The 72,089-nt window shown below is 39.6% G+C and overlaps 2 protein-coding genes across 2 annotated transcripts in view; both read right to left on the bottom strand.

The window, feature by feature from the left end:
- CD81 (CD81 molecule) overlaps positions 1-1,801 on the bottom strand; it is a 61,436-nt gene extending 59,635 nt beyond the window's left edge. Inside the window, exon 1 of the mRNA XM_015823206.1 lies at positions 1,548-1,801. Within this exon, the coding sequence (XP_015678692.1) occupies positions 1,548-1,613 (66 nt within the window). The 5' untranslated portion in view covers positions 1,614-1,801. The remainder of the gene's footprint in view (positions 1-1,547) is intronic.
- A 17,402-nt stretch (positions 1,802-19,203) lies between these two features.
- On the bottom strand, positions 19,204-52,273 carry TSPAN32 (tetraspanin 32). Its single transcript, XM_029285513.1, has 8 exons — positions 52,208-52,273; positions 48,665-48,782; positions 46,040-46,137; positions 36,367-36,441; positions 27,576-27,677; positions 24,993-25,085; positions 22,529-22,612; positions 19,204-19,800 (listed from the first exon to the last, which is right to left on the bottom strand). Exons 1-8 carry the CDS (start codon positions 52,271-52,273, stop codon positions 19,690-19,692), a joined length of 747 nt encoding a protein of 248 aa, XP_029141346.1. The 3' UTR covers positions 19,204-19,689.
- Between the last annotated feature and the right edge of the window lie 19,816 nt (positions 52,274-72,089).

The raw sequence follows: 72,089 nt of genomic DNA, 5'->3' as shown, positions 1-72,089 counted from the left end.
TAGCACTGTATACATATTTTCTCAGACGTTCAACAGTATTTATAGAGAAAATTCAAGAAACAGACATATCTTGCTCTTTTAAACCCTTACTTATCTGAGATGATGGCATGTAAAACATTTCTGTACAGCTTCTTGTGGAAATGGTTTAACTGGGACAAATAGTTTCAGATGAGCATTTAGCATATACAAATATCTTAGCTCTCTTCCTCAACAAGTACTCAATATTGCTTGTGTTTGAAAGCAATTAGATTTATAGACATTTTCACACAACGTTCCTACAAATTTTTATTTTTATCTAAGAGCAAGCCTCAAAATCTGAAGGTAAAAACTTAATTTCCTACCAATATGAATTTTAAGTAATCTGTGAAGGCCTGAATTTCTTGGGAACTTGGAGAAACTCAAGACCTTCTGAGACTTGGGGTGTGGTTGGTGCAACAACCAAGGAGGAAAAATGAGATCATGAAAGGCAGTCTCAAAAAATGCTGTAAGTCATCCATTTTAGACCAACATTCACATGAATATATTTATTCTGTTATAAACATGAACGCTCTTCTTCCGAATCACTTCAGTTCTCAGGCTGATATATATATATATATATACAATAATTTCCATAATTCATTAAGTAATAGAAATAAGTAAAATGCTAGATTTTTTCCTCCAACATGTTACTTTTAAAAATAAATAAATGAAATTCCCTTAGACATACCCACTTAGCTAGTGTTCCAAAACCACCACCCAAAAATCTACGGGACACAAGCTACCTTAAAAAAAAAAAAAAAAGCTGTTTAACAAACAGGAAACTGTTGCTTTCCACTAGATTTATAGAGTGTAGCTGGCGTGACCTGCAAGGGACAAGAAGTCTCTTGGAGATCCAAATCTGCTCCACGCAACAAAGCTCTTACAACAGTCTCTTATTACCAATCTGCATTCAGGTGGGAGTTAGCAAAAAGATTAACTTGAAAGTTGGCTAAGTCGAAGTTTCAAGACGCTACAAGTACACGGTGCACGAAACGTCACATGGCATCAAAGCCAAATGTGCCTTCTCTACTTTGTATGTTGTTGTTTTTTTTTAAAAAAAAAAAAAACAGGTAAAAGGAAAGAGGTAAGAAACAAACAGACGGTTTCTAAACCGGTTTTTTTTTTTTTTTTGCGAGCCGGTGTCTGTTCGGCTCTCGATTTTCCACTCTTCCACCCTATACCCAGATTCCTTTCGGGCAAACCCGGGTCCTGAGCTCTGCTGTCTCTTTCCACGCGACATCCCTTTCGGTCGATGCAGCAGCGCTTTGCAGGAGAACGCGCCCTGCTGCCCGGATGAGGCAGCCATCCCTCCATCCCACGCCGGGGAGAAATCGGGCGAAAAGGCTCGCCCGGCTGGGCAGCAGGAGACGCCAGGCAGGGCTCCTCTGGGAGCCCGTTTCTTTGTTTTGGTGGGAAAAGAAGGCGAGGAGAAAAGCAACCAGCCACACGACATTAATCACGGGAGAGATTCAACACCCCCCCTCCAACCCGGGACGGAGCAAACGAAGGCCCTGGAAGACGCCACTCACCCAGAAGACAAAATTGAAGACAAACAGCAGGTATTTGATGCACTTGGTACAGCCTTCCACTCCCATTGCTGCGGCGAGGATTTGGCCTCGGGTTTGGAAAGGAGGAGCCGCGCGTCTTGTCGCTGCGAGGTCGGAGAGATTTTTTCCCCTTTCAGGCACACAAGACAACCAAGCCGCCCCTTCTCTTTTCCCGTTATTTCCCCTCCCTTGCTTGGGTTGCAGACACCCTCCCTCTGTCCCTGGCCCCCAGCCAACTTGCTCCTCCCACCGGCTGGAAAAACGGCGAAGGGAAAAAAATCACACCGCCTCCTAGAGGCTGTGGCTCCGGGGGCCGCCGTGTCAACTCTGGGGGCCGAGGCTTGGGGATGGAGGGCGGGAAGCTTTCAGTAAGGGGGAAAGAAACCGAGCCGTGGGATGCGGCCCCCGATGTGGCTTTGGGTGAAATCAAACCGCAGAGCTGGTTTTGTATTGCAATGGAACCACAATTTATAACCAAGGAAAGAGTTCCCTTCTCTCCTCCAAAAGGAAGGAAACGGACTTGCTACCTGCTAGTCGTTTTTTTTTATTTTAAAAATAATCCACCTAAAGGTTTTTTTTAATTAATAAGCGATCTGCTGCCCGGCGTCCTGATGGCAGTATCAATGACGAAAAGGTTCCTAGAGGGGTCAACCAATCAAAAGGATTGATCGCTGATGCAATAAAATAATCTGTGATTGCTTCCAGCCTGTTATTTCACACATAAAGCATCCTCTTCCAGGTCGGAAAGCAGAACTCCCAAGATTCAAGCAACAAGTTTGTTCAGAAATGCACCAAATATTTTCAGAGCCAGGGCCTTTTCTATGGAGTAAAAAGCAGGGAAGGTCTTTTTATCTTGTTTTGTTTTTCTTCCTCATTTTATTTCCCTTCCAGTAGGATTACCCTTATATCTACCCTCTATCTGTAGGGTAGGGGAAAATTAAGGAGCTCAAATCAAACATGTTGAAGGGTTATTTAGTGGTGGGACTCAGCCGCCCAGAACGGGCTTCTGGAAGCGGCATCCACACACACAGCTGGTTGTTTACATATTTGAATCCCACCACTGGGCATATTACATCTATGTCTGCTGTAAAATCAAAATGGCCCCTGTGGTTGGACCATGATTGAACAGAGTGAAGATAGGCAAGAGTAAGGCATCTTTCGGTCATTTTTTTCCCAAGTATTTCTGAGATATTTCTCAATCCTGAAGAAGTGATCTGAGCAAGCAGTTGCTTAATTTCAAATTCATGTGTAAGCAGCATAAACATAGGACCTGTGGTGGCTTATGCTGAATTCAGACTAATTTGTGGGCTTGGCTTGAAAGATAGCCAAAATTTATGTCAAAATAGCTTTGCTTTGGAGAGGAGCTTTTAGTTTTTTACCCCCTTCTTCCTACTACAGTATGCAAACAGCAACTTCCTTTTCTGTGCAGACTCTTGGGCTATTTATTATGACTCTCTAGCTATGTAGTGGAGATGGTTTATAAAAGAGGTCCTGGCCTAAACTTACCTGTATCTGAAATCTTTAAAAAGTTAAATGAGCAACCTGAGACTCATAAACACAGTCTGTCCTGAGCCCTTTCTTTGTGAGCCTAGAATTGACTGTTGCTGCAGTTGCTGCCATTTTAAGATGGGAGCTGCTGAAAAATACTGTATAAACCCTAAATAAACTCTAAAATAGACTGTTTATTCACCCATTTAGTCCATTGTGTGTATGTATGCATGCAGGTGCGCGCACAAATATGGATTAACTGTGAGCTCCAGCCATCACAACTTTGCCACTTTTGAAAAATTCTGAAATATCTTTGCCAGGAATGGAGAATAGAGACAGAAGTATTGTCTTTATTAAAGAACAGAGGAAATGGAGAAAAGAATGGGATATGTGATTATTTTGTAAACTTCTTGATGTGGGTGAAGCTCAGTACTTCCAAATTCATGCCTCTGAGTTAATAGGAAATGAACTGGGCTATTTCCAAAGCCCAGGATCTGGCTGTGCAATTGGTCAGGCTATTTGCAGAGCACTGTTGTTTTTGTTGTTATTCTAGTTGCCTTCTGAAGGAAAAGCACAGATTGGGTCATGGTGTTCCCTGCCTGTTTTTTGCAGTTTGAAATGGAACACATGTGAAAATGGTTCCAGGCTGGCTCCAAACTATCTGGAAATTCAGTGGTTTGGAAGTGTCTAATCTTAAACAAAAAGTAAAAATAGGTTCCTTTGCCTTTAATTTTTGGATCTGGATTACCTTGTAATTTCTGTGCCTCTATAATATTTGTCCAGTGCAGCTGTCCCCAAACTAGGTATTCTCCAGGTATGCAGATTTTAACTCCCAGAATTTGTCAGCTAGCAAGATCATTACTAATGATTTTGGAAATTCAATGCTACATATTCAAAGGCTGGAGAAAGGCTAAGGCAAGGGTAAGGATCATGTAGCTCTCCAGAGGCTTTTGGGCTCCAGCTCACATCAGTTCTAAGTGGTTCTGCTCGATTAGAGCTTCTGAAACTCAACAATAGCTAGACTAGAGGAATACTGATTCAATACATCTGGCTTGAATCATTTGGAATGGTATGAAATACTTTTTACTTACCAGATTTTTAGAAGGAAAAAAAACTAATTCTACAGATTTTAAATTTCCTTCTATCCAAATATTACAGGTACATTCCTTTACCTCAGTGGAGCATTGTTAGGCTCCTCTACATTTTTTTTCTTCCTGAGTTAATTACATGTGTAAATCTCTCCAGTGGGATGTCTGAAGATTATGACACAGGTTGGCTTTATGATGACACTACTACATACAAGAATGAAGTTGTGAGAACAATGTAAATTATTATTTTCACAAAAATAATATGAAAACATGAAACCACATTTTGATATTTTTGTCAATGACCAATAAGCCATGGCTTTTCAGTATAAAACATCAGGGTTGTAGGGGGAGAGGAGCTTCAACAAAAGGCTTGGATATGTAGAAAATCCTTGCAGCTTTCTAAAGGAGCTCATACAAAGTCAGTCTCTTGTTGCAGGAAGCTGCAAGTAAGGAATTCATGATGAAGTGAAACAAAAACCTAGGGAACAACTAAACAAGACTTGCTTATTTGACTTGGCAGATGACTACCTAAGGAAAAAATTTCCACTCAGAATTATAATGGGGTTTTACACAGGCCAGTTGGGAAAAGGCTGAACCAACACATTCACTGAAAAGTAGGAGCATTATAGAGTTAACAGAACGTTGTCATTTGTTAATTATAGCTGGCAGTTCTCTTTAGAGTGGAAAAAAATATTCATGTCTGATTGAGAAACATTTCTAAAGTGCATTGTCTAGTCTTTGGGGACAATTTACTTCCTTTTTGTGAAGTAAAAGCAGTCATAGAAGTTATATTTATGTGTCATAAATAGTTCTGAATTTCTGAGAATTTAACCAATTTTCTATTATCTATTCTTTTAGATGAATACACTCAATATTTATTCTTTGAGCTTATCCTTTCAAAATCAAGCAGTGCTGTGCAAGTTCTGAGGTTTTGCTTGATAAAAAAATACAGGAAACCAGAAGTTGCCTTTAAGCTCTACGTTTTTATTCAGCTGAACAAAGATGGGCTCCTCTAAAAGGGAAAAGCCCCGAATGACAAGAAATACTTGTATTTATTCTTTTTGATTACATAAGCAATCCATCCAGCAAAGCTGACACACATAAGATAGATTTCACCCAGTAAGTCTGGCACACTGTAGATAAGAAGGGAGAAAGCAGAAGTAGCTACAAATGTTACCTTTTGGGTGTTTCCCTAAAGACATTGTACATTCCCGGGTGGGTTAGGACATTGGGTGTTTTCTTTGCTGTCCTTTCATGACCCTGCATCCATGACTCTGCAAGTGCCCAAAGACAGCAGGGCCATCTGCACATATTCACAATTGATACTTCCTATGCTGTCTCCTAATTCTGGGTCAACATAATCTCCCCTTTCATATTTTGAGCAGTGCACATAAGTATGATCATCAAACTGGAGAGACACAAGATAAGCTTCTGCACTATGTGGGCCACATTGTTGAGGACAGGCAGAGGTGAGTAGGGGCAAGTAGTGAAAGATATAACAGAAAAAGATAACAAGGATCACCACAAAGTGAAGACCAATAAATAGTTCCCTAAACTATCCCCATCCCAGGAGCCAGCCGGTAAGGAACAAGAATTTACTACTGAAGGCTCCCCATACAGCATCAGTGAAAATCTCCAGATCCTCAGGGCGATTCTTGATTCCTCCTTCCATGAGATGGATGGTGTGGCTAATATTAACTTGATAGTCAGTGAAAAAAATCTGAGTGGACCAAAGCACACACCGCTCCTTTGCTCCTAGTACCATATCTAGTGTTTGGTGATTCTGTAACACTACTTCCCTTATTTCTCCCTGTTCCTTATTGAACTGTGTAAATGCCTGTATGGTGTGGTTAAACATTTCCTCTGTCCAGTCACCTAATTCTATAAAAGACTTACAATTCAAACCAACCCCCATAGCTGGGATTACTGCTCGTGCAATGGCATGTCCTAGGCCAGTGATGGCAAACCTTTTAGAGACCCAGTGCCCAAAAACTGGCCCCGCCCCTGCTCCACCCCCTGCCCCGCCCGTGCTCCACCCGTACCCCGCCTGCCCACAGGGCCACTCACTACCTCCTGGGCCCGCCGCAGATTGCCCAGCAGTGCCATGGCAGCCACGTCCTCTGCCCGTACCTGCAGCATCAACTGTGCGCGATGGGGTGTGAGGGCAGAGTCTTGTCTATGCTGCCTGGCTGCCATATCCTTGACTGCACTGCTCTGTGTGGGCCACGCTCGGGGGCGACTCTTCTCCAGGAGGGCTGCTGGTGAGGAGGGGGTCATGGAGGGAGGCAATGTTGGGGCAACGGCACATATGCCCACAGAGAGGGATCCGAGTGCCGCCTCTGGCACCCGTGCCATAGGTTCATCACCACTGTCCTAGGCCATGAGGTACAGGATGGTGTTCAATATGTTCTTTATGCTCAAGGTGGTCCTTGTCCTGTCGATTGTGGATGCAGCAGTTCCAGTCATTATGTCAGATGATACAAACTGAGGAAAATATCATTCCTACAGTACATGTACTTGACCAGTAAGCTGGCAAAGAATTGTAGGCAAACAGACCACCAGTCTGGGTGGTTAGCCAGATAAATGCCTTGTTTGCCTTCTAACCCCTCAGGCACAGAAGCTCAAACACCAGACATATAAGCTATAAGTCCGATTGCTGCAAACAGGCTACAAACAGCAGAGGGGTCCTTTTTGTAGTCAAGACCAAAGGTCTGATGACATTTATGCCATCCATGCCACATGCTAGTACTCACCTTCCATGTGACCATGCAAGGTGCAAAAATCCCTAACTTATCTGGAAGAAGAATTAAAATGACTAAGGCAAGCTGCTGCAGGGTGCTGTATAGTTGAGCAATCTGCAGCTTTCCTGCCCCCAAACCCAGGAAGTGCCCAGCCCCTTGTGACAATGATCATGCTGAACATAGAGGCTCCCAGAGGTGTAGCTTCCATAACCAATCCATGGGTACCAGTTGGAGGTATATGGGTGGAAATCCAATAGTCCATTACATTCAAGAGTTTAACCTAAGCCGGTGCATTCTGCATATGGGTGTTGGAACCCTAAATTCCTAAAGAGGGGCTGGGAATTGGGAACTACTCTGCCCCTCCATGATACTAGGAAAGATGGGGAAGGATGTCTGTAGCTCCTTAGGCTTTTCAGGCACGAACCTAGATCCAGCATCAGTGTTTTGGGGAGCACTTGGCTGAAATCCTAGAGCTATCTTTTCAGGTTGGAATACTCGAGAAGGGGCATTTGGGTTTTCCTGTCCAGTGTTCAGACTCACCCAAGAAGAAGAAACCGTCCTTGCCGAATTATGGGGGGGGGGCACCGGTTATGGCAAAGCAACAGGAGAGTTCATGCTTGGAGAGTGTGTCAGATTGTACAATCTGACCCATCCTAGTCCACAGCAGCTGTCCCCATAGTCCTGTCACATACCTTGACCATGACCAGAACCTAACCTCGAACTTGACCACCCTTTCCATAATCCCCCCGGGAAGCGCAGAGCAAGCTCCACAGAAGAAAGAAGGAAGAAAGAGAAACCCAGAGTATGAAGAGGAAAATAACATAGAGCAACAGAAAAAAAATGAACAATTCAAAGAAAGTACAAGATGGAAACCAGGGTAGAGAGGAGCAACATCCGCGACATAAGTAAACAGGGAACTGGTGAGACAAAATAGCCAGAGAAGAAGCCCTGAAGGCACAGGGATTGCAGAGACCAAAATGCCCAGGTATCCAGGTCAATGTAGTCTGTGAAACAAATGCTCCAGCCCAAGGTCATCCTCAGCACCAGGGGCTATAATCCAAGCAACTCAGTGGTCCTCAGCACTGGGTGGTGGGGAAGAAGAGCGAAGGCGGGCATGATGATTCCCAGTACGAAGCCCAGTATCTCGACCGCTGTGTGAGTAGCGAGAACAACGAAGGAGCCTCTTCAGCATTCAGCCAAAGGGCCAGAATCAGACCAGGACGTGACAAGCACCCAATCACCAGGAAGGAAAGGATGGTTATCACTTCTGGTCATCTCATGTAGGTTTTATAAGCTCCTTCCAACAATTTTTCTATTGTCAGCTGAAGTCCCCTCCATCTTCTGTAATTCGCACTTAACATCTGGGACGCTCAAGGAAGTCACTGGGACTTTAAGCTGGCAACTGATGAACATCATAAATTTTGCACAAATTTTTCTGTTTAGGGAGGGCAATCTGCAATGCAGTGACAATAATGTCTTGGAAACCTTTTAAGTTGCAGGACAAAGGGCCTTCCTTTCTTTTTAGCAGCATTTCCTACCAGACATCTTTCTTCTGTTGTTAAAGACACCCAGCATGGCTTGGAGGTCTGCCGTTAGTGGTATAAGTTCGAATAATGGACAGAACCAATTCAGAATATTTGTCCTCCCATGCATAAAGGTTAGATGTGGAGAAGGGGGTATGAACCAGGACCTTATGAGTGTCCCCTTTTCCAATGGCTACCTGCCCTGTGAGGGAGTAGATCCCCTTATAGGGTGGTGGAGCAGAAGCTAAAGCAGGAAAAAGTGGTGCCGCGGAAGGTCACTACAATCCAGAGTCTTTAAGTACCTGCTTATTCTTGTGTAAGGTCCAAAAACGTGCATATTAAGCTTGCTGATCATGATCCATGTCTCTTTAAGCATAGTTTCCCATGGTTTCAAAAACTCCCAAATCTATGGATCCCCCTGTGGGCCGAACAGTGGGTATGTTCTGGTGGCAGAGGACATTGTACTTAAAGAGTTTCAATTTCATATCCCGATGGGTTTTAAGCTTACCAAAGTTCCTTATGACACACTCAAGGGGGCTGAGGGCACATTCTTTCTTTTTATTCATTCTAACAGGTCTTCCTGGGGCTGAGTCCATGTGTTCAAGTCACTCACACCACTTGCACAGCCTGTTGGGCCACAAGAGATCCACTGACCTTTGGCTAAGATCAGTATCACGCCTAGGCCTGGTCAACAGCAGTAAATATATATAAGGAGCAACCACAAACCTCAGACAACCACAAGTTCAATACTCACAACCCGTTGGAGTACGAGAGTACAAGGTTAGCCCCCCTTGCTTTCTAAACACCTCCAGACATGGGGGGTCTAGGTGCAGCTAAGGTAAACCCTTCCGCCCAGCTCTGGTCAACGATGGGAAATGATTTAACGAAACAAGCACACTTTTACACATACACACACACACACTCCAATAGGCAAGCCTGTGCAACAAAGCAATGTGTATCTTTGTATCTTACCTTATCTTCAGCCTTCTTGAGTATGCAGGAACCAAGTAAAAGGCAACCAAAAAGAAGAAAAAAACTGGTTCCTATTAAAAACCACAGTGAAGAGTCAAGAAGAGGGGCACCTCCAGGAAATCCTGGAGCGCGCTTGGTGCCTTTCCCTTTCCTGAGCCTCCCTAGGACCAAGTACCTCTCCTGCTTGGCTCGCCAAAAATGCTGTGCAGGTTCTGAGGTTTTGCTTGATAAAAAAATACAGGAAACCAGCAGTTGCCTTTAAGCTTTATGTTTTTATTCAGCTGAACAAAGACGGGCTCCTCTAAAAGAGAGAAGCCCCAAATGACAAGAAATACTTGTATTTATTCTTTCTGATTACATAAGCAATCCACCCAGAAAAGTTGACACACATAAGATAAAGATTTCACCCAGTAAGTCTGGCATACTGTAGATAAGAAGGGAGAAAGCAGAAGTAGCTAAAAATGTTCCCTTTTGGGTGTTTCCCTAAAGACATCGTACGTTCCTGGGTGGGTTAGGACATTGGGTGTTTTCCTTGCTGTCCTTTCATGACCCTGCCTCCATGATTCTGCAAGTGCCCAAAGACAGCAGGGCCATCTGCACATATTCACAATTAATACTTCCTATGCTGTCTCCTAATTCCGGGTCAACAGCAGTTTAAAATCTTATTGTTTAAATAGAACAGTCTTACGTGTTCTCTCAAAATCTTTGCGGTATAAGAAGTCTTAATTTTGGCATGTTCTATGACAAATAGGAGAAATATTGTTCTAGAATTTACTGTTCCTGTTTCCTTACTTTTTTTAAACCAATCTAGGAATGTTTCCCATGTGTATAATATGGGTTTTGTCAGATTTAAAGATTTATAGTTATGAAGGATGAACCAGATACTTTATTTATTTATATTATTAAATTTATAGGTCATCTGAATCTAGTATGACATGTTTTATATAGGAATGATGGAGAACAAGGGGGATGATTATATTAGAAGACTCCTTTAGGAAGACTAATTACTGTCACAATAAACACAGGGAACTCTCCAACAAGATGAGAAGAGTACCTGTGTATAACAGTAAAAAAGCAAGGGATGCAAGTTGGAAAAGAGCACACAAAAGTTAAATAAGTTTCATATGGCTTTCTGAATATTTGAATTTAATGTAATGTGCTTGCCATTCTTGTGGATTAACAAAATATGGGCTAAGAAAAGGAACCTCCTTGAAAGACTTCATTTATCCTATATTTGTGCTGTACATTAGCGATTAATAAGATAAACTTCTTATACCTCTTGGTCATTTGATCTCTTGGCAGCATTCAGTAACATTGACCAATGTATCCTGCCGGACTGCCTATAAGGTTTGGGAGTGAGGAGCACTGTTTTATGGTGATTCTCTCCCTTCTTTTGTGGGTTGTTCTAATTAAAGGTAATAAGGAAAGAGCCATCAAGGACCTGCTTCAATATTGGATGCCAGGGCTTGGCTCTCTTTTGTCTATATGAAGCCATTGGGAAAGGCTACCTGTCAATCTGAGGGGAGTTATCAATATGCTGATAATACTGTTATGGATTGTCACCCTGAGACAGGACAGAATTGTTGTTGAAGCTTTTGCCTTTTGCTACTGCTTGGAGGCTGGGAGGGACTAAATTGGACAAAACTCCTGAACTGAATCCCAGAAAGATGGAATTACTGAATGCACCACGTGCAGCTCTTCCTGGACTGAGAGGCCATGGTGACAGTGATTAATGCTCTCATCTTCATGTACTTTAGACTACAGCAATGTGATCTGTGTAGACTATTTTTGAAGATGACTTAGACTTTGCAGTTGGAACAAAATGTGAAAGCCAGGTTGCAAGGTACTACTAATTTTGCAATTGCAGCCTTTTGCCAATAGGCCTTAAGTCCAATTCAAAATATTTGGTTTAACTTTAACCTATAAATTCCTTTATGGTTTGGCTGTGAGGCATCTTAGGGATCATCTCCCACAAATTCATGCTGCTTGTCCAGAAGCAGGAGACGACACTCAGGAACCTGACTTAATATTTATAATAATCCTACCAATGATAATAACATATGCTTTTTGCCTGCAAACAATAGGACCACAAAACAGACAAAGTAATAGAAAATGAAGAAGCTAAAGTGTTTTGGGACTTTAGAATTCAAACAGACAAGCACCTGACATGATACCCAAATTTAATAACTACCAATAATCAAAACAAGTCTTGATAGTGGACATTGCAATAACTGGAGTTAGCAGATAGAAGAGGAAGAACTGAAAATAATACAAATATCTGCAAATAAAAGTAGAATTATGTGGCAAAGATAGTACCAATAGTAATAGATGACTAGGATGCAATCCTGAAACATTTAGAGCACCACTTGAACACCATTGGTATTAAATGTCTTGGCATGAAAAAATCACCTTTCTTTAAAAGCCTGCAGAATCAGTTTAGATCTGGACAAGAATTGTCTCTGGAAAGAGTTGGTATCTGGAGATTATATAATTTAACAGTTGGGTAATATTTCCCCAAAGCCTGCATTTAGCCTCAGAATCCCTTTTGGCAGTTAACATGTGAAAGTTGAAATTTAAAACTAGGCTAGACTTAACGTAATCATTATTACAAGCATCTGCATATTACATCTTCCAAAATAAATCAGAACAGTTGCAATTACCTTTAAAAGCAAGAAAAAATAGTCTATCCTTTTAAAAAAATTAAGCATAGTTTTATCTCTACAAACACTCCCTAACCCATACCTGGGGAGGAAAAAAATCCAACATCTCAGCTTGGCTAAAGGCTCCAAATATTTTGCACAATTATCCAGTTACTGTGGTTCTTCTCATTCCAACGTTTGCTATACTTCTCAGTTTAAATAACTCTCGTAAGAAAAAAATCAATCTAGATCCTCTATGGATCTGATGAAGCAAATTGCCATTCATGAAAGTGTATGTGTTAACTGGAAAAAATGCTACCAGGCTTTGCTGTTTTGCTACCATAGACTAACATGGGTCTCCTCCAACCATTAGCTTTTGTGTAATTCTAAGAAATTCAGGTCTATTTTCAAGAACAGAAGAAGCAAATGCTAGATGGAGCTACTAGTCCAATCTTGTTTTTTCTTGCTCCTGATTTAAGCCTGGAGTGTAATCAAACAGTTTGACATGTGAAGAAGGATAAATTCTTTGGCCCTAGAACTGCACAATGAAGCCCTAGATTACAAATTAATTCAATTTATTATGATCAAAGGTTGGGGGGGTGGGAGGCCTAAGCATTTGGCCTGAGATTACTTAGGGCACAATCCTTAGGCCTCTCTGTTGCATGCCAATGCTGACAGAGATATTTTGGATTTCTCCTCTGGATTCTCATCTTGGAAAGAAGAATTTGGAACCTGATCCTCTTTACCCTGTTCCCCATGGCCTCCACTGCTGGCTGTTTCTATGTCTGAGGGAGAAAAAAAAAAGACAGATTCCAGATTTGTTCCTAGCTTTGCAAATAGTTTCCAGGCCTGAGTTTGGCTGTAGTTCTCGAAACACTGCTTCAGTACAGTATAATAGAAAATTTCTGGCTGGATAACTCAGGCTTCATTTTAAAGCATTCCATTAACATAGGAGAAATTCAGACCAAGGAAATGTTTTATATTTCTCCCAGATGAAGGCAGACACTGTTTATGTTAAATGGTTCTAGTGCTCCTCCCGTCAAATCTGTTCTAAACAAACAAGAGAAGTGAAGACACGCTCAGTTTGAGTTCAACTCCTGGTGATTGCACGAATATATCCATACAGTATTCTTGACCACAATCCAGAAATGATTTAGTATTGCCATCTTCTGAGATTTATGTTTTGGTTTTTTTTACTTCTCAGTATAGTTTACAATCCTGGGAAGGCCCCCTCCACATATTAACCAGATCCAATACTGCTTAGCTCTCAAACCCAGACGATGTTAGCCACAGGCCACCAGTTACTGAGACCAAATAACAAACAAACAGCCTGTTACAGCAATGAGCTAAATATACTTCAGAATCTGAATAGGACTTTGATTGACCATAACATATGGAATTGGTCGCTGTTGTTATTTTTGTTTTTCGGTCAGGAAAGTATTTTAAAAGAATTCATTGTTTGGCTCCAAACTTTTATCTTGGTTGCACAAAGCATCTTCTTCCTGCATTGGAAAATGAGGACACGATATCTAAAGTAAATGGATTGCATTAGAGTAGAGTTGCTGGGAAGCCAGTTTGGCATTCAGATGGGATGAATTTTTATTTTACTCTATCCTGCTCTGTATAAATGAAAACACCAGAACCAAACCTTGAGGTGCCAGTCACATAATTAACAATAGAACAGTGGTTCTCAACCTGTGGGTCGGGACCCCATTTGGGGTCGATCGACCATTTCACGGGGGTCGCCAAGCAAGGCTGTCCGCCATTTTTTCCCTTTTCCGGCGGGTGCCTTACCTCCCTTGGGCTGGGCCAGCTGGTGGTCGGCCTGCTCTGTCTCTGCCGCTTGCCAGCTACGCCAGCTACAGGGGGCGGAACCATGCATGCGCGGCGCTCCCAGGCAGGGAAAGTCCTCGACTTACGACCGGTTGGGTAGTCCTCGACTTACAACCGGTTTAGTCCTCGACTTACGACCGGTTTAGTCCTCGACTTACGACCGGTTTAGTCCTCGACTTACGACCGGTTGGGGTCACGGCATTAAAAAGGTTGAGAACCACTGCAATAGAATGTTCTTTTGAAAATATATAATAAATGTGAAATATTAATTTGGTTGGCTTTAGCCCTTTGCCCCCCTCACCCCAATATTGGTTAGAGCTCTGATGTTTGCTGCTGACAAAGGAAGAGAAGCTTCCTTCCATAACAAGTGAGGGGTCCTTGGTGGTCTCTGAACTTGGTTGTTTTCTTGCAGACGTTTCATTACCCAATGAAACAAACAAAGAATTGGATGATGAAACATCTGCAAGAAAACAACCAAGCTCAGAGAGCACCAAGGACCCCCCATTTCAACTCTGAACTACAAATATTCTCCTTTATTTTGATACCAATAAATGCCATTTCTCTCCTCCTGTCTCTTTTCCTGTATCCTGATCTGCACTGGATTCTACATACTTATCTCTCTTTTAAAAATACAGTGAGCAATTGCATGAATGACATGAATATGCAACTTGAACAAAATAAAATAAAAAACTATGCCATCCATTTCTGGTTCAGAATAGACTAATATAAGTTAGACAGCCTAGTGTCATGAGGGTGAGTTTGTGTCAAAGTAAAAATATGTGGAACACTGTTTAAAAAGTAACTCTAGTTGTTTAGTGAACAAAAAGATGATTTCTGCTTGAATGCAATTGTTAATTTTCATTCCAGAGATAGAGATTGTTGGTTCTTTTATACAGACTAGCAGAAAGGACATACACATAGCTTTTTTGCCTAATTTAATTTTGAATTAGTAATGTAACTCACATCACTTGTTTCATTCAGCTGCAGATCAAACTGCTCACTTGTTTACATTTGCTGTTTAATATCTTTTGATATATCATGAATATATGTATGAAGAGTGTCACTTGACATTAGTATCTATTCACTTTCCTTACAAGATCATCCCCACAGGTCATGTCTATCATGTCTCTATCTCCTGATTTCAGCAGGTCCTCATCAATAGCATACCATTTGTTTTGCTTTGCAATCTGTCAAGCAACATGACAAAAACGAAGATTTGGCTGCTGCACAGGATATCGTGTACACCTTTATTGGCTGGAGTGTCCAATCTCTGTTGTTGAAACTGTTCTTCCCTTTCAAAGTTTCTCTATTCAATGCCAGCAAAAGTGCTTGTTTAATTTTAAGTTGCTCTTTAGCTTATTCTGCTTTAGAAATTCATTAATTAGAACTTCAACACAAGCACATATGAGAAAAGTGAAACTTATCTCTATAAAAATCTTCTTTATAGCCATTTAGGGATTTGCCTATAGATGGGTTATGGGAAGAGATATTTGCTTGTAAGTTTATAAGGGGTGAAGAGTTATCAAATTTGTTTTTACTTGTTTTGAAGTTTGGAAGTCACTTTTTTCATTTTTCTTCTCTTTTTCTTTGACATATTTTTTTTTCTTTGCACTTAATTGTTTCATTCTATTTCTTTTTTTTCTGAGTTTAGTCTGTATTGGCTTTTACTATTAAATTCTTTAAAAACAAATTAATCAAAATATTTAATGAAAATTATGAAAAGTTCTACTATTTTTATTTATTTAGCATGACCAAATTTCATTACTAGTATTTCAGTACTAAATTCCAGCCTGAAACTTGACTGAAAGTGGTTTTGATAATCCATATCCTCCAGAGTTCTCATCAGCTGCAGACCAAACTTCTCAGCAACCTACACCAGAAAAGGTTGGAATAGTTGGTAGTTATCAAAGGCCATTGGTTCCAGAGATGGCCTCTTTGGGGAGCACCACTGCCTCTTTGAAGGCACCATCCAACCATCAAGGAAGCTGATGCTGTAGCATGGACTCAACCACAGGTCATCTTCTTGGCTTCTTTTATGACTCATAAGGGATCCAGATCCAGTAATAGGTGGCTGAACTGACAGCATGGAGAGCTATGTCCATTTCCTCAGGAGTCAGTGGCTCAAACACATCCCGGATCATACCAGACCATGTCCCAGGCAACCCAGCCTACCCTGCCCAGTCAGTGTCCAAGGTGGAAGAAATCTGAATGACTTTATCTGCCAGACAGCCTGAATAATTCTCACAATGGCCCAGCATATTTGGGGGGGGGGCCCTCACCTTATCCGATAGGGACTGGTTCACCCTAAATAGGAGTCCTGGCCAGCTATCAGGGGATGCAATAAGGGTAGAAAAACATTGGCATTTTGCTGCCTTATTACCACAAGTTAATCACTAATATGAGAGCCAGTTTGGTGCAGTTTCTATGCCTAACCTGAGCCTAAGGCAGGGGTAGGCAACCTCGGCTCTTTTATGACTCATGGACTTCAACTCCCAGAATTCTGGGAGTTGAAGTCCATGAGTCATAAAAAAGCCGAGGTTGCCTACCCCTGGCCTAAGGCATACGGCTAAAACTGGGAGACCCTGAGTTCTAGTCCTATCTTAGTAGAAAGCCAGTCACTTTGTCTCAAGAAGAAGGCAATGGCAAGACACTTTTGAAAAACCTTGACAAGAAAACTTCAGGGACGTGGACATGGACAAGAAGTGGACATGGTTGGATGGAAGAAAAAAACATACACCCTAATACAGACTCTCACCAGTGTCCAGTCAGACTGATATAGTCAAAGAGATCAAGAAATGATTAGTGTCAGAAATAAATAAGACAGATTAATCAAGGAGTGTGAATGTAGTTAAAAACGAAAGAGATTAAATCCTTGTCTCAATTGCCATGGTGACCCAAGAACTACTGTTGCCCTCTGCTAATATATAGGTAGGAAGACTGCACACAAAAACTATAGGATATTTCATTTTTTAAAGTGTGGCTGTGAAGTGTGACAGAGTTGTTGGTAGAATTTTGACTGAAATAGTATGAGAAGTGACAATGAGCAACATATGAGGAATGGAGTATCAAGCAGAAGGTTTTCAAAACAGATTTTTGCTTTCCAGCAGATAAACTGAGCAATATATAAAAGTGTATTATTGGTTTAGAGAAGCCATTTAATAAAGTGAATAGACTTGAATTATATAGTATTTTTCCAAGACAATTGAATTGAAGTGTGGTTGATGAATGCTTCCATTATGTACTGCTTGAATAACAAAATGTTAATTTTAATTATTAGAGATGGTTCAATATAAGTCAAGGATTGTGTGTTCTCCTTGACGATTTAATGTATTTATGGATATATTTATGTGGAATGTTTATGGTAGCAACAGAGTGTTTGTGGGGATGTGAATGTAGATGTACTATAGCATGCAGTTGATACTGTGTTCTTAGCTTGAGAACTCAAATAATTTCCAGTGAAAATTCAATAAATTATATAATGCAATGTGGAATATGAATCTGAAAATTAACATATCAAAGACCAATAGGTAAATTTGGCAGAGAAAAGGGAATGACAAATGAAGAAAACTAAAGCAAACAGATGAATTTATGTATCTTAGTAGGATTTTTAGCTGATTATGGAAACATTTTAAAAAGCCATATGTAGATTAAATACCATATGCAGGAGTTCTCCATTTTTGTAATAGCAAGATATCCCAAAATGATAAATGAGCTTGCATGCTCACAAATTGTAGATAAAATGAATGACATCATTTGGGTTAAGGATTTCAGGAAACCATCACGCTATTTCCTCTAAGACACGGGTGTCAAACTCGCCGCCTCACGTTACGTGTCGCGACATATTGTGAATTTTTTTTGCATTGCCGGAGCTGGGGTGGCCGTGACCTCCGCATGATGCAACCGATCTGTGAGCCGGCAATTTGACATCCCTGGTCTAAGATGCAGAACTTTCATTATGCTTTCTTGATTTAGCTCAATATTACCATTTGATTAGTCATTAATTTTACTAACACCTTCCTCTGAAATCTATAGGGTATAGATATACTACTACATGCTACATCAGAAATCACTATTATCAATAATAGCTCTGGCAAATGGCTAGATCCAATATTTTAACTACCGTATCTCTCAAAACTCGTGCTGGGCTTTGTTATGTAAGCTTGATATGTGTTTGCACTGACAAGGCCGGAGTACATTTTAATGAGGGGTCCTTGGTGATCTCTGACCTTGGTTGTTTTCTTGCAGATGTTTCATTACCCAAACTAGGTAACATCATTAGTGCTAATGATTAGCACTGATGATGTTACCTAGTTTGGGTAATAAAACATCTGCAAGAAAACAACCAAGGTCAGAGAACACCAAGGTTCCCTCATTTCAACCTTGAGCTACAAATATTCTCCTTTATTGGTACATTTTGATAATGTTCTGAGTTTGCCTAGGCAAGTCTGAATAGCTTTAAAAAATGCTATGACTCCTCTCCCCCCCAATCCTTTAAAACTGAAGAACTCCTGGTATAATACTGTGTGTGGTTTTTACTAGAATGAGATGCTTGTAGGAATCTCCAAACATTTGGGTACATTATTAGAAAACAGTTGGCTGGTCATGATTCGGAAGCCTTGAGGTTTGGTTTCCTCTTTCTTGCTCTGCTTGGATTTTTTTTCAGTATGTAGTCATATGTTGACTTTTTGTAAGCATCTGTATCATGAATTGATAGGGCTGAGCACTACTTTGGATTCAATGGGGAAAAGGTATTTTTGCAGCACATGCGAGAACTTCATGGCCCCTGTTGGGTCCTTTAAAGCAACTATGTCTTTCCAGGATTGCATGGGTGCCCTCTAGGGCTGCAGCATAATGCTGGAAAAGGTACATTTGGTGAAGCAGTTGCTGATAGATGCTCTACAAGTGCCTATGCATCACCAAAGTACCTTCTTTTCTGTGAATCTAAAGTGCCGTGTGCACTACCCTATCAATTGATCAGTTACAAATGACAAGTCTAATATTTTTCATGACGCCTATTAAAGAAAACCTGATATACAGTATATCCTCAGAGCTAACAGATTTTCACCTCCTATAGAAAGTTAAGAATTTAGGTTACTGTACTGAAATTGCTCAATCAATACTTGTCTTGGACAAAAATACTGTGATTGTTTTTCATTACCTTCACTAGACACAGAGCAAAGTTGAATGCATGGGAAGTCACACTCAATTCCATACATTTCTTTAATATTCCAGCTTAAATAATTATTAACTTTAGATGATTGGAATGAAATCCAATGATGAGGAAACAAGCCAAAACTCAATTTCTGTCATAGTAACAAGACTGATTAGAAAGATACTGTAGGTTATCTCCAGAGAACTTTAGTTTATTTAAATCAAGACAGTATACAAAAATGTCAGTAGGGTTTAAAAAACTGCAATAGAATTGGCTATGCTGAAAATTGATGGACAAAAATAATAATAAAAGCAGAACATTTTCTCTCATTCTTTTAGCACAATTTTAAAAGATGCTTGCTAGTTAATGAGTTTAGAGATGTTCTGTTTTTACTTGCTATTTTGGGCCCCCCAAATGATGGCTTTCAGTTGCTGAGCATGTTTGTGGTTGAACAATTCTTGCTGCTGGGTTTGTGTCATGCCTTTGTGTTTACAGTCAATACTGTGCGCTCCTGAGGTCCTGGCTGAGCAAAGTAGCCTATCAACAAATAGTGCAGGCTTCTTACTTGCCTGTTTGCTCAACTATATTTGGAACAGGTCATTTGTGGGGAGAAAACAGGTGACAAGGAGAGTAAGCATCACACATTGTCCACTCACATCCATGGAAAGTCCTGGTCTTTCTGTGCAGGTCAGAAGCCAGTTTCGGATAGCTTTGCCAGGACATATTTGCCCTTCCGATCCAAATTGTTCTTACAATGGATAGAGTACCAAAGGAACGAAGTTAATATCATCCCATAAATCTAAACAGAATAAATAAATGAAAAGGAAACAACCGTTTGAACATATATAGGTTAAATAGTACATTTCTGCACTATTCTTCCAAGCTATGAGAACAGCAGCAACAAAATACAATTAAAACAAAACCAACCTTTTGAACTAGGGAGTACTTTTTTAGACCAAGGTCCATACTTTCTCATGGATGCATGTCAAAGCCACAAGTGGGTGTCACCAAGTCACATCCACACACATCAACAATTCATGCATCCTCCTCCATGCGTGCACAGTGCATTTTATCTCCTCTCCTTCCTCAGTATATAAAAATGCTCAATCCATTCTGTACGCCCAAACAGAATGGATTGGGCTTGAAATGACTGAGAAAAAAAGTCTTTCAAAAAAATAAACTAAAAGATAATTTTCACTTTTTCCAGGACAAGTCTCCGTAGTCCTGGAATGCATGGCCCAAAAAAATCTTCTAAGCAATTGGTAAACCAACTACTGCTATTCAAACCAGCTTTCAGTTGCCCGAGAGAATAACACCTGTTGACTAGATCTCAGCTGGAGAGGCCATTTCAATGGGAAGAGGTAGTCCTTATAAACAGAAAAAATGCTGATCAATAGGTTGACATTGCATACCATTTGCAGAAAGGACTTGCAAAGCCTAGTTACACCCTCGGTAATTCCATGAAAGATGGAAAGATTAATGCAAGGAAGGAGGCAAATGTTCTTTCCAAAGGAAAGGATCAATACTTTATGTTCTTAAAACATAATTAGGAAATGCTATAATCTTTCATCTTAATTCTTATCCTGCTATCCCTTCTTTCTCCTCAAAGCAATTTCCAAGAAATCCATTTCTTTTATACCCTAATGCAGCTACCAGCAATTAAAGAAACCAATAATAAAATGCAATAAAAATCTGAAAGAGAAGGGAGCAACAAAACAGGGTAAAGCAAATGCAGATGATGCAATTATGTGTGAATATGCACTTTCTGTCATTATATTAATCCTAAATCAGCTGCAAAATAGAATATGTGACACAAAGACTTTGATCCAATCATGATTTGGGGGGAAAAAACAAGGCACTAATTACAGTGGCGTTTATCTTAAGAAACTGGGGAACAGCTTTACCTGATCTCAGTGCCAAAATCCAAGTAGATTAAAATATTGTTCATTAATTCATTTCTAATTATATAATTACATGGCCTGAGCTTATCTTGACATTCAGGCTGGGAAAGAAATATCTATATCAGACTTAGAAAGAAATTATATCCCAATATATTAGGGGAGAGATATGTTATATGCATATATGTTATATTATATTGATATGTATGTTATATTGATATGTAACATTTGCAGTCCAATCTTATGCAAATCTAACTCAAATCCCGCTGAATTTACTGAAGTTTAATTTTGCATACAGGTGCATGGAGTAGCAATTCTTGTCAGCTGATTAATCCATTAGAAGAAGGTCTTGATCATTTAATATGCCATATTTATTTACTGGGGAACCTAATGCTGTTTTTACTTCACTAACTTAAAGAAGAAACTATTAGCAAACACCATTAGAGATCAGGTGTTTGCAGGTCCAGAAAAGAATGAAAGTTTTAAAGTGTTGATTCATACTTATGTATATACAAAACAAGCAAATATGATTATTTTAGAAAAGAAGTTTTTTTACCTCTATGCAAATTTATGCAAGTCTCATTATCAAAATCTGTATTTATAAATGCAGTGGAATAATAAAAGGACCATTAAAAACAGTTATATTGGACTATGAAAAAAATTAAAATCATCTAATATCATGGCTGAATGATACTTTTATTAGAGCCAATTACCGTAAGGTAATACTATGGAGTTCTAATTGGTTAAGTTCACATAGCACATTAAGCTATAAACCTTGGTTCACAAGCCAAACGTCTGGACTAAATTCAGTGCCAAACCAAAATTAAATAAATCGCATATTGTTTTAAAATGATGATGTTGATCTAACTTTGAAGCTTCTGAAAGATCAAAGAGCACCATTATGGAAACACTTCTTTTGCTACATCTAGGAAAGTGATTCACTGATAGGGATCAGGGAAAGTTAATCTAGAAGTACCTGAAGGTAGGCTGTATTTACTGGTATAATTTATTCAGAATAATAGAGCTAGAATTTCTTCTTTTCAGAAAGAAAGACTGTAATTGCGGATAACCATGACAGCCAAAATTATTTCTGCTTACTTTTGGGTTGGGATAAGCAAATCCTGCCATAGCGTGGGAATAACGCTAGGAAGAAGAAGAAGACTTTCTGGTTGGAATAAGAATGAAGAGCAAAGACTAGTCAAAGAACAGCCAGATTCCAGCACCAAAAATTGTGTTGGATTGGACTATCCCAAGAGCAATTCAGAGCAGATTGAGTCATTTATGGGGCTCTGGATTTGATCCTCAAAGAGGATTTTAATTTATTTATTAGATTTGTGTGCCACCCATCTTATTCAGAGTTAACTCTGGGCGCTTAGATGGCCATAGAGAATAAGTCTGAGTTCCAAACAAATAATTTAGCTCTCCCAGTTCTTTTGATTTAACCAAAACATATTTCTTACTCAGCAAAATGCAACTTTTGCAGAACTTTAATTCCATCTCCTTGCTCAATTTGCATTTCTGCCTCAATAGGAGGCACACACACACACACACAGAGAGAGAGAGAGAGAGAGAGAGAGAGAGAGAGAGAGAGAGAGAGAGAGAGAGAGAGAGAGAGAGAGAGAGAGTTACCATGAAGAAAATTGTGATGGTCATCAGTACAGAGACAATGTCCATATGTTTTTTCAGGAAGTATTTGATTTCTTGGAGACAATCCTGCAATGTGGAAAAAATAGGCTTAATATCCACTCACATGAGAATAAGCTCTATTGAAACACATTGGAATTTACAATTCTATTAGCCTTCATTGATAGGTTCAGCTCTATGTTATATTTCCTATTTATATTCTTAGTCACATTTCTTGTTAATTAGGATTCAGGTTATTTTTCCCCCTAAGTTTTATTGCTACTTTGTGGAATGGAAAGAAAGAGGTTTTGTCTGATAGTGAGGTGGTTTGAAGGGAAGCTTTCCACTCCATTTCATGCACTATGATGCTCCTTCTAATTCTGATCTATGCTTGAAATTAATTAAGGTAGAATATAGATTATATTGTAAGCTTTATATTTAGCAGGATGTGTTGCTTGTCTGTTACAAATTGGAAATTATTTTCTTAAGTGGAGTGCCACTTAAAATTAAATTGAAAGATTTGGGAAAGGAAGTTAATAAAAGCAATTGCCAGGCCCAGAGACTTGGCTATCAAATAAAATAAATTAAAAAAATAAATAGGGAGTAGCAGAGATAACAAAGCCTGACCAAAAACAGTTTCATTTATTTTTTGAAAACAAACAAGAAGCCTTTGGAAGGTGCTATCACTGAGGTCTGTAATGTTCATATTATTATATCTGTATTGTTGGCTACACTTGCATTTTAAATTCCACAATTTAGAATACAAGTGATCTTCAGAATAAAAGGTGAAAGATGCTGTGCAGTCATAAGTATTTCTGCCTGACCTCAAATGCCTTCCTATACTAGAAAGGCCTGTAAGGTAATGGAGAATTAATAATGATGTCACTTTATTATATTTTGGACTTTCTGTCCCTGTTCCATGCAAGGAAGCTCACAACAAAATGAAGTCAGGTTGTATAGTTTGCTATGCTGAACACCTTAAAAAGAGGAGGGAGTGCAATGTAATTACTTTTGCAATGGCTAATCATTAACTATGATATCTATCTTATTCTGGCTTACAGGATAATACTATTAGTCTTATTATTAAATGTATTTGCTGCCCGTATCATGGTTGGAGGTGACTCAGAGCGGCTCAGACACAACATAACCTGGAGCTAAGAGTATACATCTTTTTTTTATGAACAAATCAGCATGGTTCATCTTTGGGCTACAATTATCCACAAATAGAAAGCAGATATAACAAGAATGGTAGCACGTCCAGATCCAGCAACAGGAGAAACCAAAAAAAATAAAAATAAATGCAGGCATCTAGTTTCAGTGAGTGAAACTTCTAGCACATTCTTCCCACAAATCTCCTCTCAGAAGAGAAGAACAAATAAACGTTCTTCCAAAAAGCCTTTTCAGTACAATCTCTTTGGCTCAACCACTGAGTTTTATGGAGGATCCAGATGCCCTCGTAATTCATTCGTAATGGCCCTGGGTTTTCTCACTGCTGCATCTTTTTAATTAACTGCCGAAAGAGCAGATCACTTACTTTGGACTGCAGAGTCATTTTGTGTTTTGCAAAGCAAGTCCTTTCTTCTCTCTCGGGGCTTCTCTAAGCTCACAAAACAGGAAGAGATTCTACAGAGTATAATGTCCTTATTCTCTGACTAAATGTGTGTAAGATCTGAAAGTAAGACTGCAAATTACTGGAATTTGATTGAATTTTATTTGTTTTTTAAAATAAAATGTCAGTATGGACACTGGAACAGAGAAAACCCTACTTTTGTTTTAATGAAGACAAAACTGACATACTTTACATTTTGTTCATTTCAGCTGTTGCTTTCCAGTAGGATTAATAAAGCTATGAAGGCTTGTTTGTTTCTTAAATTCCCAGAAGTCTTCTCAAAAGGCAGTGAAACAAGTTCAGCCTCTAGTGATGATAATACGTAATCAACTGGCCTACCATTGTTCCATGAAAGCAATAATTTTAAAATCCTGCACTCTAGGGCTGCAAGATGGTTTTTGCACACCCAAGCCTTATTTATATGCTTCAAAAGTGGCAAGAATGCCATTTTTTCTATAGTGTTGTTCACAGGGCTACTATATTTTGGGGGAACTGTGCTTCACCTTCGAAGAAAGCTCAATGCCGCGATGGGAGTGACAATCTTTACCACTGTATCCTAAGCTCATGAGAGCTGCTCAGAAGACCTGCTTGATAGGCAGAACATGAGATAAAGATTGGGGGATGGGGGGTGGGATTCTGATGTTACTCCCATACTGTAGGGCAGGGGTGTCAAACTGCCGGCCCACGGGTCGGATGCATCATGGCAAAACTACGCCCACCCCATTGCTGGCAATGGAAAAAAAGTTGTGATATCTTGCGACACGTCACGTGATGTTGCGAGTTTGATACCCCTACTGTAGGGAAAGGATCCCTGGGTGCCTGAAGAGAAAGGAATGACCTCACAGCCCAATGTTCTATTACCTCTTCTTCTGTTTCCAGAATTCCTGATGTACACATTTCATCTTCTATGCTACTTCTTTCTCCAAAGGGTGACTTCTTCCCACAACAAAGAAACTAAAATAGAACGTTAATCATATTGTTTTTTTATTTAGACATAGGACGAGATTGGAGTTATCACAAGCTTTTGAGAAGGAATTTGCCCACTTTTGCTTTTGTTTCTTTTTTTATTATTATTATTCTTTTACTCAAAACTCTTTGGTTATTCGGATTTGCTCCTCCTTGAGGTTGGTATGGTCTTGGTCCCAAGTTGGTCACTCACGAGATTATTTATTTATTTAATTTGAATGATTGCTCACTTGTCATATGATTCTGGACATCAAATTAAAAACCTCAAATTCACACAATATTAATAAAAACACATTGAACCCAGGGCAACTCATATATCCACACATGTTAACTTCTCAAATGGACTCCCTTTATTTCTGACTCAGTGCCAAAGGAGAAAACTGATGAAAGGCCATCAAATTAGGCCATCTATACCTGAGATATATGTTGTTCCATACAGTTGGTACTATAATAGAGAAGGCATGTTTTCTGGGTCTCATCAGATGACATTGTTTAATCGAAGAGACCTGCAGCCCCTCACCCACCTTGTCATATCTTGTGGAAGAAGGAAAGTTCTGCAAATAACCTGGCCCTGTGCCATGAAAGGCTTTGAAGGTGAAATCAGTGCAATGGTTGATGTGGAAATGTAAATATCTAAATAGACATCTTAGGCTGATATTTGGCCTTAGCATGTTATGCAAATCTTGTTAGTTGCATGACAGCAGTACATAGAAAGTGTTTACAAAAGCTTTCCCTCATTTCCCCACAAAAAGGCAACAAGCTTTATCTCCACACACACACACTACACACACACAGAGGCCTGGTAAGACTTCTGATATCTCTTTGGCATAGAAACATAGATTAACTCTATTTGGGTCATTATGATTATTTAATGCAACCTTTTAATTTTTAATTTGTTCAGTTCAATAAAACTTCTTTCACTTTTCACTCAAGAGGAGAACAAGATTTATCTTATTTTTAGTTTAGGGCTGCATTTCTTAGCCCTTACAGACTTTAGTAGGACTCTTGAGTAGACAAATGTGAGTTTTCTATGATTGCATTTCCTTAATTAGCTCAGTGCTCTGATAATTGCTTCTAGATTGTTCCCAGATTTCACAGTGATTAAAGGCACCAGAGAAGGGCCATCATAAAACTATATTTTCTGGTTCCTGGCAAGCTTGGAAACAAACTCCATTTATATTTTGTAAGTTCCTTAACTATATAAAAAAAATAGTTGTCACTGTTTTAGCAATGTGTTACCAAAGTTCATAACATAATCTTGGATTTGGAGTTATTTCTCAACACTACAATAACCATATGATTGTAAACATAAAATACAGCTATGAATTTTGACTTCTAAAAAAAGTGAGTTTTGTACAGGAGGGAGGCAAGAAATGTTAAGTATAAGAAGCAGAAATTTCTTATAGCTCTTGTTAGATATTTTAAAAAAAATCTGACAAGAAAATATTTCATTTAGTCATCTTTTGTAGAAAACTTGTATATGACTCTCATTCTCCCACAAATATTTTCTTTATCTTGCGGTATTTTTCATATATTCAGAATAGTGCTATTTTTCATGTTTCATTCATTAACTATCCTCTCATTCAGGGTTACTACACTGAGTTGCAGATGTCATTCAGTTACAGCATGTTACATCTTCCTTCCACTTTGTTTTGTTAGTTAGCCTCTATTGTGGATAGGGTAAACTTTCCCCCCTCATTTAGAAATATGCTGCATATGTAATAGTATGGGAAAAAGTAGGAATTAGTGATTGAAAAATAATTCTTTTCTCAAGGCTCAAAGAGGTGAAAGCAACTCCAAATGAAGCACCAGAGAAGGGCCAACATAAATTTGAATTAATTGCGTAGGAGACAAAATATAGTTATCTCTTCAATTCAGTGGAATTATTGATATTTCTATACTAATTATTGTTCCAGTTGCTAATCTATTTTCCCCACAAAAGTGTTACAAAAAGTGAAATAGAGATTTGCCTGTGCCAGAATCCTTCTTTTGGTGCCAAGAATGGTATTGTATCCTACCAAGCTTCTGGATTATTATTTTCTTTTTAAACATGACACTATATGTTATATTTACTTGAATGGATCCCCCCCCCTTTTCCCATTCTCTGAAATAAAGGGAAATAACTCCAAGGAATTAATGTTTTTAAGTCTCTTCAAGTCTCTTACAGAAAGCAATTCAACTTTCTCCACTTAAATCAGTGGCAGAAATGCACTTATCTTGCATTGGATCATTCCCAAAACATGATTAGTTTCATATTATTCGAATTGTGAAAGAAATTCTGTTGAAATAAAATATTTGATAGGCATTGGATCTGGTTTGTTGAAAATGCCTCAACCAGAAGTCTCCTTCGCTGAACTGCCACTGATAAGTTGCCCATTGGCTATCCCAACTGGCAGTTATGGGATGAAAGAGAAAGAGTAAAAAGTTTGAACTAAGCTGGGGTAAAGCTAACCTATTCCAAAACCATCAGCAACTTACCATCTTGTGAATGGAATATAGATCCTGTCTTCTGGTGCTGGAAATGTTGTTTCTCACATCTTCATAAACAACATCATATACATCGATCATGGCATTTTCCACCTGCAAAGGTGATATTACCATCACAATTTGTAGATGTCAATAATTTGGTAGAAGAAAATCTTTTCTGGCTAGAAAAGATGCTGGGGAAACATGTAGATTTTAAACCTGAACTTTATTTATTAAGACATAATGCCAGAAAAGCTTGATAAACAAAGTATATATTTGATTCTGCATGTGACAACAGCAGCAAGACTAATATTTGCACAATATTGGAAAAATGAAGAAACACCATCGGAGGAAGAAATGATTAAAAAAATACTAGACTGTGCAGAAATGGACAGACTTACTTTGAGAGTGAAAGAAAAAGAAGAAACAGAATATTTTCAAACTTGGGACTTATTTTACCAATGGTTGGAGAACTAGGGATTAGGAATTTCATTTGTATTAGTGAATTATGAATTCAGACAACACGTTTGTTGAATAAGCACTGTTGAGTTGTATTAAAAAAATCAATAAAAACTTAAATAAAATAAATTGGTAGAAGAAAATGTGTTTGGTATGCATTTGCATGTTTTTGTGCATGGGATACACTATACTTAAATCCAAGGGAAGTTCACACAGCTCTACTCTGAGCTTTGCAGCACCTTCCTCTCTTCATCTCCCATAGGTTGCTACCTGCCCCTGCTCCCCTTGAATTTAAGAGCAGCAAATCCAACCCTACCCTTGATCTTTTTAGGTCTGTCTTCCTCTACTTCCTCTTGGCCACCAAATGTTGTTGCTGTTGGCCTTGCCTTTTTTCTATTCTCCCCATTTTGAAATACTTTCCAACTTTCTCCATTAAGAAATACCCATTTCAGACTCAATATAAATTTGAAAGTGCTTGTTCTGTGCTTGAAACAGTTTGTGCACTAGATGTTTTCATGGCCTTACTTGCTTCCCAGTGTAGCTTATTACTCAGTTTCAGGGAACTCATACCTTCTTTGTTTTCCAGACTTAATATGGGATTCAGTGGACAATTACAAAACTAGCACATTCTGACTGCTTAATTTTTTTGAGGGGGTATTATTTATGTTCATCCACACAGTGCTTATTTTCAAGATTATTGTCTTTTTGGCAACTAATAAATATAGCATATGTACATTTTGCTAAAGTAGCCTGGAATACTGGAAGTTTGGAATATTTTATTAGCTTGATGTTAGTTGGGTTGGCTGGTTGGTTGAAAATTATTCAATAAAAAGTGCATTAAAACCAAGGAAAGGTCCAAATAAAGGACTAATCAAAGGGCCATTAAAATAAATGTAACTTTATTGACTTCAGTGAGATTTTAAAATCTTTGTTTTAAAACAAAATGATTTTGCGGAGATGTGCATGACATCACTCCAAAAAAGAGTTTAAAAATACAGGGGAGGCTACTATTTTACTGTAACAAACCAATAGCAACAAGCCAATTCTTTTTCTTGTACAGAACTGAGCAATTAAAATGTATGGATAAAACATTTTGTTAGATTCTATCCCCTAGTTTATCAGTTCATGTGTCTACCCTATCTGCTCTAGTTGGGATGAGCAGATAGCCTTAGGGAGGATCAGTCCCACAGATAATCTGGTTGACATGGTTCCGAAAAGAAGCAGCTTTACAAAGAACTTTGAGGCTTGATTACCTTAAAGAATCCTTTAATTGGCTACATAGTTTCGGCACGAACAATAGAAAGCCAAAAACTGAAACCCCCACCACCCAAGCACTCCTGACAACACACAACTCCCTCCCTCCTTTCACAGTCATCAATCATATGCTCCAATTAATTTGAAGTGTGAATCGCTTCCTCCCTATTTTCTCCTGTTACGCTGACCTTGGCTGTGCTATGCTAAGATATTGTTATGATTAGCTGGCATACTTTCCCACTCACTGGGTTAACATTGTCTGCTTTAACTCTTGAAGTGATATGTAGGCTAAATAAGATATGTTTGCTTCTTCACATATGGCAAGCAAGAACATCCAATGTTAGCAGACTTGACACTGGTCCTGTGCCATGTAGGACTTTAAAGGTGATAAACCTTGAATCATACCTGAAAGAAACTGGGAACCAGTGCAGCTTATGCAATAGGGTGTAATAAAGGGGAACCTAGGAATGTCCAACATAATACATTCTGGACCAGTGTAACTTTGAGTGGCTTCAAAGGCAGCCTCGATCAGAGTGCATTTCAGTATTCCAAATAGCTTCCCAGTCCAGGAAAGAGCATAATTGGGATGAACTAAGGAGTCCTTTGCAGATCTGCCAATTTATATAATTTGGCCTTCCGACAGGGCCTGAAGACTTGGCTCTGCCAATTGTCCTGGGGTCTCAATGGGGGTGCATCATTCTGGACGTGATTAACGGATTAGATGAGACCCTCCCTCCCTCTCAAGTGCATCTTGTTCCTGTCCTTCCCACCTTTGTCAATTTTGAATTAATGTAATGTTATTATTTAATGTTTTTAATGGTTTCTAATGATTGTAAGCTGCCTAGCGTTATTCCAGGCAACATGGGCAGTATACAAGTTGAATAAATAAATAGGTATTTAGCTAATTTACAGTAAACACCTGTTGGTGGACTTTCAGGGTTTTTTGAAAAACAAAATAAATCCTGTTAGCCTAAAATTATTCTGCTGTTTTAGCCGAATATAATTTCAAGACTACTGTCTTCTGAATTATACTTTATGTGACATAAAGGAAGTACTTAATTTCTAAGCTAGTCCAATGAGAAGTACACAAATCAAAGTCTACCTTGATTACAAGGATGGGTTGTGAAAGACACAAAGCTCTCTTTTAACTTCAAATATTAAACAAATAGAATCCTTATTTTCAACTAATTTCCAAGTATTTTAAATTTAATGACCAAAATTCCCGTTATCTCAACTTCTCCCTTTAACCCTCTAATTAGTAATATGAAACTCCCTCTAATAAATCAAAACCCCAATTTTCTTCAGCCTTATTCTGGCTTTCTTCCTTTGCCAACTAGCCTTCCATATCAATGCTTTTAAATCATCAAATAGATCTCGCTCTATTATTATATATATTATTTGAAATAAGAGAAACCATTTAGTTGCCATTTTTGTGGAAGGGCTAGCCTATTTGTATTCATTAGATCGTCTCCCTATTATTCCAATTCCCCATGGTTGTCCTGATATGTTTGCCTTCCATTCAGTCTGTTCTTCTTTCTCCTCAAATTTCTTCTGATTTATATAGAAAGTCTTTTCCATTTTCAGTGGAAAGGATCTTTTCCTGATCTTCATCCATATTCTCTTAATAATGTGTTAAGTTGAGGACTTTAAAATCAGACATTAAAAATAATTTTTATAGCTAGGTAAGGGACGTCTATTTCACGTGTTTATAGGTAGTCTTTATAGTAAAAATCGTTTGTAAAGTAAGATTTTATAGTCCAAGGTATTACATCACCTCATATAATAACCAATGTTCCTCAGATAAAGAAATAGGAAAGCAATTCCCCACATATAACTCTGAAAGTCAGTAGAGGGTTTACATTTATAGTTGAAGCAGGCCAGTTATGCCACCCAGTTATATGACAGTTTCCCCACTTTTCATAGATGATTTATGAGTTAAATGTTCATAATCAATTTAAAATACATTTTTCACTTTAGGCACATTTTTCTGGATCAACACTCAGTAGAATGCCTCTTCATTTTATGAAAACATGCATGGGATTGCTTGGAAAGTGAAATTTTGGTTCCACTAAAGTAAATAATTATTTTTCAGAAAATTTATTTGTCAGAATTTTAAAAGAAAAAAAAATAGTACATAAAATTACTCTCTCACATATACTGTACATATACAATACATGTATTATTTCCTTATTATTTTCTGCAGTTCTATTAAATGTATAGCCAAGTTCTATTAAATGTATAGCCAAAGCTTCATCTATTGTTATCATTACAGAATTATTCCCTTGTTACTGATTTTCATTCCATGGACCAAAAGTGTGGTCCTATATTTTGAATTCAGTGGGGAACCATGATGATATCCCTTCCTTAGCAAAGGAACGCAGATTAAGAACATAGGAAATTAGTTCACATTGAATCAGACCATTCCTTTCTCTAGCACTGCACTATCAGCACTGACTAGCAGTGATACTCCAATCTTTCAGCAGAGGTTTTTATCCAGCTCTAGTTGACAAAGTCAAAGACTGCACCTTGATTCTTCTGCATGAAATGCAAGGCCAGTGTTTTTCAACTTAACATATGTGGATTTCAGCTGCCAGAACTCAGCAACCAGCTTAAAGTTGTTTAGATTGAGAAACATTGTGCTAGAGTAGACCATAGAGGTATATAATCTAGAGCATGGGTAGGCAACCTCAGCTCTTTTATGACTCATGGACTTCAACTCCCAGAATTCTATGCTGGAAGTTCAACTGACTCAGGAATTCTGGGAGTTGAAGTCCATGAGTCATAAAAGAGCCGAGGTTGCCTACCCCGATCTAGAGCTTATTTTATCAGGGCTGATTAAGTTAATATAATGTTTGTAACTTTTGTTTTTGGTCAAGTGGGTTGTTAATTTGTTTTGTTAATAACATTTTTGTTATCACCAGTAAACTCCGTTTGAGAATGAGAGATGGCTACATAATGTAAATGTAATTTTACCACTCTATTCTGTTCTACAATCTACTTTAATCAAGACATTCCAACTTCTGTTGCTCAAGGACCAGTGGTAAACCTTGCACTGTGCATAAAGGAAAGGGCAATATTCCACAAGCTGGTGGAGCTAGCATCTATTTTCTCCTAAACAATTTTTTTTTTTTTAAAAAAATCCGTTTTAAAGCCTTTCTGATTTTGAAAAGTGGATGTAGGGGGAAGCATGGGATGCAATACTTTTTGTATCTCTTATGTAGGTAATGACAAGAGGCACTTTTATATTAAGAATACATATGATTAGATCCTCAACTAAGAGTTCCAAAAGGACACTCCACATTAATGTCTGTGAAAGACGATTATTAGCTAGAATGGCAGATTGTCTGTTTCCTTGGCTTTAAAACAGCAACGCCATGTGTTTTCAAAATACAGCAACACCATGTGTTTTCAGTCTGAACTGTCATTGGAATCCAATTCAATTGTTTCCCAGGGTAAGTGTTCCAGAAGTCTTATAAGAAATGAGCAATGGCAGACAATTCTCCAAAGCACATTATATTAAGGCAGATGTCTCCAACATGGTGCCAGTCAGATCCAGCAAACTAAAATCCTATTCTGGGGGCCTTTTGACAAAATAAACTGGGTGGGTTTATGCTCTCTAATTATAATACTGCAGGCCAAGGCAGCTCACAAAATATTCTTTTATCATCCTTACTATGCTGATGCGTGAAAAGAACAACCTCTGAAGAATCTCGTGCCACATGGCTCACTTCCCCAAGCAAAGTAATCTAAACTAACTGCAGGCTCTCCCATATATATCCCTATTACACCCATAATTCCTAGTTTGGGTAGTAGGGAAAGCTATGTTTCTTTGCCAGGCATGGCTGGCTGGAGAATTCTGGGAGTTGAAGACCACACAACTTCAAGTGGCCAAAGTTGAGAAACACTGGTCCAGACGATTGGATGCTGGAGTGAAAGGTCCTAACAGATATTCTTTCGTTTGCAGCTATAGCGAGGCTTTCCTCAAGAATTGTTCAATTTGGATGCAGCTATCCCTTTAATAACTTTTTCAGTTGTTAAGTGGTTAGCTCAGTTTGTTTACTGGATCATTTAAGAATCTGCATATGGGGACAGCACAGCAAATCATTTTGTCAAGACCATCCTTCAGAGGTGATTCTAATCATCGTGTGAAGCCTTGATGATTCAGTTCATGGTTTGCATTGCTCTGATGACTTTTTATGGCATGTTCAATAACGGGAAACAGATTTCTGAGCATGCTTTTAACCATCTTTCATTTCCAGTAGCTCACTGTAATAACTATAAACCCTTGGAAAAAGCAATACTGCAGCCTCGCTTACTTTTTAAAAGTTGGGGTGGGGAGAGCATATTGCATTGGAAACAGCTTTGAAAGAGTGCTTAACTCAAAGCATCACCAAAATGAAATCCCTCTTCAGAACTTTGCATAGTGCTATAAAGACAGGAGAGTCTTCCTATGCCACTGGAACATTCCAAGGACTTTTTATGTGTGTGTGGCTTTGTATCCCTAGTTATTTGATTCCATACCCTGGTCTGAGCAGTTCTTGGTGCTCTCTAAGCTTGGTTGTTTTCTTGCAGATGTTTCATTACCCAAACTAAGTAACATCATCAGTGTTGGTAAGGAGTGGGGTTTGCTCTGAGTTTATATTCCAGTGGTTTTCCCTATTAAGTGTTGGTGGGGATGGTCTTAGAGATTCTTTGATGGGAGATTTACTGTTGGCTTGTCCTTGATTGGGGTATTGTTTACTTGATTGTTAGACTGATGTTAATCTTGGAGTTAATGATGATGACAATGATGTTACCTAGTTTGAGTAATGAAACATCTGCAAGAAAACAACGGAGCTCTGAGAGCACCAAAGACCCCTCATTTCAACTCTGAGCTACAAATATATTCATTTTTGTTAAACTTGGTGATTGTTGGCTTTTCTCATCCCAACAAATTCCGTATTTTGGAACTTAAACGGAAACATCATAGATAGATGACATTTGGGTCCATCCTGGAAGCAGAATGTTGGTAAGACCACCTACCTAAGCCCTGGATAGATTTTAAATTATGAAATTTACCTTCTTTGTTAATACTGATTCTGAATCACAGTCTTTTTAAGATTTTGATAATCTGGGAGGTAGAATGTTCATCTGAACACATTCCCACTTTCTTCTTATTACTTAATGAAGCAATTCTTGGGATTATATTTTGAAGTAATATTTTAATATATTACTGGGAATATAAAACTGAGTGTCAAGGACTGCATAACTCTATGTATTTGTTGGTAAACAATATATTACCAACTTGGAAGGAACTGTGTGTTTAAACAGATATTGTATGCATTTAAACACATCCAAACTCCCAGTTTATGATATGCCAAAACAAATTGTACCCAGGGGTGGTCAATAGCTTCTGCATGTTTCCAATGCTGTTGCTTGTCAGAGGATGGGTCAGTGAGCTACCTGCTTAGGTTAAAATGCACTTCCAAGCCTAATCTAAACTCCCATTGAACTCAGTAACCCAACTCACACAAGATGGTTATTTATGTATGAATATGCTTAGGAATCTGTAAAGGAGGATAGGTGAAGAAAAGACAGATGCAACTGTCTTTTACACAGTCGATATTTTGTGCAAAGGACTGACAGAGAAGCCTAGATAAAAGAATATGTGGGTTTGAACCACTCCCACAAATACCACAGTACATTATCAGGGGTAATATAGAAGTAGTCCTCGATTTACAACAGTTCATTTAATGACCCTTCAAAGTTACAATGGCGTTGAAAAACAGGGACTTATGACCATTTTTCACACTTATGACCGCTGCAGCATCCCCATGGTCACATGATCAACATTCAGACGTTTGGCAATTGGTTCATATTTATGATGGTTGCAGGATCCCAGGGTCATGTGATCACCTTTTGCGACCTTCTGACAAATGAAGTATCAACAGCCAGCTCAAGAATCCAAATAAAACTCCAGTTTCATTCTGCTTCCGAAAAGTTTACTGTTTATTGGATACACTGCTTGGTTATGTCGAAATAAAACTAACTCTGAGGTTCCAACATTAGTTCATAGACTTAAACAATAATTTTCCCAGCTAAACCCCCAACATCTTATGTAATCTATATCAACAAATTCACTTTGTTATGGGAACCGTCTGCTTCAATTCCATACCTGTTCCAGTGTCCTTGAGAAGGCTTCAGGCTCCCACAGTCTTCAGCTGACTTGAAGTTTCATTTCTCCTTCTTACCCACTTGAAAGTAACACCTCCCCCTCCCTTAATCTAAAGGCAAGTTGAAACACAGAGGCACGTAGCTGCCAAAGTTTTATTCTTGACAAGTCAATGAGGGAGCTTGATTCACTTAATAACTGCGTTACTAACTTAACAACTGCAGTGATTCACTTAGCAAATGTGCCAAGAAAAGTCAGAAAATTGGGCAAAATTACTTTAAAATGTCTCACTTAGCAACAAAAATTTGGGGCTCAATCATGGTCATAAGTCAAGGACTACTTGTACTTTGTCTCCTTTCTGACTTTGCTCCAAATCTTTCCAATTCTAGAACTTTTTCCATGTAGAAACACTTCCTCAAAAGTATGGTTTTTCACTCCCTAAATCTTAGAAATCTTAGAAACATTTTTGAGCTATTCTGAGAATATCCTTATTACTCTTGGTCTCACAATTCAGAGAACCTCCTTCCAAGTCAGGAGCAGCATGAAAACTGGAGGAGAATTGTGGTATAACTGTCCTCTCTCTTCATTCCTATGATTTATATTCTGCCTTTCCACATAACAATCCTACTGAAGCCATGCACAATCCAGAAAATTAGCTTTACAATTATCCTATAAGCTCCAGTGAGATATTCCTATGGGATAATACCATGCAACAGATTTCAGAAGCAAATTGTATTTGAGAATTATCAAGTTTGCAGATTCTGCTTTGGAGACTTGGAAACAAACAAAAAGTGCTTGAAGACACTTGAGAAGTTTGAAAGGTTTTATGGCTCTAAGTTTACATGAATGAGAATGTTGTACTTAGTATACAGTATCTGAAAGTGCAGAACTATTTTGGCAGTTTATTTAACTATTTGCCTTTTCAGATTGTTCACTTACCACAATACTGTTGGTAACAGTCCAATATGTGGCCACTCCTGAAGCACAGAAAACCGCAGCAAAACAGAAAAAACACTACAATAAAAAAGACATCAAAATAATACCTTAGTAGGCGCTGTCATTGCTACTTCAAGTACTGTATATTTTTAGTTTATATATATATTTAACATACAAACTTGAAGAAATAGGAAGGTTGTTCTTCACAGCCATAACAGAACAAAAATCTACTTACTGATAAAAGACAGTATTTCTTCTATTTCCTTCAATTAATTTCAGACCTAGCGTACTTAACTGATTTAAATTGAAAGACACTGAGATGTAATTTTTCCTCTAAAAGCAAATGGATTTTTCTACCTGCCTGTGAGTGAGTGGGTGTATATACTTGCTCTCTCCTATTAATATCAATATATAGTTCAGTGATGGCGAACCTTTTAGAGGCCGAGTGCCCAAACTGCAACCCAAAACCCACTTATGCATTGTCGGGTGCTGGGTGGGTGTGGCCAATTGGGTGGGCATGGCCTATTGGGTGGACATGGCTGCGATGATAACAGCAGACTGGGTGGGACTAAAAAGTTCAATCAATCAATTCCAACTTTGCAAGATCTTTTTTTTCCCGCAAAAAGTTAAAATTGACTGATTGATTGAACCTTTCTTTTTTTTGCACACGGCAGCGGAGGCCTAAAGTGAAAAGGTTTTATAAACCGCAGATGAAGGCCTAGGACTGGGGTGACGGTGCACGTGCCCACACAGAGCGCTCTGAGTGCCGCCTCTGGCACCCGTGCCATAGGTTCGCCACCACTGATATAGTTGATATAAATTCCAACATATATGAAACAACTGTTTGTTTGTTTGTTTTGGCATGAGATTTCCCTTGTTCTTTTGTTAGGTTGTGTTGAAAGAGAGTGATTAGCTCAGTCACCCAGGAAACCTCCAGGGCTAGAGAGGAACTTGAATCTGGATCTTCCTTGGTGTCAGTCTAACAGTTAAAACTTTACACTGGCCTTCAGTTTTTTTCTTTTCTCTATTTTTTTGTACATTAAAGCAAATAGAAATCTGGTAACATAAAAGGAATGCAAGCAACATATTATTAGAAGGACATACATCATTTTTTAAATATGTTTTTTTCTTAGATGTTCATGTATTTGAACAAAAATGGCAAAAGTAACAGTAAAAGTGATACTGAGAGCAAGTTTTAATCAGCTAATGCTTTCAGTGAAATAAAGTGCAGCGGTTATAGCTTTCGGCCCTACAAAAAATTTCCAACCATATTTTTCCTAGGTCAGGGGTAGGCAACCTTGGCTCTTTTATGACTCGTGGACTTCAACTCCCAGAATTCCTGAAATTCTGGGAGTTGAAGTCCACGAGTCATAAAAGAGCCAAGGTTGCCTACCCCTGTCCTAGGTGCTTTCCTATATTTCTTCCTCAGAACAATCTTCATTTTTTTTATTTCAGTGTTTTTGTGCAATATTCCATTTCAGCAGGTTAGTCATGATTTTCTGAATAAAAGAAAGCAGTCACTTTAGTTTCTCAAGATGCACTTGGTCTCTTATAATAGATTGGCAAAATAAAAGTAAATAAAATTGTGGAAACAATTGAAAGAAAAGCAGGGCAGTTTATTGAATAAATATGAAATTATTATCTCTATGTAGGAAACCCAACAGAGCGACATCCGGCTGATTGCCAAGCTCTTAAAACTCCTTTTCAGAACGAGAGGCTTGGCCAGCTTGCTCAGACCAGATTTTGTTTATACAACCAAGTCCATGCATGCAAAAAAGGACGTGCTTTTTTTTTAAATGTCTGATTTACGTATCCATGACAACCAGCTGACATCATGAATTGTGAGATCACAGAGATGAAGCAACCGACTATTCAACTGAATTACCGTGCATTACATTGCCAAAATCCAATTCAAAATCCCCTTTTTCAGCGATATCCTTGTTAAACCAGCACAAGCATTAAAAAAAATGGAAACATTTGCAATCTCTAGTTAGAATAGAACAGAACAGAATAGAAGCTGGAAGGGACCTTGGAGTCCAGCCCCCTGCTCAAGCAGGAGAACCTATCCTATACCATCTCAGACAAGTGACTGTCTAGTTTCTTCTTAAAAGTGATAGAGTGCCCACGATTTCTGAAAGCAAGCTGTTCCACTGGTTAATTGTCCTCACTGATAGGAACTTTCTTCTTAATTCCAGGTTGCTTCTCTTTTTGGTCAGTTTCCAACAAATGTTTCTTGTCTCGCCCTCTGGCCCTTTGGAGAATAGTTTGACACCCTCTTCTTTGTGGCAGCCCCTCAAATACTGGAATACTGCTATCATGTCGCCCCTGTTTCTTCTTTTCTTTAGACTAGCCAAACCCAAGTCCTGCAGCCATTCTTCATATGTTTTAGTCTCCATGCCTTTTTCTAAGGTCACAACATCTTTTTTGGTAGTATGGTGAAGTCGTGGAAAAACCCAATGAAAAAGACAAGAGACCGCAACACAGAACAATAATTCTTACTTTAAGATTCAGAGGTTTATTTTGCTAATAATTTGGAACATAGCAAACATGATAACGTAACATCACTTACATTAAAAACTCATTGCAACGAGGTCCAATGACATAGCAGTTCCAATAAGGACAGCTTTAAGCCAATGGCAAATCAATCAGGTCCAGTCCCAACTTTTTATACCCTTTCCCATGCTAAGACTGTAGACCAGGGGTAGGCAACCTCGGCTCTTTTATGACTCATGGACTTCAGAGTCGAAGTTGCCTATCCCTGCTGTAGACAGATGGTCAGCAATCTTATACTTTCTACTGACCCTTTGCTGACTTCCTGCTGACCCTCTGCTGACCTTTTCTGACTTCCTGCTGACCCTCTGCTGAACATAACTTACTAAACACTCGTGTACATTGGAACCCACATCTATCACCTACTTTCAGTTCCCTATTTCTTACTGTTCCAGTCCTTATGTTCTAAATATATTTGAAACAAGGAAGTTTAGCAAAACCATATTAAAGTACAATTGCAAACTGCAAATTAAGCATTGCACAGACTTTAGTTCAATACTTTTTCCATGAGGCTTGATTTAGTTCACCTGGGCCTAAACCTTGCATAAAAGAACAATAGCCAATATTTTCGTTTTCCACAGTGACCAAAATTGGTTGCAATATTCCCGGTGTGGTTTTACTAGGCTTTTATAAAGTGGTACCAATACTTTGTGTGATCTTGATTTTATGCCTCTGTTTATACAACCCAGGATTGTATTAGCTTTTTTGGCTGCTGCTGCACACTGCTGGCTCAGAGTCAAGTGACTATGAGCCATAGTCAAGTCCCTCTCACAGTTGCTGTTTCTGAGCCAGGTCTCACCTAATCTGTACTTATACCTTTGATTTTTCCTGCCTGAATGTAAAACTTTGCTTTTCTCCACATTAAAACTCATTTTGTTGAATAGGCCCCATTGTTCAAGTTTGTCAAGATCTTTTTGGATCCTGAGCTTGTCTTCTGGGGTGTTGGCTATTTCTGCCAGTTTAGAGTCATCTGCAAATCTGATGAGTTCCCGTTCTATTCCCTCATCTAAATCATTAATGAAGAATATTGAAGAGTACTGGGCCTAAGATGGAGCCTTGTGATACCCCACTCCTTACTTCTCTCCATGTGGATGCAGTACCATTGAGGATTACTCGCTGAGTATGGTTTGTCAACTAGCTACAGATCCATCTGATGGTGGTGTTGTCTGTCCCACCTTTTTCTAGCTTACTAAGCAGCAGGTTGTGGTCTCCTTTGTCAAATGCCTTACTTAAGTCTAAGTATACTATGTCCACAGCGTTTTGCTGGTCTACTAATTTAGTCACTTTATCAAAGAATGAAATACGATTGGTTTGGCATGATCTGTTTTTGACAAACCCGTGCTTTGACAAACCCGTGCTTTGACAAACCCGTGCCAGTAGGTTATAACTTTGTTTGCTTCTAGTTGTTCACAGATCTGTTTTTTTGATTATCTTTTCTAGGATCTTCCCAGGTATTGATGTTAGACTGATTGGTTTGTAGTTTTCTGGGTCTGTTTTTTCCCCCTTTCTTGAAGATGGGAACCACATCAGCCCTTTTCCAATCCTCAGGTACTTCCCAGGTGCTCCAGGATTTTTGAAAGGTATGGTGCAATGGTTCTGAGATAACATCTGCCAGCTCCTTCAGAACTCTGGGATGTAATCTGTCAGGTCCCGGTGATTTATATTCATCAAGATTAGATAGGTGTTCTTTTACCTTTTTCTTGCTTATTTTAATTTTTGTTTCTAGTTTGTCTTTTGCAGTAGTTTTTTTTGGTATGTTGGGCTATAATTTCTTTTTGTGTGAAGACTGATGCAAAGAATGAGTTAAGCAGCTCTGCTTTCTCCCTACTGCCTGTTACTTCCTTGCCATTTTTTCTCTTTAGTGGACCTAGTTTCCTTGACCTTTTTCTTGTTATTAATATGTTGAAAGAAACTTTTTTTATTGTCCTTCATTTCTGTTGCAAGTCTTCGTTCATTCTGAGCCTTTGCTTTCCTGACTTCATCTTTGCATGTTCCTACTGTCTCTTATTTAAGCTATAAAATCAGATGGCGATTTGGAAATCTGACTTGGAGGGGGTTTTTGAATGAATACTTATTACAGCCTTGAGCTAATCTACCTGTCTGGTATATTCATCCTGGGTGGATATATTGCAGGTACCCCCCTTTAAGAGATTTGGGGCTGTGTGAGAAATGAGTCTTTTTTCCCCCTGATAACCTTTGGACAACCCCCCCACCAAAAATCCAGAAAACACATTTTCTCCTGAACTTCAGGAAGGCTTTGAAAATAGGAATGCATCATAGAGGTGTTGATTTCTGGTCATCGGATGCCCATTTACATTAATTTTATTACTGATGTGTAACTCTATGGGGTTTGATTAGTTATTGAGGATCCAATCTGGGCCAGTCACCAGGACCAGAGATTTGGTCCTCCGAACTTCCAGACTCATGCTGGAGCCCATCTTCAGGGAACTCCTCCCTCACCAGAATGTGGTGAGAGAGAAATTCCCTGAGGGTGGGCTCCATCATGAGCCTGAAAGCTCGGAGGACCAAACCTCTGATCCTGCTGAAGAGGGGGTCAAACTATTCTCCAAAGCACCAGAGGGCAGGACAAGAAACAATGGCTGGAAACTGACCAAAGAGAGAAGCAACCTGGAATTAAGGAGAAAGTTCCTATCAGTGAGGACAATTAACCAGTGGAACAGCTTGCCTTCAGAAATCGTGGGTGCTTCATCCCAGGAGGTTTTTAAGAAGAGACTAGACCAGGGGTAGGCAACCTTGGCTCTTTTATGACTCGTGGACTTCAACTCCCAGAATTCCTGAGCCAGACATGCTGGCTCAGGAATTCTGAGAGTTGAAGTCCACGAGTCATAAAAGAGCCAAGGTTGCCTACCCCTGGACTAGACAGTCACTTGTCTGAGATGGTATAGGAGAGGTTCTCCTGCTTGAGCAGGGGGCTGGACTAGAAGACCTCCAAGGTCCCTTCTATTCTATTCTATTCTATTCTATTCTATTCTATTCTATTCTATTCTATTCTATTCTATTCTATTCTATTGGTTGATTAATTATGTTGACTTATTTCAATTGTTGTGGTTTGTTTTGATTTTTATTGTGGATTGCCCTGAGCCTTTTGGAAGTACATTGACATAAAGTTAGCAAGTAAATACATCAATCCATCAGCACTGGAGGTGCTTTGTTAATCTTAAATGTACACAACGCAACCCTTAAACCACCCTGATGCATGTCTAACTCATTAGAGTTCATGAGCTGTGTCCTCCCACTTCCCAACTCTGCCAGTATTTTGTTTGGAAGGATGTTCTGTGTCATTGCACAAAAGCGTTTTATCACTTCCATTTATTTATTAAACACCTTTATATAGCCACTCACTCACTTTTCTCGCACTCGCTTTCAATTTGACTGAGCCAAATTGAGTCGTTTTCGAAACTCGGAAATGAGTTTCCAAACTAAATACTATGGTTTATGCTGATCACTACTCTGGGCCTTCTCATATATTGACATAAAACTGTTGCTGTTGCTAGGATAGCTATCAGTTCCAAGTATATGCACATTAATTTCACCTGAATCATATAAAGTATGAAATTCAGTATGTGCATATTTTTCAGGTGATTATTTTTTCTTTGCAACATAAAGCAAACACTTTCAGTTAAACCAAGATGTTTACCTTTTCTTTTGCAAGAAGCTTTTACTAGTCATAATTACCAGTCCTCACGCTGGTTACAAAATCCACTAATTAATCCCTTGACAGGAAAAATAAGTCCCAAGTTTGATTCTACCCATAACTGCAGCTCATTAGGATAGTATGTTGTTGTTTACTTTTTCATAATAACTGGAATATATGTAACATTGTTCCACATACAAAATTCACTTTCTTGAAATAAATTAGCCCACAGATTCCTGTGTAGAGCTGCCGTATAAAAAGTGACACTAAGACAAGTTGTCATTTCCTACTTTGTGAGGCTAACATGTACATTTATTTGCAACTCAGTCTTTATTACATGAGCTTTAATGTTTCTTTCTGAATTACGTAGGTGGCCATTTTTCAAAAACAGATACACAACAACTATAATATAGAGTCCAATATCTAAGATGGCTTGCAGAAAAATAAATACCAATGCACAATAAGAATGCTTCAACCCAAACAGAATTTGTTGCTGTTGCTGCGGAAGGATTTAATATTGTTATAAAGTAAAGAATCATAAAATTGGAAAAGGCCATTTTGGTCATCAAGCCAAACCATCTGCTCAATGCAGGAATCCACATTAAAGCATTTCCTAATAATTATTGTTTAGCTGTCACTTGAATGTGTGATAGAAATTCAATCAGTTTCCCCTGAAATGGAAAAATCAGGCTCTACAGTTCTTAAGAGTAGGCAGACTGTAACAGAGAGGGCACAGGAGTTACAATCCAAAAGAGGCATTAGAAGCAAAACATGGGAGAAATCTTCTATTTTTTTTTAAAAAAATTAGAAATTATTATTATTTAAAGGGCAAATTGAACACATTGCAAATCCATGTAATTCAATCACTTCCCAAATGATTAGAACTGACAGCTTTCACAGAACAGCTGTTATTCTGCCACAGATTCCCTCCCATAGACCGGTACGCTCCCACAGAGCGGGCCTCCTCAGGGTGCCGTCGGCCAAGCAATGTAGGCTGGCGACCCCCAGGGGGAGGGCCTTCTCTGTGGGTGCCCCCACCCTCTGGAATGAACTACCCCCCGAGATCCGGATGATTCCGGATCTCCTTACTTTCCGCCGCGCCCTCAAGNGCCCTGAGTCCTATGGGAGAAGGGCGGTATACAAATTAAAATAATAATAATAATAATAATAATGTCCTTTCAAATCCAAGACAATCTTCCCCCGTCTGGTAGCCTCCTGATAAGTTCCCAGCAGGCTAGGAACTAGGCTTGTGCAGAATAGTTTAATAGTACTAATAGTCTTAAGCAGTGCTAATTAGCTAGTTACTGGCCAGAGGCCACCCATAAATCCAAGATCATAATAGTGAATTCTGATTCTTTGACTTGCGTAACAAAGCAAGGGAGTATCTTGTTTGCGTATGCTAAACATATTCACAATAGATACATTTTAGAATGAAGCTGTAAGGAGGAGCTGGAGGTGTTTGACTAAATCAGGGGTCCTCAACCTTGGCAACTTTAAGACTTGTGGACTTCAACTCCCAGAATTCCTCAGCCAGCTTTGCTGTTAAACCCTCAGGATTCCAATATGAATTGCGAGAGGAAGTTTGCCAATGTGTTTCCTCTAGATTTAGGAAATGGTTAACTCCTAACAACCCGAGCATGAATGTGTCAGTACCTCCTGCTTGGTGCAATGCAGGCAAGCATATATCAGCTTGCAAAATCAGAGATCCTAACTCGTACAGAATAAAGTAATCATGCTTGGGATTACATTTGGGCTTTCATTGTGCTTATGGCATCCTGAACAAAATGTGCCAAGCTGGATGTGACTTGGACTAGTACCGTGGTGGCGAACCTATGGCACGCGTGTCACAGGTGGCACGCAGAGCCCTCTCTATGGGCACGCGCGCCATTACCCCAGTCCTAGGCCTTCAGCTGGGTTTTATAAAACCTTTTTGCTTTAGGCCTCCGCCGCTGTGTGCAAAAAAAAAAAAGGTTCAATCAATCAATTTCAACTTCTCGCGTGGAAAAAAAAGATCTCGCAAAGTTGGAATTGATTGATCAAACTTTTTATTCCCACCCAGTCTGCCGTGACCACCGGAGCCACGCCCACCCAATGGGCCACGCCCATCCAATAGGCCATGCCCACCCAGCACCTGACGATACATAAGTGGGTTTGGGGTTACAGTTTGGGCACTCGGACTCTAAAAGGTTCGCCATCACTGGACTAGTAATTAATTCTCTCTCTCTCTCTCTCTCTCTCTCTCTCTCTCTCTCTCTCTCCCTCCCTCCCTCCCTCCCTCTCCCACACACACAACTCTCAAAATAAAACAAAAATAAATAATCAACAGCAGCATGGATTCCTTCTTCATTACATACCTCTCTATATATGAGCAAATCCAATGCAGTATATGGGGAAAAAATTCCTCCCTCAATATGATCATCTACTCAAAAAGATTAGTTCACCCTGTGATTTGGTGTGGCCCAGAGCCATATATCAATGTCATGGCAAGTCTAGACAATATGCCAAGTAACAACAGAGAATGAGATGTTTGGGAGGACAAAGATACTGAAAATTCTTGGGGTGTACTAAACCTTCTCGGGCCTGTTGCACAAGCTTGTGTGAATTATTCATACAGCATTGAAATGATAGGGCAGAGATTCAAATTTATGTGCTTTCCAAAAAGGGCATCCATGTGCCAGTACCATGGCCTAACTGATCTTGAAAGTAAAGCTGGTATCAGGTTAGCATTGTGTGAGAAAGTATAACAAGCATTTCCCGTGTTATCTAACGTCACTGATAACACATCTATCAGACACATTGCTTGTGATAATGCTATACTTATAAAGGGCATGGTTAGTTTAGAGTATAATGAAAAATAATAATAATAATATGTATGTGGACCAGATTAGAGAAACTGAAGAACTTGCTTCAGAAAATTCAGGCAAATTTTTAAAACAATTCTAAAACAGAATTGGAGACTATTCATTTAACCTGAAGAACCATCTTTACATTCAGCCAAGTCTCAGAAATATAATTTATCATCTCAAGTTTATCACATACTGGAAAGCATTATTGTAAGCAAAGCATAAGCTAATAGCAAGGAAGCCATTTTTTTAATACCCAGTATGTAAATTTCTAATAACATATGATGTTGGATAAGATTTTGATTTAGGTAATTTACATTTGGAACACTGAGAGAAAAAACCCTTCCCACTTTAATTCCATTATGTCTTTCGGTTACATGACATTGATTTTAACATATATTTTCATGTGTATTATTTTCTATGCAATATAGATTGTACAAGATATCAAACACAGGCACTTTCCAACATATCATGATATCTATAATAATTTCCAAACAGTATCCCAAGATGGAGTCACTTGGGATCTTCCTTGAAAGTCATTCCCACTTTAAATACAGGTATATTTCAAAACAAGTTTGTAGAAAAATCTAACTGATATTTATATTATTCAACAACAGAGCCTACTTACAGCTGCCATAGCACCTTCCAGTTCTTTGATTGTGGCAGCAATGCTCATCAGAGCAGCCATAGCCAGAATGATGCTCAGACACATCCCGACGTAGGAAACTGGAATGAAGGTAATACAGAAAAAGATATACAAAACTCTGAATATTAAGGTCCCTTCTGATAACTATCCTGCAGCATCAGAGTAAGTAAAGTAAAATTATATGGACATGTCCATGTTTTTCTTGGCAAGAATATTGTTAGAATCCTCTGACTGGGACTTAGTAACAGATCACCGATCTCTTGACATTTAATGGCTTAGCTCAGTGATGGCGAACCTTTTAGAGACCGAGTGCCCAAACCGTAACCCAAAAACCACTTATTTATTGCAAAGTGCCAGGGCCGCATCAGCATTGTGGTGTCCTCATGGGGGGACAGAGAGGCGCCTCTGAGTGCCGCCTCTGGCATGCAAAAACCGGGGGGTGCAAAAATGGGCCACCGTGCTGCAAGGTGCAAAAATGGCTGTGCCGTGGGGTGCAGATACAAGGCGCTGCACCATGCAAGAATGGGGCAGGGCTAGTGAGTATCACGCAGGCACTAGCCCCACCCCATTTGCAGCACGTGTGTGTTCGCGGCCCCATGCACGCATGCATGCATGTAAAATGCTTCCCCTACCTTTTCTTCCAGTCTACCAATCAACAATGGTTGGTGACCTCTGCTCTACCACCTCTACTTGAGCTTGCTAGTCGGCCGCTTCACCTCCTTTGTGCTGGGCGGGGCTCCTGCTCCGGGTGGCAGTGGTGGTCTGAGGCAACTGCTGCTGGTGGCGGTGGCGCGTGTGCCAACAGAGAGGGCTCTGAGTGCCGCCTCTGGCACGCGTGCCATAGGTTCGCCACCACTGGCTTAGCTTGTCTCCTTACTGGACTTGATAAAAGACTCCTAGATATGGATTGGCTAGATTAGGATCTTTATGAAGCCATATCCAACAGGTGATTGGCTGTCGCTAGTGAGAGGGTGTAAGTGACTTTCATAATCTTGGGGATGATTATTCTTTTATTCTTCTTTCTTTCTGAGTTAATGGATTTGTAAGTGGCATTTAGTAGCCTTGACACTGAGTGATTACATTATGTCTTTGTAGCAGTTACTGGTATATCTCTGATCTGGGAATTGCTGGTTCCTATTTCAAGTGTGAAGAAATATGACAGATTTGCCATTGTCTTTTTCTTTTGCTTTCCAGCTTAATCTATAGACCTAGAACTTCCTGATACCAGTGTCTCCCATTCTAGGGATAAGCAAATCTGACCTAACTGTGTTTTTGAGATCAACCAAGTTCAGCCAGATATTCATATTTGTTTAAATACCTTTGTACTGACCAAAGCTAATTTGCAGCTAGCAACCTTTGTATCTTTTTTCACACATTAATTCCCAAGGTAAGTTCTACTGAGTTGAATTCTACTAGTAATTAAAGGAATATATGGCTATATCTTGCTTTTCTTTCCAAGCTGGGACACTCAGTGGCTCTCATAATAAAGTTCCAGTATGTGAGGGGGCAACAAGGCTACCGATGAAAATGTTTTAGATTAATTTTCTGGTGGTGGAAAATTGGTATTATGCTATTTATTCTTTAACAGGGGAGAACCCTGAACACCAAACATTCATCAAGATACATGGAACTCTTGATCTTCATTTTGGAAAGTAGAATTCTCCCTCTGCAGGTGGCCTATTGAGTTCCCAGGTCTACATTCCATTTTGTTTTATTTTCTGATGCTTAGTGCCCTTATTACTATAATTAGGAGGCTGGACTGGATGGGGAAAAGGGCCCTCCTGACTCAGTATGATTCTATAGACCAATGATGGTGATGTTATCCATTCAGTCGTTTCTGACTCTTGGCGATTCTATGGGCCAGGTTTCTCTACGTCTTCCAATCTTGCACTACTTCTTTGAGTTGTTCTATGTTCTGGCTAAATCATTACAATTTGCAGTTAACCTTTTAATCATCTAACTTCCATTTTGAAATTCAGTTACATACAAGTATTCCACTTGGAAAATTATCTCTCCTTAGAACTGTCATTTATTTTAAGAATTCTCATCACCACATGTATTTACTGCATTCATACCCTGCTTTTCCTCTTGAGGCAGTATTTGAAAAGGTCACCTTAATTTTATCCCCTACAACAAGGGTCTTCAAACTTGGCCCTTTTATGACTTGTGGACTTCAACTCCCAGAATTCCTCAGCCAGGCACTCTGGCTGGGGAATTCTGGGAGTTGAAGTCCATAAGTCATAAAAGGGCAAAGTTTGAAGACCCCTGCCCTACAACAACCTCAAGTTTGGATTGAGAGAGTATAGTGAGCCCAGAGGACGTCAGTCAGTTAAATTTATCCCCAGGGATATCATTTGTTCATTAATCAAGAAATTTATTAGCTGATCAATATATGATTAAACCAACTGAAACCAAAACTTAATAAAAAGTTGAAATTATATATATATTCCATATAAGGAACGTAAAACATAGAAATTTATATCATGATCAATCTTTAAAATAAACAAATACCAAATAGAACAAATTCTTATCTCATCAGCGAAACAAATCATTTTTAATTTTGCACTCCAGTATGAGAGACTGAATCTTGAATTTCCCAACACTTACCAATAGTGTGGAAATTTCTGTAATAGGAGTTTGTCCCCGAAGAGGCAGAATTTATGACAGTGAAGTGTTTCCCACTGAGCGTGATACTGGCCAGTATGCCAACTGATACCCCAAGCAGCTAAGAAGAGAAAAGAAGCATGTTTACAAAATTGGATAAGGGCTAGAACAACCCAAGCTCAAGTCAATATTCAGCCATGCAAACACTTTACCATAACATATTTAATTAAGTCGTTAAAAACATGGATAGAACTGGTTGGATTTTATTAGTTATATAGTCTGGCAGGAAGAAGGAAGTTAGATTAAGTTGGGGTCAGTATATCAAAGGTACAGAACTCCAGATAACCACTATAGAGCAGCAAAGAGATGCAGAAAGTTCTTTGCTGCCATCTAGTGGTCATTTTCATGTTTGTAGTACTGATCTGTACAGTACTCAGAATCCTAGAGAATTTTAGCAAATCTTCCCCTAGATCCGGGGTAGGCAACCTTGGCTCTTTTATGACTCGTGGACTTCAACTCCCAGAATTCCTGAGCCAGCCATTCTGAGAAGAAATGGAGAAGTTTCCATACTGAGCCATTCTGGCTCAGGAATTCTGGGAGTTGAAGTCCACGAGTAATAAAAGAGCCAAGGTTGCTTACCCCTGCCCTAGATTGATGCCAGTCAACAAAACAGTAAATATAAAGAGTGCCACTTTGGCATTGGCTCATTAATTATTAAGCAACATACAGCCTCCTTACTTATAGCTAATTCAGAATATGAGTTTGGCTACTTGCCTCTTTCTTACAATGGAACTCAACAAAAAAAGAGATCTTCGCTGTGGATTCACAAGTATTTCCCTACTCCCACTTTCCATTTGAAGGATAATAAGGATAAGCAAAGTTTATCCCTGTCCCTAACAAAGCAGTAGAACAAGATGGGGAAAAATCAACACACAATTCGGAAAGGTAAGACGGGTCCTTTGCCCCAGCTCAATAAACTACAGGTAGTCTTCAGTTAACAATGGCAATTGGGTTCAGATCTGCCATTGCTAACCAACATGGTCATAAAGCACAGCCTCACACTTAGCATTCTGGCATTCTTGATTGCAGTGGTTAAGCAAATCATGGCAGGTTGTTAAACAGGACCTCACTTCATTTTGGATTAAGATATGGTGGAATATTCAAAATATTTTTAAGAAAAAGATAAAGTTTAAGCCGCAGATATTTTTGTTGGGTATTATGGAAGACTTGAATGCAAAAGAAATGGAATTGATGTTGAACTTTATAACTGCTGCAAGACTACTAGTAGCTCAATATTGGAAAACGGAACATTTACCCACTATAGAAGAATGGTCACTTAAAGTCTCGAACTTAGCAGAAATGGCCAAGATTTCCGCTTATGTGAAGGATTATTCACAAGAAAGATGTATTTTGGTTTGGAGAAGATGGATAGATTATATTGAGCGTAAATATGGGACCAAAAAATATCATTTGGTTTTTGAGTGAATTTTAGAGTATTATTGTTGTATAAAGGTTAGAATAGTTTATTTAGTACTATTTTTAATTATTAGAGTGATGTTATTATTATTGTTTTTAATAACTGTATATTTGTTTAAAAGAGAGTTAAAGGAGGTTATAGATATGTTATTTTAATAGTTGATTAATGTTAGTTAGAGTATGATTATTTTATTGTTAATCCTGTGATTGGCACTGGGAAGTGAGGGGGAGGGAGGGGGGAGTGGAAGGGTGGGTTGGGGAAGGGGAGGATTTATATTGTAAAACTTTATAAAATTTTCAATTAAAAAAAAACCAAAACAAAACAGGACCTCACTTGATCACCATTTGTGACCTCCTATGGCTTCCCCATTGACCTTGTCAGAAACCAGTGGGGGGGAAAAAATGTAAATGGCACTCACGGTTGTAGGATGATGCAGTGTTATAACTACAAGCTGGGGGCCAAGTACTTGGATCATGAACATGTGACATAGGGACACTGCAACAGCCAAACTCTGAGGACCAGTCATATCACTTGTTCAGCATCATCACAAGTTTGAAGGGTCACTGAATAAATGATTGTTAACACAGGCTACCTGTAACACATTGGTATTTGAACTGAACTAATAAGTGTGATTTGGTCCAGGTGCTTAGATTCTGCTACTACTTTTTGATTCCAATAAAAGTTATAATTCAGTTTAGCTTGCAGGACTGCTGCTTCGGCTTCTGAAATATTCTGACGAGAAGGGAATAAACAGCATGTGCTTACTTTTATTTCATGGGGCATTCAGGATTGTGGACTGGGAGAAATTTGCCTTGGGGGATATTTTTAATGGGGCTGTAAAGAACTTCCCAGTCTGTTTCCAGAACTGAATCCAGAAGTTTCCAACTTTTTTTTGCATTTCACAGTATGGGATGGAATATCTAGAAAAGCAAGATTATCACAAGGAGATAAAGTCTTTAGAGAAAGAAGTTACTAGACTAATAATTTCAAGGGGCAAATTTTCAGGACAAAAAGTCAGTCCCCAGACTAAGTATTTCAGTGCTGGCATGTAGATGGCCTTGGAAACAAACCACTAGGCTTTCTCCACCTTTTATTCTCATTTTCTAAGAATGCTTGCGGGCTTCATGCACAGCATGCTAGCATCCTATGTTGCTTTTTCAAAACAAACATTAATTTCCTTAAAAGGAAATGCATCGGCGAGCTGAGCAGGGGGTTGGAAATTATGTCCATAGGTATAGCGGGCTCCAAGCTGGGGATGAAATGAAATCTGTCAAATGCATTACATGCCTACAGACCAGGGCTGCTGCTTAAGCTTGAACTCATCAGCTTGATCCAACCAGGACTAGAAGGAGTAGAAGTGCTTAGAATGTTGTCAATTACTCCATTCCTCCTGGTCACATGATCAAGAGGGAACATACAAACAACAGCTGTAACACAAGTGGAGGGCCAAAGACACATGCACTACTCACATGCATACCTCTAGATTAGGAAGAAAGAGCACACACACACACACACAAATTCCACAGGTTACTTCTTTACATAGAATAGATACCTCCTTTGACCACTGATGAAAAAGGGCTGGGAAGGAATTTCAGAAGCAACCATTTGCTTTCCCTGTTTAGGTTATTCTAAAAGTCATCCAAAGCTGCATCTCCCAAGATTTATATTACCGAGCAAAATGGTTTTAAAAACTGGTGCTACATCACTTCCCATTTCTAAAGCCTTTTAAATTCATGATTCTCACACACAATAATATTAACTTTCTGAGCGAAGGGGGGCGTTTTTGTCTGCCTCTGCACAAAGACTGCCAAGTCAAGATCTTTCTATCTTTCAAGACTACATTTCTAATACAACCGACAAAGAGAGAAACCGCAAGCCTCTGGTTAAAACTACAATGCTGTGCAGTCCTGATAAGACCCTCAGCATGGTAGAGACTTTCAGTTTAAGTTCAGACTCCTTAAACTACTAAACGTTCAGCACCGTTATCTTTTGTAATGAAATTACCCCCATTAAAATTTCAACGATCAACACGGTACAGCCTACATCTACCAAATTTCCCATTTTATTACCATAATAAAGAGGCTGGTCGCCAGCAGTTGGCATTTCATAGCTCGGACCCAGGATCTCTTTCCCATGCCTTCCACTTCTTATCACCGACTACTAGAGAAGTTGCTAAAGGGACTGCCAGAAAAAGTTGCATCATTGCATCTTGGGAAATGTAGTCATGATGACGAACTGTATTTGTGGTTTTGTGTGTGTGTTTGGTTTTGGTACACTTTCATGTGACTGTTTTATTTTGATAGCCTAGCTAGAACAAAAGTTCTCAGTGGCACCCCCACTCCCAATTACTTTGTGCATATCATTCATTTCACCATAGAAGTGACTGTGAAACCTAGAAGCGAGCTAGATAGATAGACAACACTGGACCATTCTCTGAAATGACCAAAATGGATCATTCTTTGAAAGGAAAGTGGTACAGTCTGAAATGACCAAAATGAACATTAAATTTTGGACTGACCCTATTTCTTTTACCCAATGCTGGACAGTCCCATGTTCATTTAAGAAGAGCATGTATCATAGACAGAAAAATAATTGTAGTTACAATCAAACTTCAATAATAACTCAATATTTTCTTAAACAGAGAAAAAGAATGACCATGGTTAGGCAAAAACAAAACAAAACAAAACAAAAAAAACCCAGTGGGAGCAGGAGCAATTTCCGACTTTCTGCCAGCTTTGCCTTTATCAGAAGTCAGAAATCACAATCATGTGACCACAGAGAAACTGTCTGAACATAGTGGAAATTTTAATTCCACAGGAGTAATGGATCTCAGATTTTTTTACGCATACATTAAATTAATGGATTTGGGGTATCTTGATTCAAAAATTGTTGCAGTATATTGCACCACTTGGGCTAATTTGAGGGTACAAACAGACATACAGATACAATGAAAATTTTAATAGTATATAGCTAGCTGTTCTTATCAATGTATAAATGCTCTATAGGCATTGGTTAAATAACAGTTATCTGGACAATTAATTGGCATGTACTTCTCTAAGCATATTTTAAAAGGCTTTTTAGCCTGTTTTTATATAAAGAACAGAGTATAACATTCATATTGCTGCCTATATCAAGCTATGTCTATCTAGTTCTCTAATATAGTAGCAACCATCTACAATTATTAATGGAGCTGAATGTTTAGTGATTATTGGTACTCCACAATGTGCGACTTTTTTTAACCAGAGGCTTGCAGTTTCTGTTTGTGGTTATAACTGTTATTCAGATCAGTCATTTTAACCAGGCTGTGGATGTTTTAAATAGTTTTCTCCATCACATATTATGTACGTTTTCAAAAGTCATTAGTCTGTGGTGGAGTGTGACTGCAATAAAAGAATAAATTAGTGAATAAATGTTTGTCATTTGAAATGCATTTAGAAAAGTCCATGAGACATTTGCAGCTTTAATCCAAAAACAGAAATAGATACACTGATTTGCCCAGAAAATATTACTTTAATATGATTGATGCCTGTATTTGTAGCTATATTTTAGTATACATGTGAATACTAGAATATTATATCTTATTTGCATCTTCTCTTTTTATACAATTATATCAGTGATAGAGTGAACAATTGTGACAGTGTAACACTTATAAGAACATTTTCAGCTATAAATTTGGGACACATAATAAAGCAGCTAAAACATGATATAAATTGGAACAATCCAGAATAGTACTTAATTCACATGACTACGGGACGGACATCTATAATCTGTCCAATTATTCAAGCCAAAGTGTTACAAAGAGGCATGTCATAATCAATGGGCTTGCTAAAAGTGCTTTACTGGGAAGAAGAGAGAAAGTTGGAAACAACTATTGAAGGATATGAACTCACTTCAAAATGGCCTAAGCACAATAATTTGGATAGGCAGTGAAATCAAGATGTGGATGTATTTGTATGCATTTTTACACTTCTTATCATGTGTTGAAGGTTAATAAGTAATCCTAAAATATGTGAACATAAAATATGAGCATGTTTCAGAATAAAATAAAAATTATTTATGAGATTTAGATGCTACCCATTTACATAACATACTGGGCAGCCTATATGTTAAAAAAAACCAACCTAAAACAAAAATAATGTACATCTGGAAAAAGCAGATCTTCAACCATGTAAAATTCTACAGGTGGTAATATCCAACTTAGTCCTGGAGGAGCTTCTAATTGACACAAAAACATGATTGGCAGCCAGAGCACATGGTTGCCTAACTACACAACCAGAAATGATTCCAATTGGTGCAAACAAAATAATTGGCAGCCAGAGCACATGGCTGCCTAATACAACCAGAAAGAGTCTAGGTGTGTGGGTGTGTGCATGTGTGAGAGAGAGAACAGAGGTTCCCTTTTTGTAAGTTTGCTTCCTCCATCTGCTTCCCTCCTGCCTTATTCTTGCTTGCTTTCTCACAACATAACACACATGCAAACCCTCCCTGCTTTCTCCCCCTTCTCACTCTTTCCCTCCAGCAGCACCTGAACAGAGTTGGAGGAAGTTTAAAAAAAAAGATGGCGAAAGGGGGGGGGGGCTCCCTTGTGTTCTTTCCATTTTGGGATGACCTCACCCCTCCTTTCGCCCAACCTGTGGCAGGACCAGATTTCTCATTTCTTGACCACGAGGCAAAAATACTCGTTTTTTGTCATCTATTGCATCTCTCCAACTGCTGAAATTTTGGGGTTGTGAATACCTTAGAGTCTTCGCATGTGTTTCTGTGTGTGTATTATGTGTGTGTGTGTAAATCACCAGGCCGGCTGTTGAGAGAACTGGTTTGGAGGGATGTGTGTTAGAATTAGGGTCTAACCCTTCAATCAAAACTAGCCAAGGTTTTTTTTGCTCCCTCTTGTCTCCTGGTGATTGAAAGATTCTCCCTTTAAAGAACTGCCGTTCGAAGGAACTGAGAATCATCAGCAATTGTTTCAGCGTTGTTGTTTCTCATTAATATCTGGAAGTAAATATTGGCTTTGCAGTATTTTGCAGCCATGTGGGGAAGCCACATCAGCTTTGTCATTATGCCAGCCGGGGTGGGGGTGGGGGGCAGCCTCCTGAAAGGCTGGGAAGCGAAAGGCCCTGTCCCTGACTCTTTTCTCCTCTCCTTGCCTGCACTTCAAAGCAATGTCCCCCCCCCCCGCATGCCACCCGAGGCCGCCCATCCCTCAACGTGTGGATTGGCTGCCAGGATGCGTGTTTAAATGTCCCACACAGCCAAATGGTCCTGGAAGAACGCCCCGCCCCCAGGCATGCGGGCAGGAGGCAGTGAGCACGTGGGGGCCAACAGTGTCTGGCAGTGTCTCCCTTCCCTTACTACATCCTTTAGTAAGGTTGTCTTCATTTGAGATGTATCTATTTAATTCACTGGGCAAACAATGTGAGCTCTCTGATAGCACATCCTCCTCCTCCTCCTCCTCCGTAGATAAACTGCAAAAACACAATACAATCCCCAGATCATTTTCACAAGCGTCTGTACACTCTTCATTACTTGAAATGTATCTCGCTAATGATGGATCAGTGTCAGTCATATCCCAAAACAGAGACTGTAAAATATAAAAACAACTTATTACTGTGGTATCACCATCAGCATCTTTTTACTGCTTAACATATAATATATATATAATATATTTACTGGCTAGTCTTCAAGGCAGCCCCACATACAACATATTGTAGTAGTTCACCTGTGAGGTCACGAGAGGCTGTATGAAGAACCTCTCAATGTTGAAATGAGCGTAACTGATGCACAAATTGAATCTGTGCAAAAGCCTTCTTGGCCATAGTGGTCACCATTACATGAAGGAATCCCTCCTTGCCCCATGATTGACCCATTCTTTTCCTTAATCCTGGGAGAGAGATTGCTTAAACAAGCTATCTCTTCCCGAGTGACCTTTTTCCATGGTGTGCTGCTTGCTTAACAAGCACAAACCACAAACTAACAAGCTCCCTGCTCTGACCTTAATAAGTTAATTGGTTACTGGTTTCACCTCCGAAGCGGTTTGCTCCCCACGCGCTGCTGCCTGTTACTGTACTAACAAGCTCGCTGCTTGACCCTAATAAGTTAATTGATTACTGCTTTCATCTGTGGTGTGGCTTGTGCCTTGCCACAATTGGTTAGCCAAGGGAATCAGCCTGCACTCTCGTGTTCCTGCCAACTGTGTTCCTTCCAACATTCAGAATCTTAACTGATGATACGGTGTCCCTTCTGAGAAAATCAAAGCAGAATCCGGATGGATGCATGACTCCAACTTTAGCTATATTAATGGTCTTAAAGAATTATGATCAGTATTGGTGCAGTGCCCTGATCTGAAAACTGACTAAAACAAGTCCAAATAACAGATCCAGATAATCCATTCTTCTGGTTTATTTAGAGCTGTAGCCGACCACCTCTTCAACAACCTTCCCTAAAAAAGGCAAGTTTTTTAGGGAAGGGGAAAAAAAATGTCCAAAATTGTTGGGTCTAGTGATGGCTTGTTAAAGAAGGATGTATACCTCCACATTATGCCTGACAGAAACATCTTCTTCAAAGAAGCCAACACTACTGTGTGGACTCAACCACATGTCCTTTCCCGAGCCAGGAAGGATACTGAGGATCATTTTTGCAGCCTGAAGGACCTTGTCCAAGTTATCAAGGATCACAGCCTCACTGCCATGTCTACTATCCAGACTTTTTTTGTCTTTCTTATCAACAATTGTTAAGTCTGGAGTGGCAGGGGCTTATCTGTTTGAATTCAAAAGTCCCAGAGCACTTCAGCTTCGTTTTCTACTACTGTGTCTGTTTTATGGTCCCCCCAATTCTTGCTTGCAAGCAAATGATATTTCTTGCAGATATTCCAAATGCATCATTGCTGCTACTTTATCATGCCTGAATTACAATAAGCCTGATTAGGTTTCCTTCTTGTGTCAACTGAACCTACAAAAGAACATTAAAGCAAATGAGACAGAAATTAAAATGAAAATTGGTGGGAGAAACATTAACAGTGTTAACAACATTAACGTTAACAATGATACGATGATAAGAGCCGTAGTGGCACAGTGGTTAGAATGCAGTACTTCAGGCTAACTCACTGCCCACTCCAGGAGTTCGATTCTCCATCCTTCCAAGGTCGGTAAAATGGACCCGGATTGTTGCGGACAATATGCTGACTCTGTAAACAGCTTAGAGAGGGCTGTAAAGCACTGACAATCAGTATATAACTCTAAATGCTATTACTATTTTGCAGAGAGAGAGATATGATGGATGGATGGATGGATGGATGGATGGATGGATGGATGGATGGATGGATGGATGGATAGATAGATAGATAGATAGATAGATAGATAGATAGATAGATAGATAGATAGATAGACAGACAGACAGACAGACAGACAGACAGATTTCCTCTAAGTTAATAGCAATAAGCAGTCCCAATCCAATGCAAATAACTGTAAAAGAGACTGAAGTAATAATGAAGTTATATCTATTTAGGCATAAAAATTGACAGTGTTGAGGGCTATAACAATGAGATAGAGTTATTAAAAGAAATGAGGGAAGGAGGGAGGGAAGGAGGAAGGTGCACTGCATGGTACAAACTGAAAACTGACTGAATCATTAAATGCCCCAAATATGAAAAACTGGTTACACAATTTTCACCACTGCATTCCCTACCTTTGGCAATTATATATGACTGTAAATCTTAAAAAACCAAATCCTGGTATGAAATTAATTTGACCCCTTCTCACCAAGATATCAATTACAAAATGTTTATCCCTGAACCTCTTAGATTTTATTAGTGATCCAGCCCAGTATTAACACTAATATTAAATTTTATTAAATTACTGTTACTGAGTGAATATAAATGGATTAATCTCCGTTTTTCCTTCCAGTAACCAAATAAAACAAACTTCAGAATATTTCCACTAGAGGTCCTCAGAGATTTAAAAGAAGCAAATAAATTTTTAGAATAGTCGCAGAAGATCTCTAGTTCAACTCTGTATAAAATAGTAAATTGTGAAACAAGTCTTGTTTGTGGTACATGACTCTTTGCTTCTTAACTACTAATGTATGTATAAAAAGGATTGCCATAGCATTATGCTGCAGGATTTTAGAAGTCCCAAAATATTCTGATATAGACAACTCCTCTATACTGTATCTAGACCAGAGGTCCCCAACCCCTGGTCCGTGGACTAGCACCGAGCCGCAACATGCTAGCAACCGGTCCACACAAACAAGTAAAGCCCCATCTGTGGAATGCAGGCAGTACGCACAACCACACCCCCTCTGGTCTGTGGAAAAACCTTTCTCCATGGCACCAGTCCCTGGTGCCCAAAAGGTTGGAGACCTTTAATCTAGACCAGGGGTAGGCAACCTTGGCTCTTTTATGACTCATGGACTTCAACTCCCAGAATTCATTCCTGAGTCAGCTGACTCAGGAATTCTGGGAGTTGAAGTCCATGAGTCATAAAAGAGCCAAGGTTGCCTACCCCTGATCTAGACCATGTAATACTCCCATATTCTATCCTATGCTATGTGAATATTTTACAAATATTATCAAGAAATTGTGTTTTGTTTTAAATATTTTCTCCCAATATAAATATTTTCTCTTAGATATAGCTTCTGTGTTGCCATCCAGATGGAGAGAAAGAAAAAGAGAATGAATGAATTGAAAAAAAGAAGCTGATGCTTTAAGAAACTTTTAAAAAAAACAAAACGGGGCGCTGTATTTTCTTTTATTATTCTTTTTCCTTTAGGCTTCTGATGGATGGATGTAGAAAATAAGATGATGACTCACTGGAGAGAGTGAAGCAGAAATCTGCTTTTTAAACCGTTATTTTTAACTTTCAAACATGCCATATTTTGTTTCTTCCACATACACCTCCCCCCACCCCCATCATTTCTGCCAACAAATTTCAGCAGCATAATCTTGATGGTTCTACAGGTCAAAAGAATGGGTCATTCTGTGTATCGATGGGTCATACGTTGCCTACTTGTTTTAAATCCAAACCAAGAACCATCCTTTGCTTTGAGGAAATGCCAATCAACTCAAGACTCCTGAAGTATTATGAAACCCGCCTAAAAGATCTCTAAATTAAGAGTCTCCATTTGTGACTGCTATTAGAAAAAATGAAGGATAATTTCCAGCATTCTCTTGGTCTTTGCTCCCAAGCATATTATGAACCTACACCTAAAGACATGTCCAGTATCAAGCTGGGTGGGAAACTGGTGTAGTATCTTGGAGTAAATAATCTTCTTAAGACAATAAAGAAGGCACAGCTGCAGAACTTTAGAGAACAAACCTTGGGGGCATGAAATGGGAGGTTTCTTGGGGTGAGAAGATCAAGTATTATCATAACCTACAAGAGACCTTACTTTCTGGCTGAGTTCCCTCATCCTTTTCTTTTGTGTTATAAGGAAGGGGAGCCAAAACCTTACAACCAGATAGGCTGTTGCCTAAAGAAGTTCAATAGTCATTTTTCCTCCTACACAAACTGTATTACATGGCCAGTACATTAAAAAAAACAAACTAGCAAGCAAAGCAGATAACAATAGGATTTGGCAACAGTTAAGAGCAGGAAAGGTAAAGAAAGAGACAGAGGGGCTAATTTTGGCTGCACAAGACCAAGAACAACACTCTAGACTTAACAATTTTTGATAAGAAAACAAAAAAGTCTGGGTTGTAGTACCTGAGCACAGCAGAAGAGAAGAGAAAGACATGGAGAAAATAATAAAAGACCTGCAAACAGAAATAGAACAACTGTGGCAAAAGTAAGCAAAGATTATACCAACACTAATATGGTAGGCAACTTGGGTGCAAGCCCAAAACAACTGGAGCACCACCCAAATGTCATCAGCATTGATAAAATCATCACCAGTCAATTGCAAAAGGCAGCTTTACTTGGAAGAGCTTACATCCTGAAATACCTTTAATATTACTAAACAACAACATTTTGCCTATCCCAGATCTTTGGGAAGGATTCAATAAGTGGATTAAAAAGGCTAAAATCCAATCTAAAACATCTGGCTGACTGTACATCTGTCCATAATTTAAGTTGTATTTTTTATTTCATCTTGTTTATGAAAATAGAATATATAAGTTGTTCAAAATCAATATTAATTGGAGCAGAATATAAGCCCAGAAAATAAGTACACAAATAAATAAATAAATACATAACTTCTATACTGATAGCACTAATGTACATCTCAGGTACATCTGTTCCTTCTCCACTTTCCTGAAGCCTCTTTGTAAAAGCCCAGCTTTTATTTGCTTTATAAATATGATGTTTGAAAGCCCAGTCTTCCACAAAGTGGGACCTTGTGTTGAAAATCCTCCCTCTCATCACTGTTCTTCAAAATGAGGATAGGGGGATTCAGAGCAAATGTTCTACATACAAACACTGAATATATACTTAAAATCAAGCCTAGAATCCAATCAGTAGCCAATATAATTCCTACAATATTCGTGTCATATATCTGTATCTTGTATTCTAATGAGCACACAATCTCACCTTCTACTGACATTTCTAAATGGTCTTCAAGGCCAGTCCTATGTAATATGCAATAACATTGACAGCATCTCTCTTTCCAACAATGGCCATAACTGATATGTCAATTATAACTGGAAACCTGTTTTTGAGTAGGAGCTGAGACTGCAGAAGAACTCCCAAATTGTATACCAGTTCATTCTTGGCCAAGGGTGTGGGAAGCATTAAACCATCAAGAGCTAAAACTGATATTGTCCCAGAGTCAGCTGACATCTGAACTAACAGCCATTCTGTCTTGCTGGGACTGAATGTCAGTTTGTTTCTTCCCTTCTAGATCTTTATAATCTCTAGATACCAGGTCAAAGATTCAAGTGCATCTCCTGACTGGTCTAGGTGAAAGATGTAGATACCATCAGTGTCCTGTTAATGTTAAATAAGATAGGGTAGAGGGTTGAAATAGGGGTATCGTAGATTGGGGTAGTCTAAAAGTCCTCCTTTCCCAGTCAGAAAAGTCAACTCCCACCATACACCAAATCCTTGAAAATTATGTAAAGAGATATGGTCAACGGTGCCAAAAGCGTCTGAGCAGGACCAGGAGAATCATGATCCCTCTTTCTAGGCTTACAAAGAGGGATCATTGATGAGCTGATCAACATCTGAAGTCTTGCTGAAAGTTGACTGAAAAAAATTCAAGATGTTTCTTCAGGAATTCTTGCTAGCTGATATTTTATTGCCTCAAACCAACTAGCAAAAACCCGATATCCTTACAACAGTCTAAGCAATGTGAGGTGATTTCAAATTTAAAAGAAAAAAAAAGAGAAAAAAATCTGGAAAGTTATACCAAGCATCTTTAACATATTTAATCAAAGTTCTCTTCTTTATTATTCTGTCAAAAATGAAGGAAAGGGGGCTAATGTCCTCTTAGCCCTCCTCTAGAAATTAATTTGGCCCCCACTGTTCTGGCTTTCAGAAAACTCCTGAAATTGAGAACACCTATGATGAGTTGTATGCTATCCAGTTTGATTGTGGATGTTATGTTTTGGTTTTAAGAATTTTAGAATGTTACATATTTTTGTTCTTATTTTTTTATTTTTGCTTATAATTTCTGTGAACTGCTAAGATTCTTGCTACTATAGCAAGATTAAATACCTAATTATTGACAAACAAATTGTGTGTATTCCATTTTAAAATGTTTTTAGAAATTAACTGATTACATGCCATCAACTCACTTTTGATTCCTAGTGACTGTAGATAGATAGATTTTTCCATGGTGACCTGTCCCTAAGCTGGTCTTTCAGAAAAGTTTTTTTTATAGAAAAGGCTATTTATAATACTTAGTTTTAAAGTAGGTCCTCTGAGGTAGGGGTCAATCCCAAATTTTCTATATCAGAATAGGAGTAGAATAGGATTCATGCTTTTCATTGTACCTAGAAAACAAGATCACTTTCTATAGGTAAAGATGTAGGCTTTTCTGAAAAAACAAAACAAAACAAAAACAAAACACCATGTCTCTTAATTCTTCCCTGCCAGAAAATGTTCTATTTCTTGTTATCAAAGTTACACCTGATATGATACTCTCCTTTGTATTAAAGTCTTGGCCTTTAATTTTTGAAGGAAACCATAGCTGAGTAAAGATTTTCTTCTAGAGAAGATGCCCTCTTCAATTTGAGGGCGAATTACATTTCTTGTGGCAACATTACTAAGGGCTTGAGCCTTTGGGGAATTCTTCTGGAATTGAGATGAAACAAAAAGAAAAATAATTTCACGCCAGACATTCATTGTAGACAGCCAAGGAAGTCAAGGGTTGAAAAAACTCCTCTTTTCCTGCAGAAACCAGTCTCAGAACATTACAGGGGGTGTTCCTCTGGCTCCTGGCATTGAGTCTTTCACCTACTGGCTATAATATGGTTATATGCGCTTTAGAGTTTGCCTGCTAAAAGGAATAAAAGTGATTCACTATAAATCATCAAGTTCCTTTTTCCTTAGCAGAACACACACTAACTAAATTAATTAGCCTAAGCTCCCCTTCACAATCACAATTACTTGAGAACAAAAAGCCCCTACAACTCAAGTCTGCATTCTCTGGTGCCTCACAAGGATGCATTGTGAAAGCTGATTAACATGCATTAGCAGCTTCGCACAATCAAAGCTAAAATAAACTTTTAAACCCAGGCCCATCTCCTCTGCAAGAAGCGGAGAAGCGGAAGGGGCTATGGAGGAAGGGAGGGAGAAGGAGACTCTTAGAGGTTGCCAGGATTAACATTCATGATGGGACTCCACAGTGAATGGAAACAAAGTTTGACTGTGGCTTGCTTAAAAGAGAGCAAACTAAGAGAGGTGTCCCCTCAGCACACATACAGAATGTATCCAGACAGTTTCAAAATAGTTTAAAGGGAGTGAATAGCAGGCCAAGGAGAATGGCTTGAAAAATCTTTTGAAAATGTTGCCCACAAAGTCTTCAGTCCCCGTCCCCCCCCCCCCCCGCTCTTCTAATTTTTAAAATTCTTAACAGGTAATTTATCTGATAGGAAAAAAATAGATTCTAAATAAAATCCAAGCAATTAAACTTAAGAAATAATAACATACATTATCGGCATTGCAAAAGTAGAATTGCTGAAGGAATAATGGATTTGAGGTGAAAACATAAGATATAAATTTAAATTCATTTTTAAAAAATGAATGCTTCTTTACCTCTGCATGATGTATCTGACATATAAATCCAATGACTCACTCAGTCCATATTGGGATTTATAATGTCCTTATTATTCCACAGCATGCTGATAATAAATTTAAATTTTTAAAATTGTTAATTAAAACAATTCATTTCTCTTTCAAAATAAGGAGTGCAGTAGTAACCAAAACCTCCCTCCCTCTCCCAAATTTCCATTTGGTACTCAACATAAACCAAGTCAGAATTATTAGCATTAATTTCTAATTAATGCTCGTGAGTAATTAAAAAGAGAGCTTAGAAAGCAAAGAAAATTTAGAGACATTTTTAATGGAAATGTAATGGAATCTTTTTTAAAAAAATATAATATGTTGAATTCACTTTTTATTTTATTTTTATTTATATAACATTTATTATCAATGTTCAGTAGATTTGGGTTCAAATATTAACTCTGTTAGCTTATTTCACACGATATTTTGAAGACTGCTGTCCTGAACAACTTAGACAAAAACTGGCATTTAGAAATGAATGAATGAATGAATTTCAAGCACAGGCATTTTAGAAGGATTTCCATACCTGTGGACTAGATCAGGGCTGTGAAAATGTGGCTGACCACTAGAGAGCAGCAGAGAGAGAGGGAAGGAAGAGAGAGAATGAGAAAGAGAGAGAGAAAGAGAGAATCTTTCACTCTGCACTGTCTAATGATTTTCTGGATATATGAACTCCCAAACTAGTACCCCTATTCTACAGATATGTTTTTTGCACACTGATACATTTTGTACAGTACAAAATTTAATGCCTATAATCCAATGTAATCATGAGTCTAAACTTGATACCTAGAATCATATCAAAGAAGAATTGAAATGTATACTAGGACATAGGATTCCTCTGTAAGAAACTGTAGGGGTGGGATGTATGACCGCCATTTCTTGCCAAATGCCAGTCACACTTTCCTCTGTGACATTTGTACAGGAATAAAAACACATTTAATTGCTTATAAATTCAGGTGGGGACTATGACTTTCTAATCTGCTTCTGCTCTATTTCTCTTTCTTCCTCCAGAACCGACCAGTGAGAATACAGTAGGCAGAAATTTAGTAGCAACAATTTTTTTGTCAATTAGCATTGGTTAAAGATGAATTTGGTGAATTTCAGTCTATCGTGTAACTATGGATTGTGCCATCCATTGAGCCTGTATCCATAAAGGAAGGTCAGAACAATGTTGTTGTCAATGCAAACAAACAATGACTATTTATTTATATCTTTTATTAGCTCTTAGAACTCTTATTATTTCTCATCTCCTAGCAGTAAAAATAAATGAGTTTCAAGTGAAATATACCCTTGTTCTGTTGAGGGTGGTATTCTCCAAGGTGCAGTCTACTTGGGGATTGGGCGCCAATGGTGGAGTAAGGCTGAAACAAGTAATGGTTGAACCCAGTCAACATCCTAAACTATCTTTCAATACATCCCCCTATTTCTACTCTTTTATTTTCTCTTATTTTTTTTCCTCTCCTTCTTTGCCCCTCCTTCCTTCCCTCCTTTTATAGAGCTGACTGTATAGCTCAGTGGTTCTCAGCCTATGGGTCGCGACCCCATTTGGGGTCGATCGACCATTTCACAGGGGTCGCCAAGCAAAGCTGTCCGCCATTTTTTTCCCTTTTCCGGTGGGTGCCTTACCTCCCTTGAGCTGGGCCAGCTGGTGGTCGTCCTGCTCCGTCTCTGCAGCTTGCCAGCTACGCCTCGGCCGGTGCAGGAGGCGGAACCACGCATGCGTGGCGCTCCCAGGCAGGGAAAGTCCTCGACTTACGACTGGTTGAGTAGTCCTCGACTTACGACCGGTTTAGTCCTCGACTTACGACCAGTTGGGGGTCGCGGCATTAAAAAGGTTGAGAACCACTGGTATAGCTGGCTGTATAGAAGCTGAACACTGGATTGTAAAAAAAAAAATAGAGGAAAAGCTGCATCTAAGATTTATAATTCTTTGGTTGGAAGTTGAAGAACTCAGAAAGAATCCAAAAATTCTGTTTTTTCCAGAGAAAGAAGAGAATGAGGAAAGGTCTAGCACAGCAGACATATTTTGTATCTGGGAAAAAATGGTACAATATTCAGAATTCACCTCAAAAATTATAAGGAGGGGAAAAATGAAAGGGAAAATACTGTATATGCCTTTCTAATTTCAGAGGACAGATCATTGTGGCCACTGAATCGGAATGCTTTGACCTCTTTGTAGTCCTCAACTTATGACCATAATTGGACCTGAATTTCTGCCGCTAAGTGAGGAGGTCATTAAGTGAGTCGTGCCTGATTTAACTACTATTTTTGCTGTGATTGTTAAGCGAATCACCATGGTCAGGAGGTGACTCTGGATTTCCCTATTTACTTGGACTGTTGAAAGCCAGCTGCAATAGTTGCCAATGGCAATCATATGAACCCAGGCCACTGCAACCATTGTAAATACATGCTGGTTGCCAAATGCCTAAATTCTGATTCTGAGACCATCGGATGCTGCAATGTTCACAAGTACAAGGACTGGCATAATCACTTTTTCAGCACCATTGTAACTCTGAACAGTCGCTAAACAAATCATTGTAAGTTGAAGACTACCTTGTCACTAGGGGAAGACATGTTAGCAGTGCTCCAAAATAAGGGGTTGCCGTAAGGAAGAGGGAGTCAACCTGTTCGCCAAAGCACCTGAAGGCAGGACAAAAAAGCAATGGGTGGAAATTAACCAAGGAGAAAATGGACCTAGAACGAAGGAAAAATTTCCTGACAGTTGAAACAATTAATCGGTGGAACGACTTACCTCCAGAAGTTGGGTGGGTGTTCCAACACTGGAGGTTTTTAAGAAGGGATTGGACAGCCATTTGTCTGAAATGGTATAGGATCTCCTGCTTGAGCAGGGGGTTGGACTAGAAGACCTCCAAGGACCCTTCCAACTCTGTTATTCTTTAGCAAAAGTTCATGTATAAAGTTACACAGTGCTATTAGAAATAAGTGATAGGCTTATCTGTTTTAAAAACATCACATTATAAATAAACAAAACTTCAAGTCCACAAATCTTTCCTTCTTTCCTTTCTTTCTGTAGGCAGCATTTCTATAATGCCTTCAGTTTATATAGATATTTTCCACTAATGATACCAATACTGATGTTGAAAAAGGGTACCTGTTCACAAAATGCTACATGGTTACTTCAAAGTTGAGACCGACAGCTACTCACGGTCCAAGATGTGGTAGGCTGTCTAGTAACTATGGGCAATGTTGCACTGGTACTCTGGTTGTTACTCTAGTTATCAATTTGCATCTGGATCGAAGTGCTTTTTATCACCGATATAGCCTTACATGACTCAGCAGCCAGGTACTTACAGGGCACAAATAATTTCTCTTGGCAAGCTTTGACTGTTCTGAATGTGAGGGGATGCTGACGGTCTCCTGCCCATGGGAGTTAAGTGATCAGGACCCAAGGATATTCATCTGGGTCCTGGAACAACCTGTCTCTTACAATAACTTGTATGAGGTTTCTTTAACCTTTTAGTTTTATTTATTTTGTTAGGTGCTCGTGATCACAGAACTGCTTTTAATTTGATTTTTTAAAATGGGCTATTGTTTTTAATTTTAAAAAAATTGTATTCCTGTAAACCATCCTCAAGTCGGGTGAAGTAGGTGGCATGCAAACTTTTATTTAGATCAGCGGTTCTCAACCTATGGGTCGCGACCCCATTTGGGGTCGATTGACCATTTCACGGGGGTCGCCAAGCAAGGCTGTCCGCCATTTTTTCCCCCTTTTCCGGCGGGTGCCTTACCTCCCTTGAGCTGGGCCAGCTGGTGGTCGGCCTGTTCCGTCTCTGCTGCTTGCCAGCTACGCCTCGGCCGGCACAGGGGGCGGAACCACACATGCGCAGCGCTCTCGGGCAGGGAAAGTCCTTGACTTACGACCGGTTGGGTAGTCCTCGACTTACGATCGGTTTAGTCCTCGACTTACGACCAGTTGGGGGTCGCGGCATTAAAAAGGTTGAGAACCACTGATTTAGATTAATGCCTGTCTATAAAGGCCACGATGCTCCCCCATAACCTGCAACTGCTTCCTTGGCTTCTCCCACATCAATTACACCCCAGAGGAAGAGGACAGGGGAGCTCCTTCTGTGGAACTTTCCAGATCAAGAAGTGGAAGCAGCCACAGAGAACGCAGAGGGATTTAAAGGCCCGGAATATGGAAACAACTCCAGTACCCTCATTCAACCTGCAGGAATAAATTCAAAAATATCAGCTAAGAATCCTTAAAAAACACCGCGGTAAAACCATTTAAGAATGACATATGTCCCTATGCGGGTGAGGGGGAAATCAGGTGATTGGAAAATTGAGTTTGGCATAGTATCAGTTCCAATCCAGATTAAACAGGCAAAGCCATAGACAAAACTGTGGAGATATTTTTTTCCTCCCTTCTTCCTTTAGCTTGATCTCAAACATTTATTTAAACTCTACAACGCAAAGCAGTCTATTTTGGCAACAAATGGTATTTAAACATTCTTTTGATTATTCCTTTAAAACTGTAACTAAGCCCCAAGTTGATGAAAGAGCTGAATATGCAATTAAATATATGTTGCACGGAGGGTTTGTTATTGTATAAACAAATCTAGACTGTGCAGTAAGTGACACTGAGAATTTACAATGTTTGCAAAGAACAAGGAGACAAGGTTCTACTATATTTTCTCTTACAAAGAGAAAATGAACCTAGGAGAACAGGCGACTCCTCTTTTTCATTTAAAAAAGGAGAGAAGGGAGTGGAGGGGCAGGATACACTTGAGACGGATGTTGATGCAGTCACTATTTTTAACACAGGCAATCCTTGACTTACAACCACATTTGACTCCAAAATGTATGTTAAAGTGAGACAGCTGTTAAATTAATTTTTGCCCCATTTTTACGACCTTTCTTGCCACAGTTGTTAAGTAAATCACTGCAGTTGTTAAGTTAGTAACATGGTTGTTAAGTGAATCTGCCTTCCCCATTGACTTTGCTTGTCAGATGGTCACAAAAAGTGACCCCATGACACTGCAACTGTTATAAACGTGAGTCAGTTGCCAACTGTCTGAACTGTGATCATTTGACCAGGGGAATGCTGCAATGGTCGTAAATATGAAAAATGGTCATAAGACATTTTTTTCAGCGCTGTTGTAACTTTGAACATCAATTAAATGAACTGTTGTAAGATGAGGACTAACTGCACAACAATTCTGTTAAATAGAACAGGGTCCCCAACCTTTCTGGGTTGGCGGCCCGGGGTGAGCATGCACATGTGCAAACGGGGCCATGCACGTGCGAACGGGACCGTGATTGTGCGGACGACACAAGCAGGGCCACGAGCGCCCATGCGATGCTTGGGCGATGCTAGCCCCCGCGCAATGCCACAATGCTAGCGCTTGCAGTGGGATGTTGCGCTTGCAGTGACGATAGCGTGAATGAGGGTGTGGTCGTGGCGACAGTTGCACCCGCCCAACACTTACAGTATTGCTAGCACCCGGGCGATGCCACCCTAGAACAAGTGGGGTTGTGCTCATGGCAATGCTAGCACCCACCCAACACTCACGGCATTGCAAGCGCCCGCATGACGCCGCAATCCTGGCGGAAATGGGTGGGAGTGCGCACAAGCATGTGCACTGGCTAACCACTCAAGCAGCCCAGTGACCAACAGCTCATGGCCCAGTAGTGGGCTGCGGACCACAGGTTGGTGACCCCAGATATAGAAAATATATGTCACAATTCCTTCTCTCTTTCTCAGTCTCTCTCTCTCCCAAACTTCCTTTGATAAAACATTTCTCAAGAAAGCAAGGGGCAACATATTTTTGAGTTACAAATGGTCCAGTCATGAAAGTATGATTTCTTGAAGACAGTATTAAATGTAAGGGCAGCCTGAGAAGTCATGCCTAGTTTGTTTCAATGGCAGAGTCCAAGCATATCAACTGCATTATTTATTTAATTATATACTCAATTTATATCCACTTTCCTGTTTGAAAGAGGACTCATGTTAATAGGAGTTGGCAATGTAATAAAAATGAACAAAGCAATATGAAAACCTTTAGAAGGGAAGGCCTTTAGATAGGAAGGCCTATCACAGTGGTGGCAAACCTATGGCACGCGTGCCAGAGGCGGCACTCAGAGCCCTCTCTGAGGGCACGCACGCCGTTGCCCCAGCAGAGTTCGCCAGAGTAGCGAGCACGTGGTGTTTGGAAGCAATGGAGCAGGAAGTGAGCAAGCAAGTGGCATTGGCCTCCCAGGGATGCCCTGGAGATGGCGAGGGACTGGCCCCAGCCACGCTCACCCAGTCTGCCATGACCACTGCAGCCACGCCCACCCAGTGGGCCACGCCCTCAGCCCCCCCCTGAGGGCACCACAATGCTGATGCAGCTCTGGCACTTTGCGATAAATAAGTGGGTTTTGTGTTGCAGTTTGGGCACTCGGTCTCTAAAAGGTTCGCCATCACTGGCCTATCAAATACATTGGTCCCAAGTGACAGAGTTAGCTTATAAAGGTCACACTGACCTTTAACCTCTATCTACTTCACACTTTCTGTATTCTGATTCTGATTATTTCGTAATGAGCTGCTGGCCTACCTAATCTCTTAAGGCAGGGCTTTTCAACCTTTTCACCCACTGTACCACTTTTAGGATATGGCAACATCCAAGTACCACCAGTCGCCTAGCAAGATGTCAAAAACTTGATGACCAAAAAAAAAAAAAGGAAAAAAGTGATAAAGTACAGGTGGTCCTCAACTTACAACAGTTCGCTTAGTGACTGTTCAAAGTTACAATGGCACTGAAAAAAGTGCCCAAGGCACAGCCGAGCAAGACACCTGCCTGCCCACCCAGCGGCGCTCTTCCTCCTGTCCGAGGTTTTCATTATTGTGAGCATTTCCGTTGAGGATTGGCAGCGGGGGTGGGGTGGGGGGTGTTTGGTCTTTATTCCCCCCGTCTGATGGGTGGTTGCAGCAGGTTTTGGTCACTTCACATGACCCTGGGACGTCATAAATATGAATCAGTTGCCAAGCATCTGAACGTAAATCACAAGACCCTGGAGATGCTGCAACATTCCAGCTGATCGGCGCTTCTTCTGGGCTCAGCAAAGTGCCAGGATCAGTGCCAAGCTCCAGCTGGAGCCTGGCGCTGATCCTGGCGCTTCCGCTGAGCCCTGACAGCCCTGCAGCTCCAGCCGTCTCTCGCTCAGGCTTGTGCGGTGCTGCCACCTGTTCAGCTCATTCCCCTTTCCCACTACCACTTTTCTAGGATGGTCACGTACCACCTGCCAGGTGCCAATGTACCACAGGTGGTACCCATACCACTGGTTGAAAAGCCCTGCCTTAAAGGACCTGAATTGCTGAACCTGCACTTGTTTCCCCCATTCATTACCTAAGTGGATCAATGCAATGCTTGCCTTTAAAAAAAAAAAGTTTAAAACTTTAAAAATCAAAAACAGTTCTAAAAAGTTTTTTGTACATGTTTTTTAATGTTTTCTGTTTCTAAAAGTGTGAAATTGACAAGATTTATGCCAATTTCCCCTTCCAGACCAAGTGGGTAGAATTTTTTTTTTTAAAAAGTTTCATTGGTAGAGGCGAAACTAGGTCTCCCTCCCTTCCTTCTTGTAAAATTGACAGGACTTCTACCTCTTTCTCTCTCTAACCCAGGGGTAGGCAACCTTGGCTCTTTTATGACCTGTGGACTTCAACTCCCAGAATTCCTGAGCCAGCCATGCTGGCTCAGGAATTCTGGGAGTTGACGTCCACGGGTCATAAAAGAGCCAAGGTTGCCTACCCCTGCTCTAACCAAATGACTGGAGAATGGCTCAAATGATTCTTTTTCTTTTCTTATGGATCTATGCTAGATGAAAAGAGGGAATCATCAATAAAAATAATAGAAAATGTCTGTCAATGGAAACTCCATCTCCTCAACTTGCTCACTTGAGAGGAAAGTGACTGGTTCTTTTCTTTGCACAAATGGCACATGAAAGAGAAAAAAGAGCATTCATCAAGGGGAAACCTTGATTAGCACACCTCAGACAGAAGCTGGGGTTGAACTGGAGGAAGGGGCCGAGACTTAGAAAGAGGCTTCTTAAAATTACTTCACTTTCGGCTAATTTACGTACAGGGGTGAAAATGTTAAAGCAGTGGTGGCGAACCTATGACACAGGTGCCAGAGGTGGCACTCGGAGCCCTTTCTGTGGGCACACATGCCGTTGCCCCAGCCTTGCCTCCCACCACGATCCCCTACTCACCAGAACCCCCCCTGGAGGAGTCGCCCCCGAGCGTAGCCCACGTGGAGTAGTGCAGCCAAGGACATGGCAGCCAAGCAGCATAGACAAGATTCTGCCCTCACGCTCCATCGCGCATAGTTGATACTGCAGGGCGCGGGCAGAGGGCGTGGCCACCATGGCGCTGCTGAGCTGCCTGGGCAATCTGCAGTGGGCCCTGGAGGCGATGAGTGGCCCTGTGGGTAGGCAGGATAGGGGCGGGGCAGGGGGTGGAGCAGGGGCAGGGCCAGTTTTTGGGCACTCGGTCTCTAAAAGGTTCGCCATCGCTGTGCTAAAGGCTACAGTGGCCTTATATCTCAGCGGCAGACCATTTTTCCTGCATTCATATGTTCTTTCCCAATTCCTATAAGGCCAAGGAAAAAATCTCAGGTTGCAAATCTGCAGTCCTGGCAGATCAGGTGGCAGATGGAAGTGGTCTGATTGAGAACATACCTGCATTCTGTCAATATTACGGTGCAGACGTGGATTTGGTAGCAGGCGCAAAATAATT

This window comes from Protobothrops mucrosquamatus, unplaced genomic scaffold (genome assembly GCF_001527695.2).
Source record: "Protobothrops mucrosquamatus isolate PMUCROS unplaced genomic scaffold, P.Mucros_1.0 scaffold1799, whole genome shotgun sequence".
Classification (NCBI taxonomy): Eukaryota; Metazoa; Chordata; class Lepidosauria; order Squamata; family Viperidae; genus Protobothrops; species Protobothrops mucrosquamatus.
The sequence above is the reverse complement of the archived record's forward strand: the minus strand, read 5'-3'. Positions and strand labels throughout refer to the sequence as shown.

Coding starts and splice junctions, on each gene's coding strand:
- TSPAN32 (XM_029285513.1), bottom strand. CDS start 52,273: ATGGGAAAGAGATCCTGGGTCCGAGCTATGAAATGCCAACTGCTGGCG. Junction 25,086..27,575: donor TATATTCCATTCACAAGATG/GTAAGTTGCTGA, acceptor GTTCTATTTTAG/TTTCTTTGTTGTGGGAAGAA. Junction 22,613..24,992: donor TTCTGGAAACAGAAGAAGAG/GTAATAGAACAT, acceptor TCCACATTGCAG/GATTGTCTCCAAGAAATCAA.